Source organism: Sylvia atricapilla, chromosome 1, assembly GCF_009819655.1.
Source record: "Sylvia atricapilla isolate bSylAtr1 chromosome 1, bSylAtr1.pri, whole genome shotgun sequence".
Taxonomy (NCBI): Eukaryota; Metazoa; Chordata; class Aves; order Passeriformes; family Sylviidae; genus Sylvia; species Sylvia atricapilla.
The window spans coordinates 81,677,663-81,738,610 of NC_089140.1; the positions used below are offsets into that span (position 1 = coordinate 81,677,663).

The 60,948-nt window shown below is 38.9% G+C and overlaps 3 protein-coding genes across 6 annotated transcripts; 1 reads left to right on the forward strand and 2 right to left on the reverse strand.

The window, feature by feature from the left end:
- Positions 1-9,829: 9,829 nt before the first annotated feature.
- On the reverse strand, positions 9,830-37,609 carry MTRR (5-methyltetrahydrofolate-homocysteine methyltransferase reductase). 3 transcript variants are annotated; one of them, XM_066326626.1, is made up of 16 exons: positions 37,472-37,609; positions 36,670-36,803; positions 33,518-33,680; positions 29,284-29,437; positions 26,396-26,513; positions 25,121-25,493; positions 22,116-22,238; positions 20,338-20,491; positions 19,459-19,547; positions 17,607-17,787; positions 16,221-16,263; positions 15,581-15,767; positions 13,197-13,315; positions 12,040-12,132; positions 11,773-11,952; positions 9,830-10,802 (listed from the first exon to the last, which is right to left on the reverse strand). In XM_066326626.1, the coding sequence occupies exons 3-16, from the start codon at positions 33,659-33,661 to the stop codon at positions 10,658-10,660; spliced, it is 2,103 nt and encodes a 700-aa protein (XP_066182723.1). In that variant the 5' UTR covers positions 33,662-33,680; positions 36,670-36,803; positions 37,472-37,609; the 3' UTR covers positions 9,830-10,657. The 3 variants fall into 3 exon arrangements, with proteins under 3 accessions (XP_066182723.1, XP_066182731.1, XP_066182742.1); XM_066326634.1 differs by having other exon boundaries at positions 37,488-37,591; XM_066326645.1 differs by lacking the exon at positions 33,518-33,680.
- Positions 37,610-37,673: 64 nt separating this feature from the next.
- Positions 37,674-44,882, forward strand: FASTKD3 (FAST kinase domains 3). Of its 2 annotated transcripts, XM_066326656.1 has the most exons (7): positions 37,674-37,702; positions 38,091-39,551; positions 40,663-40,748; positions 41,156-41,318; positions 42,352-42,421; positions 43,715-43,829; positions 44,598-44,882. In XM_066326656.1, exons 2-7 carry the CDS (start codon positions 38,120-38,122, stop codon positions 44,694-44,696), a joined length of 1,965 nt encoding a protein of 654 aa, XP_066182753.1. In that variant the 5' UTR covers positions 37,674-37,702; positions 38,091-38,119; the 3' UTR covers positions 44,697-44,882. The 2 variants fall into 2 exon arrangements, with proteins under 2 accessions (XP_066182753.1, XP_066182746.1); XM_066326649.1 differs by lacking the exon at positions 37,674-37,702 and having other exon boundaries at positions 38,060-39,551.
- A 3,141-nt stretch (positions 44,883-48,023) lies between these two features.
- On the reverse strand, positions 48,024-55,885 carry CFAP90 (cilia and flagella associated protein 90). The gene is made up of 3 exons (XM_066312974.1): positions 55,583-55,885; positions 51,808-51,924; positions 48,024-48,246 (listed from the first exon to the last, which is right to left on the reverse strand). The coding sequence occupies exons 1-3, from the start codon at positions 55,883-55,885 to the stop codon at positions 48,100-48,102; spliced, it is 567 nt and encodes a 188-aa protein (XP_066169071.1). The 3' UTR covers positions 48,024-48,099.
- Positions 55,886-60,948: the final 5,063 nt, after the last annotated feature.

Below are 60,948 nucleotides of genomic sequence, written 5' to 3' on the forward strand. Positions count from 1 at the left end.
TGCCCATAGCATTCTCCAAAACAGTATCTCTCCAGGAACATTAAGTGGGCCAGAAAGCATGCATCCTTCAAAGCAGGTGACTGACTGTGTTTGTTCAGCACATTTCCCATATTGCTGATGTTGGTGGAATTTTTATCTAACTTCAGCCACAAATTAAAGCTGACTGCGAGACAACAGAGTCCACAGCACCTGACAGCACTGAAAGCATCCTCTGCATCCTCAGAAAGTAAGTCCACCTGTGGCAGAACTGCCTTCATTGTATTCCTCTGCTACAGTTTGCCAGCAGAGATAAACTGGGCTGTCTGTCTCAGGAAAGCCACCGTGTTTACTCTGAACAATCCAGGCAATGAATCACAGGCACCCTGTCAAGGAATATTCTCAACCCTAGCATGCAGAAAGGAGACAAAAATATGAGAATGAAAACCATGTATACTGAAAACCAATACTCATTATACCTGCTTTAATGATCCTTCTCCTCCTTTCTTAAAAAAGGGGCTGATGAATATGCCAAGGGCAGATTCACAGCAAGAAAAATCTGTGTATGCTACATTGATCATTGATTGCTTATTTGCTGGCTTGCCTGGGGAATGATTTACACACACACTCCCCTGCATGGGTGGTGATAAGAAAGAGGATGCACACACGTTCTCCTGTCATCTTCCTCACAACCAGTGCTGAAGGTGTGTATATCATGCATGTGTATTTTTTCTTCCCCTTGACAGGGTGTTACTTGAACCTGGAATTAAACAAAGCCAAAGGATGAAGTGGCTATCTCCATCGCATTTACTAGAAGTTTACCAGTATCAGTGCTAAAGAAAGCAGTAATATCCCACCTCTTTATACTGAATGCTCTGTCAGAGGAAAAGGGCATATCCTCTCCAGAGGACAACCCAGAGTCTGCAGGAATTGCCCAGTATGAGTTCAGAGACTAAAAAAAATCAATTAATTAAGAGACAAAGAGAGTATTCTATTAAAAAAGGGGATTTTATAGTAGCTATTTCTGGAATATACAGAAAAATGTTTTTCCATTGCTGACTCCTGGTTACTTTACACTTCATTGCAATTGAAGTGCCAGAAAAGACAGACAGAATTCCAACCTCGATGCTGCCATTGGAAATATTGCCATAAAACAGAAAATCATATTGTCTACTTTGCACATCAATGTTACAAGCAAGTATCAACCATTCTCTTCAGATACCTCAGAAATATAAGTGATATCTGAAACTCATAATTACCCGGATCTCTTTTCAGATCAAAGCTGACTATTCTCCAGTGCTGCAGAGCCTCAATAAATGACTCAAAAAATAGCAATGTAATCATTCCTTGCAAAAGCCCAGAGGTAAAAGTATAAGACAAAATGTGGTTTATTAGGCCAGCTGGCATGTATACTTTGTCTTTCTGAAGCCTGCATGCACCTGTTTTTTGCAGCCTGACTCACAGTCTAACAGTTTATTTTTAATTTAGCTCTGCTGGGGACAAACTTCCCCAGATGTACTGAATTGCAGAAGTTCATACCATGCCTTGAATATTTTCTTTTAGGAGATTAATCTGGCTTTGGACTGAAGCAAAGCAGGAACACAAATCACATGCAGTCACATACCAGTGCTTAAGATGCTGTGCTGAAAATAATTATAATGGAAAAATACTGTTGAACTTCAACACAGAACTTTTTGAGGAAACAAATGTGGTAATTTTTAAAGCAAACATCAGGGAAAAGATTCTACTGCATAGATGGCAGCAGTGGTCCATTAAATCCCCTCCCTCAACCCATCCCTTCCAAATACTGAACATTTGAGAAAGCACAAAATGTCAGGAAAGCAAACCACCACAAACATCACACAATGCTGTAGATATCAGATGCATCAAAAAACAGCTCAGACTCCCCAGTGTGCAAGCTCTGGGTAACCTCTACAGGACTCCCTCCCCATCTGCAGGTTTTCTGGGGGAATATCTTTTCAATATCTAAAGGCCATGTCTGAAGCTATCTGGGTGAAACTACACTCCATGTAAGAGAGGTGCTAGCAGATGTAAACTGGAGACAACCACATGCAGAAATCACTTGCAAGAGAGATTCCTGTAGGCTCTGTGCTCCACACTGCTAGAGCCCCCCACTAGAAAGGTAGCGCACACATCTTGTCTATCAAACACCACTGCACTCTCAGTTCTCCATCATCTGCCAGCTTGCTGAACCTGCACTTGCCCCATTGTCCAGGGCATTGAAGGAAGTGCTAGACAGGACTGGACCCAGTATTGTCTCCTGGGGCACTTTAGTTACAGGCATGCAGCTGAGCTAATCTCTGGAGACCAGCAGTTCAGCCAGTTTTCAAGCCACATCACCGTTATTTCTTTAGACACAATTTCTTCAGTAGGACAGTGGTAAAATCCATATTATAACTGAGCTCCAAAGATTTCCACTGCTCTGCCCTGATTCAGCAAGCCAGTCCTCCTGTTTCGGAAGGTGATTACATCTGTCAGTTGCTATTTCCTCACCCTCCATGATGACTAATCCAGATCACAAATTTCCCCTTAGAAATGGTTTCCAGGAGGATTTTCTCTATCACATTCCCAGGGAACAAGGCAAAGCTGACCTTATTCAGATCTTCCTTGTCGTTCATCTTGAAGTGATATTTTCTTTCCTCCAGCCCTCAGCAATCTCTCTTGGTTGTCATGACCTTTCAGAGATAATCTAGAGGGGACTCACAATCTACATGTTGAATACGTAAATAGAAACACTGGATAATAATGTACTCATAGAATACAGATTCTCTCATTCTCCTAAATTTTGACAGCAATGTCAGTTGATTAAATGAAACTCTACAAAGGCCTTTATAAGATAGTGAGATTAATATGAACAAGATCAGTTGTGTTTCTTCATGTGTTTCAAAGCCCCTAGCGTGCTACAGGCACTGTAAAAAAAAAAAAAAAAAAAAAAAAAAGGAATGAGAGAAATAAATATTTCTACCACATCTGTAGAGCAGTTTACAGATTTATGTCCTCCTTTTAATTTACCATTTGTGCATTCATAACTTTCTTTTTCTCTGAAAAACAAAAAAAAACTGTATTCTTTCAATACCGATAAATGGAGGAAACTACCTGGAAGCTATTTTTTCTTGGAAGTATTAATTTGACCTTTTCTGAATTAAAGTCTCCCTATATTTTATTAGTATATAATAGTTGTGTATATACATAGCTATGTAAACTGAAGGACACAGTTATCCAGAGAGGCATTTCAAAATATGTCTTACCTGTAAAGCAAAGACAAAAACTGTATGCAGAACTCGGCAATGCATATATAAATATATATATATATTTATATAGGAAGATATATATATATATATATATATACTTGAATATATACATGCACATCTATAAAGACAGAAAAGATGTTTTATGCACCCCATTTAAAAAATAAAAACCAAAACAACTACAAACTGCTGAGAGAATTATTATTCCCATTGCCTGTGGGCAATGAAAGTTCTGAATGGACTTTGGTAGAAAGTTTAGCAAGCATGAAAAATGTTTGCATTTACCTTAAAATGCAGTACTCTTGGTGTGCAAAGTTGTAAGAGCCTTAACAAACTTGCCCATGAGTAGATAAATATAGCCATTTCTACTTAGGAACTACCTTTCTGTCTGGGAATTTTTCAAAAATAGCTTAAAGAAATAGTGTGTTCTGCTTCTCATAGGAACAGATCTTTTAAAAACAAATGTGTGTGAAATTCTTGGGCATCCAATAATTTATTTTCAAAAAATTAGTGGTAATTTCTCCCTCTCCTATTTGTGTTTGCTCTAGCTGTCTAAGGCAAGGAAAATATTAAAAATTTACTACCGTTAAGCTGTCCCTCTGGTGTGTCCATTGGCAGCACAGCCACCCCTTCCCAACACGCTCAGGAAATGTAACATGAAAAAAGGGAAAGAGATTCTACCTTGAAAACAGTGTCTTGCAAACGCCACAAGCTGATACTTGACTGTAGTTTTGGTAGTTCATATACTGCTCTTTTCTCATCCTTTCAGAACCCGAAAAGGGGACATAAAGATGTTTTATCTACAGGAACCTGCTCCCACCATAAGAAGGAGAGTGCAGTATTATCTTCATTTCAAAATAGTGATCTGTAAGAATCACAAGCAGGAAGCTGGCATTTATCTGGGAAACAGGAGTTTTTATAGAGACATAGGATGTACAGATGCACACAGAAATGCCTATTTCAAAATCTGCCTCCACCCAAAAACACTGAGTAGCCACAGCCTCATATGTCTGATTCAGTTTGGTTTGATGTTCATAAATCAAGGGCAAATGGCACCATTTTCTCACAACATGTAAAAACCTGAAAACATTGAGGAGAAAATACTGGAAGTGGCCCTCCTGATCTTCCAATAAGTTACCATAAAAAAAAAAAAAAAAAGGAAACCAAATCAATCATCCATGCAATTGAGTTAAAAGCAGATTAGAAATGAATATTCCTGACTGATGGAGCTCTACAAAACTGCTGTTTTCAAACCAACAGTATAACCTCTTCTTTTTTAATAAGCACAATTGGCTTGGAGTGCTTTGTCAATGTGACAAACCTTTTCCACCACAAGTGAAGCATTTATTCAAATGCTAATGAAAGTGAATGTAATTTGTAGTGGTGCTGAATCAACTTTTCAAGACTGTAATTTGTGTTTCTATAAAACTCTGTTTCTTTCAATATAAAATATATTTGAATAGGGTTTTGAGACTAAACAAATTGATACACTTTTTCGATCAATTTAAAACCATTTTGATTTCTTTATGAGAGGCAACTCTAATAATACTGAGAAGCTTTTCATTTTTACACTTTCCTCAATTAGAGAACACTCTCAAAATTAATTAAAATCATCTATAGCTCTTATATTAAAACACTGTTATCAAATAGAACAATTTTAAGATCCAAATCAATTGTTCCTAATACTCTGCTAATGTAGATTCATCTCTTATTTACCATAACTGATCAGGGCTTCTGGATCATAACTTTCAGTGATGTAATAGTCTTCCTATAATCGCTAGCAGGCACACAGTAATTCTCCCATTTTCATTCCTCCATGACACTCCCAAACCCATAAAACGATATACAGTTATATTGAAATTATTGTTGCTATTTGTTACATATTCACTCTCATGTCTGAAACTTGAGTACTGGATTCAGTGTTGGGTCTTCCCAACCTAGATGATGCATAACTGCAGTGAATGAAATGGATCCATGTAAGGAGCAAGGATAAATCTGAAGCTGTCAGGTTAAGATGCAGAATGACAGAGCTACTCAGGGAAGGAAAAAAAAGTCCCTTTTATACAAAGGACATCCAGTGGAACTGAGATTCTAATAAATCGGTTGTGCAAAGCCATTCAACATACCAAACTGCTAAATGAATAAATATGCAATGAGAACATCAATTTTTACATTATAGAAAATAAAAGTTGCAAGCATATGACTTTGTGGGAGCCATAAAACTCGAAGTTGAGTTACAGGCAGGTCATATCATTTCTGCTGCTGTAAGTGTTCTTTTATTCTTCTTTTAAAAAACTCCGCTACAGAATAATGGACTGAATAGGTCTATTTAGTACAATTCACCACTACCTAGACCTGCAGTTGAATATGTCCATTCAAACAGGGTATTTGTGAGTAAGACAGATTTAAAATTATCTCTGGCATGTTGTTGACCAAGGTTTTAAAAAGCATGAAGTGTTCAGATATAAGAATCTGATATGCTATCTGCTATGGACAATACTTTAGCTAAGCATGGAGCCTAGCAAAATATTTCTATCCTCAACAGCACAGAAATATTATCATCTGGGAAGCAGCATTAGCAAAGATACAGCACAACATTCAGATAAAACATGCAGTGTGTATATTCCATATGGTTTATGTGACAACACATCTTTGTATAGTACGAGTAATTGCTATTAGGCCACATAAAATATTACTGCTGGAAAAGAATATGCATTACATTCAGGGTAGGTTTCAAAAAAGATGGCATTTTCAGAGTATGAAATAGAATACTGTAACTAAGGGCAGTGAGAAACTGGTTAATGGAAGGGTCTACATCAAACTAGCAGCAGCCATTAACTGCAGCATTCCATTGTCTCTCCTGCCCTGTGCAGTGATATGAATGAGGGCAAAGAACAAACAGGAAACTCAAGACCAACCTAACAAGCAGAAATAAGGCGGTTTTTTTCACTGAATACATTGAATACGTAACATCTTTACTATTATGATCTAACCAGTTGAATAAAAACTGACCATAACCTGCCCAGTAAATACTCTTAGAAGGTTTAATGGAAACCACTTATTTCTGGGCACTATCAAAAATCCCCCAACAATCTGAAGGCACAAGATATCTATATTAAAATAATTACAGAGGAATGAAGGGGTGAGGAGGACACTTCCATTAGAAGAAATCGCCACATGGACATTTCTGTTGGGCAAGGAAGACAGAAATAATTTTGTCCCACAAATCTCCCTAAAAGCAGGACATATCTGAAGTTAACACTTATCAGTGGATGCAGTAGATGGAAACAACAAAAACATATCTTGTAAAAAAAAAAGAAAACAAACAAACAAAGCCCCATGAGATTAATTCATCACATTCCTGAGGATAAGCAGCAGCTGATGTCTTAATTATCAGATGTACAGCTACACTGAGAGTAACTGGAGAGTAAAAAGGATGTCACAGGAGTGAGGAATAGCTCATGACTTTGCAGAACTTCTGGTTTTTATATATATATATATATATATATGCACACACACACACAAGAGCAGTCATTTGTAAAATCAGGGCTGAGGGGAGCAGACACAAGGCCTCTGCTACAAAATCTGTGTTGTGGGTTGACGTGTATTAAAACGCATAGGTTGCCATATGTGGCCTCATCTTCAGATAAACTAGATGCAAACAAAACATTAAATTTTGGCAAATATAGTCTTGGGGATTATTTTAAAATCACATCTAAGAGTCCATTATTTCAGGGACAAAACTGGGGACAAGAACATTCCCTGGTATACACATATATGCCAATCTGTATAGGCAGTGATCTGAGCTGGGAGGTTTTGTTCATTTCCTACTTTACTTTAGGCTCTCAGACAGAATAACTTAAGTACTAAAGACAGACAGGAAGAAACTTAAGACCGTAATTCCTAATTACAGTACTAGTAAAACCTACTTTCTCTTGAACTAATACTCTTATTCCCTATTTCCAAAAGTAAAATTGGAACACAGTTAAGCCAAAAACTGTGGCTTTGGGGCTTAATTTCTAAAGGAAACAAGCAGACAGCAATACACTACACATTCGCCAGGATTGATGAAAAATAGGACAAAGTTTCTGTATGAAAACAGGTCCAACAAGCATAGCACACCAGTTGATATTGCTCTCCTCACAAAGTTGGGCAGAACAAGTATTGACAGAGACAAGCCAATTTTACTAAATAAACCAGTGCTTGCAAAACTACTCAAAAAGATTCATCTCAGTGATCTAAACCTCTTTAGAACAAAACATTTCATTTTGTGTTAAACACTGTGTGATTCATCACAAATCATGGTTGTTAACTGGAAATGGTGAAAGGAACAAGTTACTTCCCTATTTCAAAACTGCCTACAAAATATTCTTTGCAATACAGCTTCCACCTTACTCCATGAGCTTATCTTGCTTTGAAATCTAATCAATTTGTACTTTTACTCCCAATAACCTCTCTCCAACCTCTCATCCCTGTGCCTTTCAATACCTAAGGTGCCATTCAGTAAGTTCAATGCTTAAAATGGACACACAAGCAACGTTCTGTGATTCTGCCATTTTTTTCATCTGGCATTGTAATTTTTCAAAAGAAACTTCTCTAGATGCTCAGTATCTTCAGAAACTGCTAAAAAAGTCCATTCATTCTATTTATGCCAATATTCTAACTTCCTAGAAAGCTGGAAGAGGGAAGGAAAACAAAAGGAAAAAGAGGTGGAGGAAACCCACCAATGCTACTTCTGCTTCTAGGTGCAGGAAAGTCAGCTTTGAGAAGCAGCAAACTGAAAAAACTTGGCATGACTTCAATAATTTGGTAAGTTAACCCTCTTTTTAACACTGTAGTTTAAAAGAGATATTTCAACATCGACCCTGTTTCACAAATTCAGAATAGCATTAAAATCTACAGATAAAATAAGTCATAAGAAATGCTCTGGGACAGCAGATTTAGCTGTTCTTTTAGCAGCATAAAAACTGGAAATCTCCTAAATTTAACAGCACACAATATTCACTATTTCTTTTAAATAACAAAGGTATTCTGTAACAAATTCTGTAATTTTGAGGAAAAGCAGATACATGATATTTCTCTAACAAAAGAAAACTAAAAGACATTAAAAATTACCTCGCTTAAGTTTAGAAAATTTAATAAAACCCACCCTGTATGCTTTTCTAAAAGAAACACTGAGTCGGAAATCACCATCATCTAATTACAGAGAAACACAATTCAATTAAGAAAAACATAGCTTTTACTGCAAGCCTTTTCCATCTCCATGATTCCTGTATCTCAGAAGTCCTCTTTGTTCACTGTCACCAAAAGAATACTTCCTCCTCAGGGACACAGTGGTGTTTGCTGTTATTTGGGGTTATTTGGCTTTGCACCATGCAGTTATAAATTTAATAATAACCTGCAACCATTTTTTCTGGTTCTAATAAAGCTCACATGCTTAACTAAGGATTTACCACTAAATCATCCAAATGTTTTGATTTTATAGAGGATCAGTAAAGGAAAGGAGAAATAAATGGTTACCAGCTGTATATAGACCCTGTCAAATCAGAATAGGACTCTCAGCTGTCAATATCCCAAAGGGTGTCAACATGACCTGCAGTATCACCAAAATGGTCACTGCAACTCCTGGATTGTGGGATGTGACAGGAAAACGGATACCTGTAAGAGACATGGGGAAAGCTGAAGATAGCAGTCAGAAAATCATTGCTTTTCCTTAAACCCCAAGCACTTTTGAGTGGAACAGAAAACCCTAATTCCTAGCTGAGAATACATGATATACTATGTGCTTTTTCCAAACAAAACCCAGCCAACAGAAGGTAGCTAGAGATTTCTCTTTACTATTCCAATACTAATAGATGTTTATTTTATTAATAGTTTTCAAAAATAGGTAAAGCTGATTCACTGATGCAAAATGTTGACATGTGCATTGTTCATTTCCATAAAAGTTTAAAACTGGAATACTTTTGAAAAAGAAGCACTTCTGTTCTCCTTTATGTGCTAGAGATTAAAAAAATGCAGTTTGCAATCACTGTAAGCCACCTCTCCATATGGAATTTTTTCTGTAGAGATTACTTGACAGAGATTGATATAACCACTTTGCTGAAGTACTCCTGCACAAAATTTTAGTTGATCTCTTCCAAGTTTACTTAAATAATCATTGCACAGGTTATATCATAACCTTATTTCCAGGCACTTCACAGGAATGTTTCTTCTTTAAACACATGATTTTCTTTCAGCTGATCATCCTAATCTCTCAATGTTTTAAAAATTTACCTACTAGTTAAGTAATAATCACAGAAAACAACAAAAGTTGCAGTAAGTGATGTGGTTCTGATTATGTGTAAGTCAAAACAAAATAACAATTCCCCACAGGAAATAAATTATTTTCACTCATACTTTGTGTTTATCTTTCAAAGTCTAGGCATGACTTGGAATCAAGGAGACAACATGAATGTTTAGAAGCTAGAAAAAGCAGAAGGAAGAGAGCAGGGCTCTGAAGAGAAGCATGAATGACTTACTTTTATTTTCAACCTATTTGTACTCCAAATGTCCCTTATTAGAAAGACAACCAGACACTTCAACAATTTGCTTTCAGACACTTTATTTTGTAGTGGGTGGCCACACATAAGGGCAATTAATTTCAAACCACCATATTTTCTGTCTTCAAGATTAATTTAGGAATCTGAGAAAGTATTTACCAAGCAATATTGTTCCATCAACCAAATTTAACGCAACTGGTGAGTTTGCTCATAAAAACAAACATTTCAGAGACAGGAGTGACAACAATTTCAAAAGAACTATGCAGGAAGATCTAATCAGCATTAGATTAGATCTAATTTTGAGACATGATGTAATGATGCAATGAAAAAGCTAATTATTTAAAGAGAACTTTGGAGTTGAAATTTTTCAGTAACCAGTAACATCCTGGACATTCATTCCTTTGGGAAGTTACTGTTATTGTGCAAGTAGAAAAAATATAGCAGTCTCAGGAACTATCTAGGAAGTGTTCAAGTAGATAGTGGCAAGTCAGTAATGTATTTCATGATGCACAGATCAGCGTGTATCATATTTACTCTGTAGCTTCTTGATGTATGTATTATAGGAAAAGATACGTACAATTATGCTTGTACAAGTGGAGAAGGTTTTAGTTTATACGGCAACCCAATTTAAGATGAGATAATCAAGGCACTCAGACAGTCCATTATGAAACACCTCTAAAAAAGCATAAACTTCAAAGGCCAGCCTGGTTTGTTGTCATTTAAAAAGTTTCATATTCCTGTTGGAAAGGTCAATAAAGAAAGTTAACCTTTGTGCGACTACTGACAGAACTTTTGGCAGTAACTTTTAGTCAAAAACATATGTGCGTAAAAGGAAGTATTTTGCATTACGAAGATACAGGAAAAGCTAAACATTTAGCTCCAAACATCCTGCAAATATCGTTTCTCTTCTCGAAGCATGGCCAAGATTTTCATTGCTTCCAATTTGTCAGCTTCCATTTCCATGCTTAAAATGTCTACTATGGCATCACTTACATCATCAGCCATGTGCTTCTTATCTCTGAAAAATAAAAAATAGAGGAGGAAAAGCATAGTAGTGTATTTTTCCATCTATCAATAGCTTCAGAGGCAGGACAATATAGGAAAGAATCATTAAAAATCCCAAACAAAAATTTTATATTGTATAGCTTTTATATTGTACAGCATGATTCTCAGAGTTTTCCTGTACCTGAGCATTGACATTAACTAGTGTTTCTCTCAAACACTACGTAGTTTTCAGCATGCTGTAATGCGGAAGTAAAAAATCTTGCAACCCTAGTTGAGCTGCCAGAAAATAAATGATTTCTTTAAGGAAGAACTGGACCTGCTGAATGAGTTTTGATGCCTAAATCACTACACAATTCCAATATAAAAGAAAAAAACCAACAAAAATTGTTACCAAACCTCACTTATTAATACTATTATTTTTAATAAAAATAGCTGACATTTATACCTGCAGGAGAACACATTAATATTCAGCCCTATATTCAAACAGTTTGTCCATTTATCATCAAACTTTCCAAAAATCTTGAACTTCCAGGTAAGTTAGCATCCACAAACAAAATGTCCCAGTATGGAATTTATTACTATTATTTACTATGACAGAACTTTAGCGTTCTGGAACACTCAAACCTGGAAAACAGCAGAAGACTGCTACAGATGAGCAATTTCTCATCACATCTATTCACATATCTCATTTTCTAAAGAGAAATTTATTGGCTTGAAACCTCCTATAATTTAATTGAATACTGAACAAAAAAAAAAAAAAGGAAAAGAAATAATAAGCAACTAAAACAATCAGTGGAACTGTGTGGTTAAGCTGTATTTAAAAATTCTACTGGAAGACAGTGGACACAGGGATGACAGTCTAGCTCTCCAGGGAAGCTCATTCAGCATCATATTGGTCCTTTCTTTCAGACAGCTCTAAGTCTTTCTAAAGCCTCAAACTTCTGCTACTCTCTTTCTGAACAGTCCATTTCCACTCTACTCACCCACATATGTAGAAGTAACCTCTCTCCTTCAGCAGGACTCTGGCAACTTCCTTAGCACAAAGCCTAAGGACATCTTGCACATATTTAGGTGGGGCCACTTCCGCAGTTGAAGTGTCTCTTGAGAAACAAACCTTAAGATGAGTTAAGGTTCCATTTTCAAGAAAACATTGGAGCTCATCTCTGAAAGGTAATAAAAACCTGTTGGCAGTGGCTCAGAGATGAACATTCCCTCATGAATACAAAGTGCATGTTAAATAGTGAACTTGCTTGAACAAATAGTCTCGGTCCTGATGCCGACAACCAAAAAACAGCCATGTTTCTCCAAATTCCCAGTCTGTATGTTGTTCTCTGAGCTTTTGCCTAAAGAGACAAAAAAATCCAATCCTGTTTTATCAAGTGCAGAATCTGAAACATCTACAACCTAATTTTCATTTAAACTAGTATTTTAAAAAACCTCTGGATTGGCAGGAATGTGAAATGATTTAGGTAAATCAAAGTCAAACCCTCATTTGATTTTCTTGACTACTCACTTTCAGACCAGCTCAAGATCAATCAACTTCAAATGGCTTTTTTTGGCCACAGTTTCATGTTGGAATAGTGAAGACTGACACATCCAAACACCTCAAAAAATAATCATGACCGCTGACTAAGGAGATCACTACCTTTTATCCTTCATTGGAAGTTGTGTAAAACCACCCAGGAAAATAAAGCAGTTTTAGAAGGCTTTCCATTTAGTTGCAGATACCTGCTAGATTTTATGAATAACAATTTATTAACTACCACATGATCAGAAAAATTATTTAATATTCTTGAAATAATGCTGGAAGTATTATTTTAAAGGAGTTTTAGCTGCCATTTTCTAGTTATATTGTGTGAGAGCGATTTCATTTATACTTAAAAATAAAATGCAAAATACTTTTGAGAGGTAAAGGTATATTTGGGAATCAAAATTAAGGAGTACATAATGATTTGGTTAAAGCAAAGCATGGAGTTAGATCAGTCTATAGATATGACTTCTCAAGGAACTGGATTTTGAGTAACAAACTTAAGCCAATCAACACTTTATAAAAACTATCATCCTCTTACAAGACTTTCATCAGCAACACAAACAGATAAAGGATTTAATGGCTTATTACTATTTTGGCAATTCTCCTATATCTACTATTATATTAAACTATAATTCAAATTTCTCATCCATCTACTATTAATAGTAAATACAGCCAGATAAAAAATGTAAATTTAAGTACTTTGAAAAACAAATAAATACACAATGCTTCTTTATAATTATTAAGACTGCCTATAATCAGCATACCACCATTAGAAAAAATAAAAAAAAAATTAACTGCATTTATACTCAAACCCTCAGGCTGTATTTCTTCTCAATATAAAAAAGGCTGCTCTTCAGGTAACAACTTGGTACATACCTATGTTGTAGGAAACCAATAAATGGTGAAATTCCTGTTCCTGGACCAACCATAATGAATGGCACAGATGGGTCTGCAGGCAAGTGGAAAGCATTGTTTGGACGAGGAAAAATAGAGATCTAAAATTAAATTAGATAAAATATAACTGAAGGGTATTCTTAAGCAGTGAAAACACCATGACGTTTTTAGAACCTTCAGAATATTTATACAGCATATGTACCCACACACCCTTCCAAATCCTGAGCTTCAGAGGTCATCTTTAATGCCACACAGACATTTAGAATAAAATCTCACAGAAGTCTCTGGAGAAAAAAAAAAAAATAAAACAACAAAGCCACACCATATTTACAAACCTATTAATCCATCTGGAGGAAAACTGAGATACACCACACAGGCAGGAGTTTCTGAATATGAAAACTGATTGCACCACAAATTTGGGGAATACTGTTTCAGAATGCACAGAAAGTTTGGTGTTGGCATTTTAAGGGCAGTAAAGCTAGTTTATTGCTATTAAAGGCAACTCAACCTTTCTTTACATTGTGGAATGTCAGGATTTGTTTACAGCGAATTGAAACCTACTGGTAAAAAGCCTGCTTTCTTAATTTTCATAGAAGTTTTATATGATTTCCAAAAGTGCATATGGGTGAGGGGAGGCACATAACAGCTCTAAGATCTTGGAAAATGTTTTATATAATCCCACTGATAAACAGTAATTCTAATTTTCTGTGTCAGAAAGGAAGTCATATTTTCATAGGAGCTCTATACCTATCCTTTGAGACATGGCCAACATAATCTATAGAAAGATTAGTTACAAGAGATTACCATTTTTAATTCTAAAGGATTATTCAACACTCAACAGCAGCCATAGCAGAGCTTCATCCATTAAAGCAACAAGAAAATATTCAATTTATTTTGCACATTAATTATGAAAGGATTTGAATTTACTTTCAAGTTTAAGGAAGGAGATAGGCACTAGGCCAAGTTATTTAAACTTTGTTGTGTAAATATAAATGGTTTAGCATTACTCTTTTTTTTATACTTTAATTCAGTACAGACATAACAATGTTAAAGAGCATTATTTTCCTACTTCCATGATGATAAAAAATAGAATAATTCTTGCTGGTGGGGAACAATATTTTATATATATACTTCACATCACACTTGAGTTAGGAGGCTATTTACCCTATTAATGATTGCAAACTGGTCATTTTTTCAAAACAGACTGCAAATGGTAAACACATTTATACCGTAAAGTGTATTCAATTAATCTAATATATTTTTGCATAAGATCACACTCATCTATTTTGTATTGTTATTCCATATATTTCTGCAATCTATGTGGATTGCTGCACATTTATCTATGCTGAATTCTAGCTTTTGCAGTAGACAGAAACAGTTCTAAACTTTATCCAGACTCATTTTGCAATAATCTTTTTTTTTTACTTTTTAGCCACCTCTTTTTCTTGTTTGATCTTAAATTAATTTCAAATCAATTATATTTTAAATAAGGAACAGATGTGAACACCGGAGTAAGATATATGATGCACATATTAATCTTTGCATTAGTGTTAAATTAAGATAACTTGTATGGTGTCTTTTTCCCATTTATTCTGAGTGGCACCTTGAATTATTGGCACAGTTTGCATTCAACCAAATTCTACTCCTGTTTCCTTTTTTCATAATCAAATATAGATTAGGTTGCCAGTAGTTCTTTTTGAGAAAAGATATGTATATCACACATATCAATTATACAGCAGAATTCCAATTTTTTAATTATTAGCTTATATCTAGTGACTTTGAGATTGATTAATACACAGAATCTCTGCCACAAAATGAAACGAGGGGGAAAAAAGATGCAGTATCAACTGTGCCAAACACTCACTGATACACATCAGAAAAAATCACAGATGACTGCCTCCTGTGTCATATTCAATAACTGGGCCTTTGCAAATTCTGGAAGACCTGACAAGAAGTGTGGGTTTTACAGTTTCTCCCTTATTACCTGCCACTGTTTCCTGGAAATGACCAAGTGCCTCTCTCTTGTGATGCAAACAGTCAGAACCATTTAATTACAGAGTGGTAGTTTAGTCCACGAAAACATCCTTCAAGATATACTTAGGACTACAGAGGGCTGGAAAGCAACTTTGGCCTTTCAGTAATGGGAAATTGCGCAATTTAGGTATGCATAGATAAGTAAAATTAAACTTTAATGTTTAGGAATGAAGTTCTGGACATGTTATATAGAAGTAGGATAGAACTGCAAAATTAAGGTGTATGCTGCCGAAACACCTGCACTACATCACAGCAGTGAACAAAAGAAACCTGCAGTTGTTTCAGACATGCATAAATTTAACCGTTAGTGACCTTAGATCTAATATTCATACCTTTCCAGCTGAAGAGCTTTCTCCTTCTGTATCCAGAGAGTTTTTACTGGGGTGTAGTAGAGGTGCAACTAACTCAGCAAGCCACCCTGTACATACTCCTTTCCGTGAGACTGGTCTAGAGGGACCGGCAGGGAACTCCACAACATTAAATACAAAGTGCAGCCGTCCTGGCTGATATAAGTTTGAACTGCAAAGACAAAAGTATTAAAAATCCAACTCAAAACCTGAGAGACAGCTGTACAATCTTGCAGCAGGTCCTTTTGTAGCCCAAACCATTTCAGTTGAATCAAGATTCTCAATGTTTAGTTAACTGCTATATATAAAATATAATCATTATAATATTTTCATTTAGTTAGAAATTGTCTTAAGGCTGGACTCAGTGGCCAGTGTCTACAGAAGGGAATCCAAATTCCTACCAGATTCATATGTGTGTGAGCTTGTTCTTGAGAGCTTAACCAAAGCCTTGCCACACACTCAATGTTCTTTGAAATAGTCAAACAATGTTTTTTGCAGTAGGGTCACAACTATGTTTTCTCCTTCACTCCTCTCTTTCTTCCTCAGATTATAACATACATAAACACATATGAGAAAAACCTCATACCTAAATAACTAAAAAGATATAATTTGAGTATTTCATTACCTTGACACTGAGTAGGATCTGGCTTGTAATTTAGGAAGATGTTCTGAAGAAGAGAAAAAAAAATCACTTATTTGATTCACCCCAATGAAGATATCGTATAATGAGTGTTTACACAACAACAGATTACAAGATATTTTAATTTAACTGTAATTTTATTCTAGTAACATTCAGTGTTTGTGGTTCAGAAACAAGCCATTAACACCTGAACTCTATTTTGAATGGGTTTTAGACTTTGTGGAACATTAATTAGCGATCCTATAAAATGAGACCATAACAGTTAATTTATGGGGTTCTTGGTCAAACAAAGTGACTGTAAGGTGTACAGAAGAGATGCCAGTAGCTAGCAGATGAGGTGAAGCTTGAAATTTAATTTTCCCCAGCTTTCATCTATGAGCTCAAAAGCTCTCACAAAGAGATTGCTTGATTCAAAGTTTCCTATATATAATGTGCTAGAAGCAGATGTGCTATCTCAGTTTCAAACCACTGATTACCTATACAAAGTTTTGAAATCTCAGCTGAAAAAACAAGACACAGGAGTTCATGGGGCATTTTTTGAACAAGCAACCCCCTATATATATATATCACATACACACACTTATATCTATATATGTATGTACATAAGCAAAACTACCCTTTTTGCCAATACATGCACATTCTGACATATTTTAAAGGTGCTCTGATACATAAGATAGCTGCTAGGCAGATCTAAGGAAAGGTAGAGCAGTGAAACCACTTAAACAAGACACTAAATCCATTCAGCAATTTTGGGTAAGAGTGGCAAAGATGACTGCAAGAACACAGAAAGCAATTTCTTTGACTCATATTATGAAACATATTAAGAAACTGGATTTTAATTTGAAAAATAGCTGCCAGCAATTTTAGATGTATTTGACATGATTAGAATTGTAGTCTCATCCTTTCAGTATTTTATATCAGGAACCCAGTGAGTGTCTTAGACATAACATAAACACAAATACACTGGGAAAACCATTCTGGTTTAACACCTAAAAGTGCAAGAAAAGACCATGCACCCAGAGAAATTAGGAGTTGTAAAAATATTTTTTTTTAATTCTAAGCAATTGATGAAATAATTCATAAAGACCCTAATCCTGCACTAAGCATTTTATGCTTACTTTTTATGTACAGGAGTAATCCAGAGCCAAAGCATTGGTATGAACCTAAATGCTTGCAGAAAAAAAGCCAAAGACTACAAACTGTAGAACAGAGCTTTGTTCCCCAACAAGAGTTTCAGCTTGATCACTACAGAATCTATAATATTCCTAAAGCACTTAACTGAACAGTTACTCCCCTTTCTTGGGAAATTGAACATTTAGTCTGACACATTTCCAGAAACCAAATCTAATTAAATCTAGATCAGTCTTTTACCAATTAACAGGCTAAGTGAAGGCTTGCAGCTTGGAAAAGCATGAAGTAAATCCAGGAGGCAAACATTAGAATCTCTAATAAAGGAAGTGTAATCAGAGGCTCCTTGTCTGCTGCAAAGCTCTTGAAGCCTCCGTTTTTCTCCCACATCACTGGTACATTCTACAAGAGCTCTCAAAAATGCCTGTAGGGAAGAAAGGAAAGAGTGAAGGATAAAAAATCTTGTCCATTTGGGAAAATGGTCACAAAACTGGGAAAAACTTGGGTTGCCTGGGGACAGAAATTCATTAGGTTAATAGATAATACAGTTTATTTCTCAATTTTTTTGATTGCTCCTCTAATGTCCGCAACAAACCAGCACATCAGAAAATCCTACTTAGCTTAAGCAAGGAAGAGACAAAAACACCCATGCACAAGCCACTCCCCAAAAATTCCAGATGTCTGAAAGATGTTCTTATTGCCCCTATTTGCACTTCAGTTAGGCAGCTCCATAACAATTCAAGACAGAACACCATTTGCTAGGTTACAGAAGCCAGGAAATGAGTAACAAAAATCTTAGAAGAGGTATGACTATAAATAAAGGATGGTATTAAATGAGTCATGTTAATGTTGTTGTGGTGTTTTATTCTATACTTTATGCCCACATACTGGTAGTGTAAACTTTTCTTAAAGGAAAGTTAAATTGAGCCTTTTAAGATAAAGTGAAGATCAGATGAAAATAGTTACAAGTTCTTTTCAAAAAGGAAGATGGAAATAGACAGAGTGAATTAAAGAAACACTAAATGCAATCCAATGACACATTCTACACAAAGGAATACTTGTAAATAATGTGTGCTCAACCACAGAGCTTCCAGACAATAGTTTTGAGTATGGAGTTACATAAAGCACATTTTAGGCTGAAGACTTAATACAGAAGACAGGTTATAAAACTGGCTTCAGTGCTATTCCCCAGCCAGTACTCTCTGCCTACTCCTATTGTTGAGACAAAATTTCAAAACTATTAAATGTGGTTTTGAAAAGGTTGAAACAGGAAGATTCTCTTCTGCTGTAAAATCCACTAAATTAAGTAAAAAGGTCCTCCCAAAAACTGATTTCCCTCAGAGACCCGACCACACAATCATTCAGCTTTATCTTTCATATAAAATTACCTTTAAAATATTATTTTTACAATACCAGAAATACAGATGCATTTTCAGTTAGAAGCTTTGAATTTTTTACATGCACAAAATGAAAGGAAAATAATATATACATGTTGTGAGAACAAATACCATAAACCAAAAATCTTTCTTTGAATTCTGCTAGGTTACTGAAATGTTAAAGAAAAGCTTTAAAATTTCAGAGATTTCACAGAATATTGTGAGTTGGAAGGGGCTCACAAGGATCACTGACTCCAGCTCTTAAGTGAATGGCGCACAAAGGGTTACTAGCACCATGCTCTGACCAACCAGTCTCATGTAAAGGACACTGTGGTACATTTGCATGCAGCAACATGTATCTCCTGAGCAATAGAACTCAACAGATGTGGCTCCCTCTGATTAAAAAAACTCTTTACTTTAAAATTACTACAGGGCTAGGTTCAGTCAGCCTTCCCAGTTATCTGGCACCAAGTTATCTAATACTTTTCTACTTAGTTCCAGACTAGTCATGAATCAAGATACTGCAGAGCAGGAATGTCTGCCACATAAACTACTAGAAGTGACATTTCTCAGAGTAAAGTGAAACAGTAGCACACAAACTGACAATCCTTATTCACCAAGAGATACCATAACTACACACAAAGCAAGGACAGAGCAGTAAGAGACCAGATAGCACAGAATTACTAATTTCTCTTTAGAAGAAAAAAACACATAAGCACCTTTTTGGGAATTGCTCTGATTTCCAGACACCACGTTAGAATGAATTTGATAGTGCTTCTTTCAGGGATGTGTTGTGGACGAGATGCTCCTAGTTCAGTGGGAGAGAAAAAAAAACAACAAAAACCGAGTAAAATGTGTACCTATGCACAAAATGTGCACAAAAGTGGCATCACACATCTCACACAACAGACAACTTGTGCAGCCTTCAAAGATGCAGGGAATCTCACAGTGAGAACTGATTTAGCTCTCACCAGAACAACAAAGCGCCCTACATCATCCTGCGGAAATAAAGGCGCAACTGAGCAGCACCATTAAGACACCAACTGCAATGCAAGAATGGAGCAATTCACACAGGTCCAGCTGGCAGTGCACAGGCACACTCTGAACCTGCAGCTACTCCTCAAGCATGGCATCATAAGACTCAGCAGAACACATCCACAGACCTACAGGTCCACTAGAAGGCACCTTGCAACACCACTAAGGCTTGTGTCCTTGAGGAGTGCAGCCCTCTTAGGATGTAAAACAGATTGATATGCAGTGTTGTGCAAGGAGATTTTACTTTCAAGTGGGGGATTGTAAGGTTATGTGATTAAAGCCTTATCTCCATAAACATGAAGGAGCACAGAGTAAGAACGAGATGGATGAATGCCAATGCCAGGCTGCAGTTCCCAGTCAAGAGCTCATCCACTCTCATCTACAGTAAAACCAGCAGCATTCTTATGTATTCTCTTTTTTGACACACTGCTGTGACTTCCAACGTGCCTGCATGGAAAACAACTGTGTTCCCACACTAAAGGTAAAAATGTTCAAAACTATGCACACCAACTCCTACCCACACAGAAAGGAGCACTGGTGCATGACATTGCATCACAACGTACCTTTCTTTTTAGTGCCCTGCTTAACTTTTACACAAACGACGTCATCTCCTTTTTCAGAAAGTCCCAAAATGTGAAGAAGCTCTTCCACTTCACTGGCATTGTTGGGACATATTACACAGAAAGCATCTCCAGGTTGGTACTCAAAGGATGTATCCTGTTTTAAAACATTAAATATTTCTATTAAATCTTACTACAGACCAAAGCATTTCCATTTCTGACAACAATATTCCTAATATTGTGCTCACATTAAGTCAAATATTCTTTTTCTCTGTACTAGCACTTTGCTGTTTTGAGCAAATCATAAATGAACCAATCATGTTTTCTTTTCAGGCTTAACCTTAATAATTAGAAAAAGTCTTTCCTTATCTGGTTTAAATATTTGGACACTCTTTAATGAGAACTGCTGAACAGCCCAAACAGAAGGAAAATAAATACGTATTAAGAGGTTGCATTATATAATCAGCCCAGATCATTAATTACTGATGTTCTACATTTTCTGGTTTGAGAAGAGCACAGAAACTAAGTCCTCATAATTAATGGGACTTTTTATAGAGCTACATCATCATTAAAAGAAATTTTGCTGGTTAAACTATTTGATGAATTGTGACAGAAATGACCAGAATCACTTTAATTTTTTTGGAGGAAAAAAAAGAAAAATAACCGGACAAGAGCACAGTGAAAATTCGGATCTTGAGACCTAGATTCTACTTAGCTGCCTGAGATTTTTGTGTGCAACTGGTTCTGCCTGCTAAAGAAACATGCAGAATTACACTTGCATCATTTTATTTCCTTTATGCATCAGGTGAGTCACCTGCATACACTGACTGACAAGAATGTTAGGTGAAAAAGGCAAGAAAATGCTTACATTTACCACCATTTCAGTAGGTGCTGATGACAGAATGCATATATACACACAAATACATGCAAAAAGCCATGTCAATCAAGGAAACAGTTCCTTAAAACTTAACAGAATCTATTTATAACTGAGATTTAAAGATGACTCATGTATATTGAGACAGATTAGGCTAAGTAAGTCCAACAGAAGGTACTGCCAAAAATCACAATATTCCAAAAGTAATATTCTATCAATTTGAAAAATCACTCAAAAGCAACACCCTTTCCTTTTTAAGATTTCTTATAAAGTAATATTGAGCACTATCTGCCTGCTTTTCATCTTCAAACCAGTATACAAAATATGATCTTCAGTGAATAAAGTAAACCAGTTTTTTAACTGAGGGTAACTGAGGTTGACAGATTGAGTGGCACATTAACAAGGCACAGCAAATGAACAGCAAAGGCAGAAACCTTGCTCAAGAGCTAACAATTCCTTTTGCTGGATACTATTTGTGAAATTACTACTGGTGTAGATTACCCAGCACCATGAACAGTCACAATTTACTATAGTTTCTGAATAGTCTTGAAGTTGTATACTTATAAACTGAAAAATTATTCATTTTCAGTATTCTCTGACTGCCTTTCTCCACAGCAAATTCCCTTCATAAAGGTAATTCACTCAATATGATATCCACGGAACAACAAAGAAATTAACTCAACACTTTGTTCCTGTTTTGACCTTCAAGGAGTCCTAATTTTTTGCAAATAAATCAAACTTTGCATTTGCAAAACGGATCAGTGTAAGATGACATTCTATTGTATAGAGAATTATTTTTTCTCTTTAAACAGTCAAATAAGTAATTTATCCCCTCAGTTATTATACATAATACACGTTTTTCACCCTTTATTTTAACCCATGAAAGAAAAAGCCATCACCAACTTACAGCAATATCAAGCTCTAAGAGCAATGCAGTTTTTATCGCATCTTCCCTCGTGAGCTGCACTGCTTTTGTAACTGGCACTTCAAAGGTTGTTCCCTCTGAGATATGTGAAGACAGATGTGGATTCTGGAAAAGACATAAAAACTTACACTAAAAATGCAAATCAGCTTTATGACATCTTGCCATGACATACAGGAATTGGTGTAGATACAGGCTCTTTTCAAAAACAATCTCAGAAAACAACTCAAAACAATAAGGAAAAACATGAATCTTCTATATACATAGAGTGTTCTGCTCTTTTTAAAAAATCCTATCTAAGCAATAGCTGGCATATATTCAATTTAAAAATTCAGTAGGCTTGAACAGTCTAATGGGCCTACATTATTATCAAATGCAGCGAGCCGTTTCATTTTTCAAGAATTGCCTTGAAAATAGCCAATTAGAGAATGGCATTTATGTTAAACCCCAGAAAACTCCTGCCTAATTAAAGGATTATTAGGTACATAGAATAGACATACGAAGTAAGAACAGAAGTTACATCATTGCAGGTTTACAGTTTAAGGTTGTGGGGTCCATTTAGGGTCTTCTATTACAGGCAACTTATAAAAGGAGTTTTAAACTAGACCTAATGAGCAAAACCCACTCTACAAGACAGCATAATTTTATAACACAACATTTCTACCCAGGTAAAAATGACAAATATGACAAATGGACATCAAGAATAATTCCAGATCACATATGTAAAAGGCAGAAACTTGAAGATCAGACTACAGTCCTCACTTCTCCACCACTACAGTCAGCAAATTTCATTTGAGATCAATGCAGACAAAAATAAAGAGGTAGGAGGGATACTAAATGCTTATAACAGTACACTGTCAAATGTAAAGGAATCGTCCTACCAATAGGACAATATTCGTCAATCTGAAGATTTCCTATTTAAAATAGGAGACAAGAGAATCACTTGAGACCAACAGCTGGAAGTTTCTTTGTTCTCTTAAGATTTTGACATGGTGATTAATGGCTTGGGCCATATCAAGTCATTGTGCATCAGCTGGACTCTGGTAATTGTCTACATTTGTATTCCCTCCAAGCCAAATTCAAGGCATAATGAAATCAAGATTTAAGCTAAATTGTATTATCTTACACTTCCCACAAATGCTTTAGACTTTTGCTGCTCTGCTATTAGTATGCAGCAGCTTGTTAATTCAACCCTGAGACTCAACAGCCCATGACAAGATCATTTAAATAACTGGAGATATCATGTATTAGGCCTTCTTTAAATGTCAGGGAGTCTCTGTTTGGAAATATCCAAACCTCAACTTCATGCATTTCAAAACACAACATCAGCTGTGCTTGGCAAAAAAATACCCATAGCTGCTGTTGCAATGTGAGATACCAAAAAAGGACATGAATTATGTGATACCTGCAAAACCAAACATGACCCTACATAGAAACTACTTGTTGACAAGGTCTAGCCAAATATGTCCAAAATAGCTCCAAAGGAAAAAACAACAAACACACATTTCATACTTTCCAAGGCTCAAGAAAACCACCCTGTTTTACACCTGAAATCTGGACTATAATCTTTAATCTGTCACTGAGTTCCAGATTAGCAGATTCATCTTTTTCCATTTGCTGTTCAAAAGCAAAATCAACTTTTTTTTCTACATACAGAAAAGTTAAGTCATCAGTATTAGAACCTGATGAACTATTTCATGGATCAGTCTGAATATACGCTGATTTTAAGAAAATGGGCTCTTTAAAGGACTGTAGCAGCACATTCAATACAACTATTAGTCTTTAGTAGGAGAGCACCTCTAAATCATCAACCTCCCAGAATTCAATTTGGATTATTAAATTCAACAACTCCAGCAAAACCAACAATGCAAGATTTAAAAGAAAAGCAAAATTATCCAGTGTTTAAATCCATACACCCCTCTGTAACTATACTAGCTAGGCTAAGTGATTTCCATTAACAGAGCGAGTGCCGGTCCAGAGGATACTAAAGGGCTTTCATGATCATGAGCAGCCACAGCAGAGGACAGGGCCCAGAAACCCCACCTCAGCTCAGTACTGGTTCTTGACTCCTGGCCTCAGCCACATTACAGCAGCACTGGTCAACAGCTCAACCACAACCACCAATCAACAGGATTCATACACACATTCTGTAGATCTAGGCCTGGATCTTGAGACCAGTTTCTTGCCTTGGGCCAAGATTCCCACAAACTTGCCTGATGAGCTGTACTCTTGGCTGATCCTGGATCCTGGCTGCCATCTCCTGGCTTGCATTGCTTGGGTAGTGGGTAGCAATGCTAGCTGTGTTACCACACTCAGCTCCTGGCTCCCTGTCATTTAAAGAGCAGCCAGACTTCACTGCTTCCTTGCATGGATAACTGAAACATCCGCCCTCTGCAGGCAACCAGAAAAGTTTCAGTCACTCTTGCCAACTGGAGATGATTTCCAGCTCACGCTAACTCTTCTCTTACTACAGCAGGTCTTTGTTTAACATGGCTCCAACATGAAAAGCATACTGGCTTTTGGTCTACACTTCATCTTCCACTTCCCACAGTAAAATAATGATCATGTTTGCACAATGGCAAGTTTCTCTGTTACTAAGTAAGCAGCAATACTTTGAGCAATTTTACAGTCTCGTAGCACATTCTGAAAGTACTAAAAATTTGAACAGAAACTTTACTGTACTTCTCAGTACAGCAAGATGTTTTCACTGTTATAAGCCACAGAGGATTTAAATTCTTTCCTTCCTGACAGTGCAATACCAATTTACTATTTAGCTGCATTACATCTTGACATAAGTGTCCATAACCCATATGGTGGCACCTACATTCAATATAAATGGACTTTTTACTTAAAATTCAAAAGCCTCCTGCATATGGGGACATATCTTTGTTATGTAAGGATTCACTTGCTCTTTTGAGCCTTATGTAAGAGTATACACTTATACTCCTACAAGAGCTAGAGGCTTCTATCACTCAAAGTGAAGACCTTACCTCACCCTGGCTGTCCTGAAACTCCACCTCGATATATTCTGGAGGCAGGGCAGGAATATTTAGAGCAGACTGAGAGACAGGAGGGACAGAATGAACAAGTGAAGGTTCGGTGTCTCTAGATGGAGCCACAAGATTGATGTCATCTAGTTTCTGCGACAGAACATCAGAAGACCTTGCTCCCTCATCTTCTAGCTTCAAATTGTGTATTTCAGAGCTTAGCTGTAGTTCATGCACAGCATGTGGAGCTGTAGAGATAGAGCTGGAAACAGCATCAACAGCACTGTTCATGCCTTCTTTCTCTTTCTGCAACTGTAATGCCTCCTTGAGGGCAAGCCAAAGTCCATCAATCCAAGGATCAACCACTAATTCCAAACTGGGAATAGAGGGGGAAAAAAAGAAGAAATGCATGGATGAACTATTGCAACTTCCTGGACTGTGAATTTACAAATACCACAAAAGCAAAAAAAAAAAAAACATTATTCACTTCCCATTTTTAATATATATCTGCAGCTGTTACCAAAATTACTTCTTTGTAAAAAAAAAAAATTATTTAGTTGTTATCACTATGTAAATTTAGGAAGTCTAAATGTATAACAGCCTTGCTCTTCTTTCAGTTTCTCATTTTTATTTTCAGATGCTGAACTTTATGACAGAAACTTTAGAGAATGGCAGCAGAATATGCAACTTTTCATTGTGCAACAGCAACATCAATAGCTTACACTAATGGCCCATTTTTATTATTTCAGAACACAAGAGATAAGTTTTATGGTTATGACAATGTTTGTGTTCAATTGCCTTGTATCATCATGCACAGAACCAATATAATCAGCACTTCAAAATAACTAAGCCAAGACTGCAGCCTACCGGCCAGAAAGAAGAGCAGAACAGGGAACTGTTTTCTTACATAGTTCCTCTACAGCAAAGAGAAAAATCTTCTTACATAATTACTCTAAAGTGATCCTCTACTCATCCCGAAAGTTTCTTTTTGAAACTAAATTTTCAAACCCCTCTAGTTACTCTGACTCATTTAATTTCTAAAACTGCTAAATACTATTTTTCCAGGCATTACAGATGTTTCCTCATGCTTTAAAAATGGAGTTTTACTTAATGGCAATCAAGACTGAAAAGATGTACTGTGTTCAGGTAGAACTCATTTCTATGAGGTGCTGAGTTATCCAGCTTCAATGGACTTCAAACGGTTCAGAACATTTAGCCAAATGCTTACACAAATATTGCATCATGAAGAAAAAAAATCCAAACCCATTCTGCTCTTACCCTACACAGTCATCGGCTAATCCTGTGTCATAGAAGTGCTGGGCACCAAGTTCTTGAAGTCGTCGGTCTACTGTTCTTCCTCCATTGCAAAAGAACATGTACTCTGAATCTCCCAGACCTAGAAATTTCAAGGAAAGAGGAATCGTGTCAATCAGGCAGCCTCCCAGGCTACACAAAGTCAGGCCAGACTTTTCTTGCAGGCAACACAGGAGAATTAGCTATTTTGGAGCAAGTCCACAATGGGGCACCAAGATAATTAGAGGGATAGAGCACTTCTCCTAGGAGAAAAAGGCTGAGATAATTTGGTTTGTACAGCCTTGAAAAGAGAAGGCTTTGGAGTGACCTAATTGTGACCTTTCACTACCTAAAGGGAGCCTACAAGAAAGACACGGGAGATATTTACGAGGACATGTGGTGACAAGACAAGGAGGAATGGCTTCAAACTGAGAGTAGGTTTAGATTAGATGTTAGCAAGAAATTCTTCACTGTGAGTGTGGTGAGGCACTGGCACAGATTTCCCAAATACGTTGTGGATGCCCCATCCTTGGAAGTGTTCAAGGTCATGTTGGATAGGACTTTGAGCAACCTGGTCTAGTGGAAGGTGCCCCTTCCCATAGCAGGGGGTTGGAACTCGATGATCTTAAATGCTCTGTCTTATATGATTCTATGATAAATATAATTATATATTTATATATACTAAAACACTTGAATATGTAAGTGTATTATTCAGATGCAACACTGAAATACACATACATGGATCAAACATAGCAGTGATTTTAAACAAGAAGAAGGCTGAAAAATCTGCATGAGGGAATACAGTCCAGCAATGCCCTCTACAGGAATGATTTCTTTGTAGATCTTGTCTCACCTGCACTGTGCTTTCTGCTCCTTAACTGTTGTGAAGCTGTTTCAGATGAAGATGCTCTTTGTTACCAGCTGAACAGTCAATGCACTCAGAAGTGCATGGAAGATCCAAGGTTTTAGGAGGTCAACCAAACCAATGACCCATCCCACAAAAATGATCAATCATCCTAGAGATCCTTGCCCAACAATCCTGAAGACCACTGGTTTTAGGTCCATCTTCACAAATTCTCTAAGTAATCCACACCACTGGTTCACTATTGCTATCAGAATTTTTCACTTTCTGTGAAAGAGCCTGACCCTTTCTTGTATGCAATTTCAAACCACTACATCTTTATTATTTCCACTTTTGCTGGTTTTGGCTGGAATAGTGTTAGTTTCCCTCATCACAGCTAGTATAGAGCTGTATTTTGGATTTGTGCTGGAAACAGTGTTGGTAACTCAGGGAAGTTCTAGTTATTGCTGAGCAGAACTTACACAGATCCAAGGCCTTGCCTCTCCTCTCCTGCAAGGAGGGTGGGGGTGCACAAAAGTGGACACAGCAGGGACAGATGACCCCAAAAGAATGAGCAAAGGGACATCCCATGCCACATGGCGTCATGCTCAGCACATAAAGCTGGGGAAATACGGAAGGGAAAGACACATGCAGTGATGACATTTATTTTCCCAAATCGCTGCTATGTGTGATGGAGCTCTGCTTTGCTGGAGATGGCTGAAACACCGGCCTACCCATGGGGAAGGGTGAATGAATTCCTTGATTTGCTTTAACTATGTTCATGGCTTTTGCCTTCCCTATTAAACTGTCATTATCTCAAGTGTAATCACTTTTACCCTTCATATTCTCTCCTCCATCCCACCAGGGAAGGGTTGGGAGAGTGAGAGAGCAGCTGGGTGGGGCTTGGTTTCTGGCTGCAGTTAAACCATAATGCCACCTAATAGCAGAGCATTCCTCTCTCCTTGTAACAGCCTTATTTATTTTTTTTTTCCCTTTTAAGAGGACTTCTGCTTTCTCTCAAATACAGTACTTGGAGCAAACATTTCATTTAGACCAGTCTAGATGGATACCATGAATGTATTTTAAGTCTGGTAACTTGTTAAACTTGAATCACATTGTAATTTAGACCCCATAATAATTTCTGCCATAATAAAATTTAGGGTTAATACAACACTATCTTTACACATATCCATATGCAGCTATGAAAAACCTGACCATTTCACAAACTATAATGTGTAACAAGGCAACAGCAGAACAGCTTCCCAAAATGCTGCAAGATTAGGATGCATATAGTTCGGACTTCCACATTACATACCCAGTAGAAATTTCCCTCTAATTTCCTTCTAATGAGTCCCTTCCTTTTTAGAAACTTAGAAGTCTTCTCACTCCCATCGATCAACTTAAACTTGTCAGGTTAAAAATAACCTAGGTTCAAAAAGACATTTCTGGAATTTGTTTATAAATGAAATTTGAAAACTCAACAAACTAACCTTACCATCAGCTCAAGATATATCATGCATTTTGCCAAATCTGTATTTTGCTGATCCATCTATAAGCTGAAGATACATTCATTCTCTTAATGAGTACAAGATTCAAAACTAAAGTACTACTGCAAACTTAAAGGAATGATTAAAAGTTTTTACTTTTAAGAACATTTTATACTGCCTTTCCCTCTGTAGAGAAAAATGCCCAATGACTAACACAGTCAAATAAAATAATCTAGTTTACTAATCTCTGTAGAGACTTGACATGAAAGTTAAACTTCAACCAGTTATAGATAGCTTATATCATATGGTTTTTATGCAAAGAAAATTAAGCTATAAAAAATTACATTGGTAGCTTACATTCAGATAATTTTTGGATGTTTTTCCTTTACTGCTCACAGAGAACATTATATAAAACTGCTGTTTATAAAAATAAATGTTTTATAAGCACTTAAAAAAGCCCAAAACACCTGTTCAGAAATAAATAAATAAATTTAAAAATTCACCGACAAACAAGTTCTGCAATAATATAGAAAATACTAAGTCACCTAGCAATCCATACTGGAGATGTGCAAAATGGTCAGGAGGCAAGGTCTTGTCTTGAATTTTCTTTACAAACTTGCGGGCAGTGTCTGGTGGCTCTCCTGTCCCAGTAGTGGAAATAACAATAACTACAGGATCCTTTTCTGTTTCCAGGTTATACTACAAGCAATAGAACAAGTCAAGTTACAAGGTGCCATTTGATACATAATACTGGCCTTAGATACTCTATCTCCTACCTTTCTTCTTCCCAAAGGTACACAGACCATTTTATCTCATTTTACCTACATTAAGCCACAGAAAGTCTTTCAAGTAATTACAAGTAATTTTGGGGATGCAACTTACGATCATATTTGGAGTTTTTAAGACCAGAATTGATAAAGCCCTGAAAAACCTGTTCTAACCTCATCTGACCTTGCTGCAAGATGACCTCACGAAGCCTCTTCCAACCTCAAATATCCTTGATCCCACACACAGATGTCCAAGGGCAGCATTTTGAGCAGGCTAGTATACACAGGAAGAATACTTCACAACTGCACCCAGACAGCTGAAATACACAGTTCTTACAGTATTTTATTTGTCAAGTGGAAAAGGTATTTTTGTATGTGTGGTCAAAATCACACAAGCCAACTGGGATGTGGCCATACAAACTTCAGGGATCATTTCTAAGTTCCATTAAGTATCCTTCGGTCCTGTCTGGTAACTTACATGTTACAGAACCACAGTATCACAAAACTAACAAGGCTGGAAAAGACCTTTGAGATCATCACACCCAAAAAAAAAACCCCAGTGCTTTTGGGGGAACTAAGGTAGCTCTGAACAGTGATAATCAGACACTGTTCCACAGTCTGACTAATTTTGGCCCATTCACCCTTCTCCCAGCTCACTAGTCTCTCCTTTGCTAAAACTGGTCTTCCACATTTCCCAGAGTTTCATGGGGGCTACTCCCATTATACCAGGTTGATAATAACTGCCTGTAGAAGGGACTGAGCATCAGTCCCATAAATTCAGATCTCATGCAACCATTTATTACTTCTCAAGTAAAATGCACTCAGAATCTTTGACTCTCCCACCTTTAGCAGGCTGCAGCACTGTGCCCATGTGCTGTGAGTCTCATGGCACCCCTATGGCCTATGGGTGGTGACCTCTGTGAAACACGGCTCCAGTCCAGTGTTTGGCAGTGACCTCTGGAGAACAGCTTGTCCCACCCCATGCCCCAGCTGGGACTAACAGTCAGTGCCACGCTCAGTCAGCTGTAACCGGCTGAATTTTGACAGCTTCTAAGGGTAGAGATTGCCCTTTTCTGGAGAGCTTCTTCCACGAAGGACCTCTCCACTAGTGTCAAATCTGAGTTTATCAGGCAGTGCCCAATGGATTTGGCCTCCTGTTGTCCAGTTTGCCTCACAAAGGCTGCTATTAGATCTCTCCTTAGCCTCCTTTTTGCCAAAAAAGCAACCTAAGCTCCTTCTACTGCTCCCTGTCGGTTGCAGTTTAAATCATCCCCCAGCATTCCAAGTAAAATAAAAATAATAGGATTATGAGAAAATAAAAAGAAAGACTGCAAGAGGAGCTGTGCTCCTCTCAGAGAAGTTTCAAGACTGCAATTCAAAACTCCAGATTTTGAAGAGTTATGTTCTAAACACCTCCCTCAATGAATCACTCAAACTTTATCTCCTTGTCAAGCCATGTAAAAAATTACCTGACACCTACAACCCAAAAAAGCTAGCAATATATAGAAATAGACTAAAGTGGTTTTGCTGTTGGCAATGTTTCCAAGTCTTTCCTGAAGAAGCTAAAAACAGTTGCATGGTAAACTTAAATTACTACATGTCTTGCCTCTGACAGTGGCCTACAGCAGAGGCCTAGAGAAGCAGAGTAAACATGCAAGGATATTGATATTCCCTGGGCATTTTGCCAGACTTCAATGAGTTGTGGTCCAAGAACCTTCCAAACAGAGCTTTTGTCTTTTACAAGTTCAGGCAAACTCCAAGTACTCACAAAATCCTGAGACTTTCAAAACTCAACTCTAAGTTGTACAAAAAAAAAAAAGCCTTAAGGGTGCTGTTGCAATAAGGACTCAGATTTTCAAAATTTCCACAGCCGATTTGGTAAGTAGAGACCCACAGCTTCTGCATTGCCACAGGTGACTACTGCATTTACAAAGAAAAGCTAATCACATGAGAATATACACTAAAATGAGCTCCATTAAAAAAAACCAAAAAAGATACAAGCTCAGGAATTAGGAAGTGGTGTATCAGAACAGAGGCATGATTAGCTCACTAAATTCTTGCTTACTCCACTGTAGATTTTTGTCTACAAACTTCGACACCTTCTGAAAACCAAACATTCGCTGACACAACTTCTGCAATAATTTGTGTCAATTACTGCGAGGTCTGCTACACCACTGGACCAGCAAGAACCTAACACAACTACACAGTTTTTCACTCTACCTTCCACTTCCTCCTATATCCTTTATTTTTCAGGTTTGTCTCATTCTTTCTTTTTCCTTCAAATGTTCTCCTCAGCTGAGGACAGCAATGCCACACAAGAGCAGGGAGCAGCCTGCTCAAGCTGTGCATGGCTGCTGAAAGAAGAGGACAGGATCAGCCAGCCAGGTTTGGCTCACCCAAAATATTACAAATCATGACAAATGTACTTATTCAGGTCACTCATACAAGGCTGACTACACATACTGTGACCTAATACAATCTCGATTTAGTCTCCCATTTTTTTACTGCTCCTCCCTCACTTCCACTACATTTCAGTCTTCATAAAACGTAATCACTGTAACCAACCAAAGATTGATGACCTTATCTCACCCCTGGGACTGTAGGTGAGAGACACAACTTGGAAACAGCCAGTGTTCCTGAGACCTGAGCAGTATTTGACCATTCACTTTTGAATGGTAAGATCACATTACTCTGACTGCCTCTGTAACCACGTATTCCATCCACAGACTTTCACAAGGTCTGAAAATACCCAAAAGCTACATAAAGACAGACTTTCTAACTGAAAGGTAGGGAAAAAACATAAGATTATATGTGACAAAATCTACAAAGCTGCAGAAATTACTTTTTTCCTCAATGCCCAACTCTCAGATTCTCAATTCATAATTAATTTGCAGCTCTGAATTGTCTTACTAAATTTGGCAAAACACATCTATTTAAGTGGCAGGCCAATAACAGGGCTAGAAAAGTTCTGACTATCACCTTCCTGAAACTAATCTCCAAACCTGTCAAATGCAGAAGATATTACATGCAAGGATATAAGGAAAATCTTCACATTCCCTGCTGGCTGCATAAAAGTCTCTTTCTAACACTCAGCTACATTCTTACTGCACATTCATTCAAAATGTCGCACATTTTCAAGTGCATAAAAAACTTCCTTCAGATGTTATTTTTTCCTCATCTCATATGAAATACCAGGCTATCAAGTTTTGATTGTTTGTTTTTTATATGTTTTTGTTGGAGGCCATACAGATGAGAATACTTTGGGAAGGAAATTACGGTCCATAATGCCTTTAGTTACAGAACTAAGTTTTCGTATTCTTACTCTTGGATAAAGCAAGTAATAAAAAGCCACTTCCCTCTTCCAGCCAAGCTTTTTATTTTGCTCTAGAACTTAGGATGAAGTGAGTTCTGTGGGAATTGAAATGAGTGCGCACACGCTAAGCAACACAAGACTTGCAAAAGCTCTGGGCCATGCTGGAGCCCACAGTTAACACAACACAGAACATCAACGCAACAAACAAAATAGAACAACAACAAAAAAAACCCAATAACCAAACCAATAAAACCAGGAAAACCACACACACATAGAAAAAACCCCAAAACAAAAACACAAACAAAAATCAAACAAACAAACAAGAAAAAAGGCATCATTTCTAGTAACAATAGACATGACCTGTAAATACAGAATGCATCCACTACTGCATACATAAGATGTTTCCAAGAAGTCACTGAATCATTGTTACAAGAGAGATAAAGACATTAATTTACAGTTCTAGTAAGAAAAATCACAAGATATATCTTTGGCAGAAGGCTATTAAGCAAGTAAGAGTATTGGTTGAAATTCACAGTGAAATTCACTGATTCACAAAGAACAAAAATTTGACACAAGATGGTGTTTTGTTGACGGATGCATCTGCTAGCCTTCATGATTATCAAGAGCCACCACTCTAGCATGTGAAGAAGAATTCAGCTCTTCAATACATATTTTTCAAAACAGAATGGAGTATCTCACCTTATCCATTTCACTTAAACAGTGCATATCAGCTTCAAATCCATGGGCACCTGCTTGCTGCCATATTTCCTCAGCTATAGCTTTTGCCTGCCCCTTCTGTGTTGCATAGAGGAGCAAAAACCTCCTTTTTGACTCACAGCACATTTTATTTTTTTTAGAGACACTGCAGGGGAAGAAAACATTAAAAAGTGAATTTCTTGTAAGCAGAACAACAAGATTTTATTTTGTTCACAAGATTAAAAAGACATAAAGATAGCAGCACTGGTTTTTAACTCAGAAATGAGGCATCTACTCTGAAGTGAAGCCATTTCTCACATGCAAGCTTTGCAGATCAAGTTGCAAAGGACATGTGGTGTTGGCCCTATGTGCTGCACTGCCTTGATGCTGCAGTAATGTTACAATAACTCTGATACCAAGAATTTCATTTGTAAACAACACAACATGAAAACTTTTAAAATTAAAACATACTATTTTTATTATATTATTATATATATTCCATTTCAAGTTAATGACTGTTTTGTTCTCTTTTCTGAGCTGTCTTTGAAAACAAAACAAAACACAGACCTGGTGAAGTCAAACTACAAAGCCTGAGGAAAAAAAAAATTAAATGCTCAGATCCTTCTTTTTTAAAATCAACAGGTTTTGCTGCAATTACTTTATACTTTATTGTCCACTATGCATTTTGGAGCACAAACTCTGACTTTAAATTTGTATTTCAAAAAGGAGCTGCTTACACAAGGGCAACCTGACCCTGAGGTTAGCTCATTTGGTCAGAACACGATGCTAATAACACCAAGGTGCTGGTTTTGAATCCCCACATTGGCCACTCACTTTGGAGGAGTTGGACTTGATGATATTTCTGGGTCCTTCCAACACAGACTATTCTGTGATTCTGTGAACTACAGAATTGGCTCTTTGGGGTTTTTTTCTCCTAAAAGTAAGAAACAATCTTAGGGAAATCTGCCGTGGTGTCACCAAGTTCCTCACAAACAGCAGGATGAATGAGATGCATATCCTCTTCCATTCCCCTGCCCCATGAAAATTTGAATGCAAGAAGTTTTCTTCCATTATTTTGACACAGAGAACACCACAGATGTAACTTCAGGCAGCAGTAAATAAGAGAGAGAAGTAGAATGTCCTTAGAGTGGATATTTCAAATAAATTTTCTGTCAGTACTTCTTCCTTGCTAAGGAGGTACAGTAGAACTCAAATTACTAGAGTTACTAGTTATTATTCTATTATTATTATATTATATATAATAATATATTATTATATTATTATATATATTATATATAATAATAATATATGATATAATTATTACTATATTATTATATTATTGTATTATTATATTATTATTATATTAATTACTAGAATTAGTAGTCAGAACTTTTCAGTTCCCAGTCTGAGGTACCTCTACCATGCTTGGGCCCAGTTTGCTGTATTTCACCTATTGCTTCCACAAAGTTCCAATTACAGAAAGCATTCAGCGTGCTAACCAGGCACACTGAGTTATGGAAACCTGTGACTACATAATTTGAGGTCTCTCTTTTTTCTCTTTCTCTCAAGGGAAAACAAACATGGTAAAATTGTATAAGAATACTGTACTCCATTGATACCGCAGGATATTTCTCCCCACAGTACTGCAGAAGGTTTTTCCTACAGGAATTTTTTAAAAGCATAATTATACTTCAAAAGTAGCAAAACTAAGTGATAGGTTCTTAAGAGTGCCTGTATCACAGGTTAATTTCATAAAAAAATGCAATTACTAGAAAATTTTGAGGTTTTCATTGTACTTTCTTCTATTATGTTCTCCACTTTAGTTTTCATTTTGAATTAATTGCATATATTATCTAAAATTATTAGTAATTATCTTAACAGTCACCTTTAAATAAATTCATTTTCATAACAGGTTTCATACGTGTGAGTGCACAGAAGGTGCATACAACAAAACAGCCTTAAAAATTATTTTTCACCTTCCTTTTCCATAAGAAAGAAATGCACTAATTATGACAATTCATATAAAATAATGTAAATACAGTTTAAACATCCTCAGATCCCGCTACTAATGCAGATTAATCCTGATCACGTGCTGATTTCACCTAACTCTCTTGTCAGCAGGTGGCATCACCTGACCACAAATGGATAAAACCGATACAGACAAAAGCCGTGCTTCATTACTACACCTTTCTCATACCTCAGAAAGGGAGACAGATAATCAGTCTTCCACTAAGATCACACCATAGCACAGAAACCCTTTATACAAGAAAGGCTGAGGAGAAAGCTGCCAACGTTAGAGCCCAGGCATTACAAACAAGAGTCTCTTAGGACAGGAGTCAGCTTGGGAAGCTGTTAATGTTCGAGAAGCACAGAAATTTGCAACAGCAGGGGGAATGGAGAAGGCAACAGAAGGAACAGCAGCCAGGATGTGGTCTGACATGGTGAGATGTTGCCTAACAGTGTTATGACCTCTGCCTACGTCTGGCAGAGCAGCCAGGATTCCTGTAGGACATTGTGAGTTTTCTACTCCAGCTAGTATAGCAACAACAAAAGGTGAAAAAAGCAGCCAAACGCATTTTTGGTGCGTATATGTGAACTTGGAGAGAGGTTTTTTCTCCGCTGGTGAATGGACCAGTGGATTGCATAAAGACACAAAAACCTGGAGCAACCACACCTCCCACAGACAGCATGTGGAAACAAGAGAACCCATGCAGCCAGAAGAGACAATGATGAGGGAGATGCACGTATAGATCTCCTGAGACAGGGACTCTGTGTGTATGCCACAGTGTAAATGAATCCTTGTGGCAATGGGAGAGAACGCAATGAGACAATTCCTTGGAATCAGGTACTCAGCTGTTTAAATATTTGTGGCATTCGTTAATATTTTCCAAGTGCCTAGTATTGTATCTGTTGCATTGTTGCTATTGATCTTAAATCTGTAATTCAATTAACTGACTAGTTTATTTAATTCCCTAAAAGTTAATGATGTCAACAATAGACCAATAAATTCCTTTGATCATGATTTGATCTAAACTGCACAAGTTGAAGAGTTTCACCCTGTGAACACAACTTCTCTCTGTCATCAACCATAAGATCTTTGTGCACGGACTGTTAAGCGATGCCTGCTCAAAGGGAGGAAAATCAGTCATGCCTACCTGCAGATGAACAACCATAAACCAGTAACACACTTGCTGTCAGATGAGCATGCTGCCCACACTGCTCTTCCTTTGCTGCTCTATGCACTCTTCAAAGACGCTATGCCACTTCCACTTACGGGACACAAGTTCAACTGGAATAAGAAGAGGCGGGGAAAAGTAATTCTTGAGTTATCGAGCTTAATGAAAAATCCCGGTAACTTTAATAATACTACCACACCAGCCGCCTTTAACATGTTGTGCTGGTAAACACATCAAAAACTACTCTCAAGCTGCAAAAAAAACCCGTAATTTTCATCAAACCAGGGCTTAACATGAAATTATGAAATTCCAAACTATAGCTCATCTGATCCAGTACTCGGAAAGGTCAGAGCACTAGCAGCTCACAGAAGATTAGCAGGGCGCCCGGCAGCTCCCTAAGGCAGCAGCGTAGGAGCAGCCCCGGCCTGCGGCAAAGGCCACACCGCGCACGGACCCGCCCTAAAAAATACAGCCTGCGCGGCCACGCACCGGATTATAAAAGCAAGAAACTTCAGTGCTCACACTGTTAACTATGTCATCAGTAGATGGATAAATTCCCTAGATCCTCATTCAACCTGAAGTACAGGAGGAGTTTCACCCTTCTGAAACTTAGAACGTCTAGGACGTCTTCTTTCTGTCATCAACCAGAAGGGCTTCACGCACTCTTCTGTGGATTTAACCCATGCCTTGAGCCATGAAGCCATCCCCAAGTCACTTTTTCAACAGCCTGCGACCCAGCAGCATTCTAGGGCCAAGACAAATACAAAGGCGAAATACGAACCCTCCGGCCCGCGCACCTGTTCCGCGGTGTCCCCCAGAGCGGGGAACGGCAGTACTTGCGCTGCAGGACGCGGTGCACAGGGGCACGGGAACAAATCCCCCTTCCAAAGCAAAGCGCCAGCTCCAGCCCCGCTCCGTGACAGCCCGCGGCGGCAGAGGCCGGGCCGGGGCGGGCCGAGGGAGGCGCCGGAAGGTCCCGGCAGGCGCCGCGCCGCCCGTGATGGCTGCCGAGGTGAGGCGGCGCCGCTGCCCCGCACGGCCCGGTGTTCCCGGGCTGGCACAGCGCGGCCCCGGCCCGCGGCAGTGCCCGCAGTAGGTGCTGGGGCGGAGGGGGATGGAGGGGCCCCGGCGGTGCCGCCCGGCCGCGGGGGTGACGGGGCGAGGTGGCGAACGTCCGTGTCCGTCTCCTGTTGGTCTGCCAGAGCGTCCTTGCGGGAACGCGGGCAGCCCTCGCACAGGGCTCGCCGCTCCCGGCCTTTCTGCTCTCTGCATCGCCTCGTGGCCCTGGGACAGGGATCGTAGCCATCTTGCCAGCCACCAAAGGATTGGGGTTGTGGGGTTTTCACTTTAGTGGCCCTGGTGCTGTTTCTCAGACTACATATCTGTTTTTCTTCCCCTAGGTATCATTTCAGAACTCACTTGATTCAATATGGCTTTGATTAGTCGAAAAAGTTTCCAGTTGTATTCATGCTGCACACCAGCAAGCAGGTCTGCTTTGATGACCCTAAGCAAAAGGTTGAACTTCATCAAGGGGCAGCGAAAACCCCGAAACTGTAGCTCCGTGACCATGAGGATGCTGTGTGTCAAAAATAAATCTCAGTATCTGTTTTGTAGGAAAAAACATGTACAACTGCAGATGCAGCCACTTTCTGTTAATGAAGCTGTGCATCTTTGTGGCGATACCAGGAACTGTACTAAATCAGATAATGTGCAGATGGATGAACAATTATTTTTCAAGAAGCTGAACAACCTTCGTACCTCAAAAGACATTTTTTACTTTCTTGGCTCACTAGAGGTCATGTCTGATACTATGGCTGCAGGAGCCCTGCAGAGGATTTCTGAAGTTGAAGTGGATGACAATGGTCTTAAAAACCCTGCAGTGTTGGAGAATGAAGTTTTCCAGGCGTTATGCTTCCAGTTTGAATGTGCATCCTCCAGACTGTCAAACACGGGGCTGCTGAATGCTTTGCAGGCTTTGATAAAGCTCCGTGTAGATCCGCAGAGCGCGCTGATGACAAGCCTGCTTTCGGAGAGCGAGGAGCGGCTGGGCAGGGCACAGCTGACTGCTGAAAACCTGTGTTCTCTTGGAGACAGTTTGCTGGAGTTGGGAGGCCCAAGCTGTGCGACACTCGAACAGATTGTGGACCACATGCAAGAAAGAAACGTTGAGAGGTGGAGTCCCAGGGAAATAGTGATGGTTTATAAGATACTGCAAGTGACTGCAAGGGAGGGGAAACAACGCCAAAACTTGCTAAACAGACTGAACAGTGTCACTTTCCACACAGTTTCTCAGCTAAGCCCGAACTTTACAAGTGTAATACTGAATTCACTGGTGGTTCTTCATCAGACTCGGGCAGTTTTCTTAGCCACTGCACTGTGTAAACATTCAGTGAAGCATGTTCCCTGTTTCACAGATCATGAACTGGTAAATGTACTGGAAGCTTTCCTATACTTTGGGCAAAAATCGCAAATTTTTACAGAGGCACTGGAAAGACACGTCCCCAGGTCCATCGTCACCATGCATCCTCAAACAGTCAGCAAGGTCATGCATTATTGCTGCAAAAAGATGATCCTTTCAGAGCCCATCTTTGATGCAGTGGCAGAAGATTTCGTTTGCAATGCTGACAGACTTACCACTGACCAGATTGCTGCGTATATTATCCCATTTGGGACTCTCAACTACCTGCCTCCAAGTGCTTCTTCCCTGTTTAGGAAGCTTGAAGCTGTGTTGCATACTCGCCTGAGGCACTTCCAGCCTCACACCTTGCTGAACCTGCTCCACTCCTGTGTCCTTATTCAACGTTATCCAATAAATTTTCTGCCAAAAATATTTAGTCCCTATTTTCTGCAAAAGCTTCAAGGTAAGTAGCAGAATTTCTCCTGGGATGTCCCACATTTCTTTCAGTTATGTAGTTTGTCTCTTGTCAAGCACATTTTTTTTATCACTTTAATTTGTCAAATCTAAGTGACTTGAAAATAGTGACAGGAGACCAAAGTGATGGGAGATGTTGCTTCCTTGACATAGTTGCCATTGTCTTTCATGTTACGTCATCTAGTTGAGTTTGAGAATTGAACTGTACAGTTTTAAAACACAGACCTGAATTCCCTTAAAAGAATTATTTCAGTTAATCCTGGTTTTCTAAAAAACAAAGACCTGGTGTTCCCCGTGGTTGTCCTTTGTCCAGTACAGGATGCTAGAACGTCCACCATGTGATAGCCCATTCTTGGCTCTAATTATTGCATATTTCAATGCTTTTGGACACAAATCTATTATGAACAACAAATAATTTTGACTTATTCTCTCTTTGATACTAAAGCATTTTTAGGGTCATTGTAGAGAGATTCCAAAAGCTATTCCAGAAGGATGACTGACTTTATAAGATTTCAGCTAAGATTGCTCTACTAATAAAACTAAGCTAAATTTTTCAAAATGATTAGAAATTCTGGTCACCTAATTTTTCAACAATGTGAAATACCTGAAGGAGTTGATTTTTACAGAGCAGACAAATCTCCAGAAATTATTTGGTATTATCCACAATCTGTAAACTTAAAAAAAACAAAAAAAACCAAAACAAAACCACAAAAAGGTGAAACAATGAGATCCTGGGATTATAACTTGGGGGAAAGTGGTTATAAGGGATATTTATCTAAGACCTCAACTCAAATTTATTTTTCTATGTAGAATGTCCTGCATCTTTTTTTTTTTTTTTTTTTTTTTGTGAAAGAATGTGACAGTTTTAACTAAGATCTTGCTAGTTTTGTATTTTTGTGTTGATATTTCTGTAAATAATTTTCTCATTTTTCCACCTATGTAATTTCATACTGATCTTTTTGTTCATTTAAACAATTACTGAGAATTTTAATGATTAATTAGCTTTTCTGCACATTATACTGAATGGCTTTTCCTTACTTCTGCATATGATTTGCGTAAAGATACTTTGTTGAAGTTGAACCTGAATGTTGTTGTTTCAGCTCAGCCACCTGGTTTGAACAGAGTTGTTATGTCCCAGCTAACCCAGCTTTTTCTGAGTGTCACCCTGGAGTGCCCATTTTATCAGGTACAGTACATGTGAAAGCACAGTCGATATTAATAAGAGGTTATAAGGTCATTAGGGCCCTGTTTGTACTTAGTTGCGTGTACTTTCCATAAAAAGCATTGGAATTGGACAAACCAGCTTTCCTTGATGAAAGTATGGAGCATTTCTACCTGATTGAATGACTTGACATATTTGTATGAATGGAAACAGCTGTGTATTTCTCATGAACATGACAGCACTGAAGCTTCCTGAGGATGTTCTGGTGGTTGTTTGAGTGATTTTAAGTTTCCAGCAGATCATACCTCAGATTGTAGGTCTCTCAATAGACTTGGCTTTGAAATGCACAGAATACATTTTGCTATGTTAATATGAAGTAATTACAAAAAATTTATCTCCCTTTTTCTATTTGGTTTTCTGTCCCTATCCAGGGTCCGAAACTTCTTTCAAAGTACCAAGTAAAAGCCTGTCCCATGCCTCACAGTTCTCTTGATGTTCACCTCTTTAGAAGGGTGAAGACAGCATTACTTTATTTACTGAAAAAAAGAATGTATTTTGCATCAGAGGTATCAACACGGTATTTCTATATCGTTGGTAAGTATAATTTCTTTCCATTAGTAATTAAATATGTGTGTGTATGGTGCCAAAGCTTTAATTTCCTTTGTGGGTATTCTAAACTCTGCGAATACAGAAAAAGTAAACTGGGATGCAAATTGCTCTAAAAGATCTGAAATCTGGGAACTTGAAGTAATAATTTTTAGAGTCAGAGAAAGGAAAATGGAGAGAAAAGCAGTGCAGTGTTAATTGGTATTTACGCAGCCAGTCTGCATTGAAAACAGCTGCTAACAGCTGCTTGTATTCTGTGTTTTTATTATCAGCTCCTTATCTATTAAACAGTTTGTATCATGTAAAGCAAAATGAGGCAATGCCACTTGCCTGATTTCCCTGCTTTAGTGGTGAGTAGAGAAAGGAAGGTGCTGAGCCGCGTGCCCTGCTCAGCTGGGCTCCTCTCCCCTCAGCAAGAGCTGCTGATGACACAGTTTGTGGGTTGTAGGACAGGAGTGAGCAAACCAAAGTGTTGTGTGCAGCAGGAAACACAGAAGGCAGTGATGAGGAAAGGCATGTGCCCAGGAGGGGTGGATGGTAGTAAGGTGTTGGGGGAAGGGAGTCTTGGACACCATGGATGTCACAGGGATTAAAAAAAAAAAAAAAAAAAAAAAAAAAGGGGGGGGGATGATTCCAGAATTATTCTGCATGTCAGCTTTCATAAAAATGTTGAAACTAGCAGAGGGAGAGAGTGTGTCTCTCACCAAAGCCCTCAAAACTCCAGAGGCCCTAGCTAGCACAGCAAAGTGCCCTTTAACTGCATTACAGTTTTTAGTGGACTTGGAATACTACTTTGCTTGTTGTGAACATAATGAAAGGCTGAACTGTTACTAATTAGCACTTGTTCATGTTAAGGCTATATAACTTTTGCCAGCCTCTGTGATTTTAAAAAAAAAAAAAAAGGTGATAGTGTTATTTAATTAGTTAGTTAATAAAACAGCTGTGAGCAGATGAGAATTAAAGTAGAAAGTTTGTTATAAGAAATAACTTCCAATGTCACTTCTTTTTTCATATTCACAAGATATTGAGATTAAATTAGATGAAGAAGGTCTTGTGTTGCCTGCGGCCCAAGTTGAAGAGGTACACAGACGGTAAGGCAACAAAAGAAACCACTGGTAAAATGTGGGTTTACATTAAGAAAGAGCATATAGGGTGAAAACCTGGCAAAAATTAAGCTATTTGTAGTTTTGTCATTGACTTCAACAAAGTCCAGATCTCACACTGAAACCACTGGCAAAAGGACAGAACTAACAATCTGGTTTTTTGCTCATTGTTTTGCCACCTGACTCTACAGTGTCAGACGGTTGGTCTGTTTACCTAGTGACAGTCAGAATCAAGTGATCCTTATTTGGATTATAGCAATCTATTCTGTAATTAATTTTCAAATTCAAACTAAATTCTGAGTGCATTTGCACAGATTTAACTGAGTTTAAGCCAGTTTAAGTTCACAAATTTACTTCTGCAAAGAATCCTGCATACTAAGGATATTTGCTACAGATGCTGGTTATTTTTCATTGAGAAAGGCATAGGTAATAAAATGTATATTAAAGAAGGGCTACTTTGGGAACCCTTGGATACAAAGTTAAGCAACCTGCCTGTGTGGTATTTGCAACTGCTCTACTGTGAATAAAGCAAAAGTCTTTGAAGAGGTTAGGCTTTCTCCAGTCTAACCTTCTGTTGTGGTTTAAGCTGAAACCAGGACACCTTCACAAGACTGAGAGACTAATACAGGTTCTTTACAAGACCCCATGCTTAAATGCTTAAGAATGGGCTTTAATGTTTCTTTTTAAGTAATAGCTTTCATAAAGTAAATAAAATCACAATATACTTAACATACTGAAAATTTAAACAACTTTTAAACTGTAGATATACAAACTTTGATGGAATTTTTATCACAGAGAAGAAAAAGTGTAGTTTTAATCCATGATGCCAATCATATGTATAGGTTTAACTTAAAACAGACGTAGCTTAAACTCAGCTTGAAATCTAATGGATTTAACAGGTAAATTAGTTAAATTAATGTAGCTGCTGAATTTTTTCCTAGCTGAGGCAAGGTATTTTATGTTTTTCTTTCTAGAAGAATTCAACACAGCTTATGAATCATAGCATAAAAATATCAAATTCTCATTAATTTGCATGGTAATTTCTGTTCAGAGTAAATAAAAAAGCTTTTCAGATCAGTTTCGCTAAGTTTAGCCCCCCTTAAATTGAGTGATTTAAATTATCCTGACCTAGGTAACTTCCACCGTACATCTGAATCAACGAGGTGTAAGAGGGAGGTATTGTCTCATGCTTCTTAGGAACTGCAGTACCTGTGGTGGTTAAAATAACTGTTGTGGATTTGTTGGGGTTTTTTTTGATATTATACTTATGCTTAATTTTAGAATTGCCCTGTGTGTTGATGGTCGGAATAGATTTTGTGCTCACAGCCACAATCTTTTGGGAGAAGAAGCTATTAAACAGAGACATCTTCAGTTACTTGGTTATGAAGTTGTGCAGGTAAAGTCCAAAGACAGTGATTTACTTTTACTCTGACTAAGAAAACAAGTAAAAAAAAAACCTTTTGCAGTACGTGAAACAGTAGTTTCAATTAATTCCTAAAGCAGATGTAGTCTTGTTTTTTCTATATTAGGTTCTCTCTGCCTAGTTTTTGCCTTTTTGATGGTGTACAGAAATAGCTTTTTCTTTTTTGGATCAGTTGGTGTATTCTGTGGTTTTTGCCACATATTGCTGTTTGGAAGAATACTTCTCTTCTGTGATTAAGATTCAAATATTGAATTAAAGGAAAATGTTATGTAAGAGTTCATTAGAATTAGAATTTTTAATTAAATACATTTTTTAAAAGGTTTGGAATTTAAAAAGAGGAGTTAAAAAAAAGAAGCTGATTTATATTGTAAATAATATTTTCACAACAGAGTATAGCCTTTATTTTGCCTGTTGAATTAAGAGAGATATATTTTTTTAAACATACTTTGAAAACTGTTACTTTTAGTTTCTTGAGATTTTATTTTCCACTTATCATCTTATTACAAAAGCCTAACTCCATAATATTTAGCTTAGTTTAAACTACATTATAGACACCACTTTTTTTTTACGGTAATCTATTCAGGTCATTAACAGATCAATATTACATTTAGGATTAAATCTTTAATTTTAAAACAAGAAAAAGTGTTTGATGTGTAATTTTGCATCTGCTTAATGAACATCAGTCTTACCCGGTTGATTATTAAAAGGTATTTCCAGTAATAATTTTTGTTTTGTTTCCAGATTCCATTTTTCGAGATAGAAAGTCTACGTAATACCAGAAAAATGGCAGATTATCTACACAAAAAAATCTTTCCTTGTACATATGGACTCAGCAGCTGACAGTGGAGAATACAACTGGATCACCGGCTGGCCCTCTGTACTGCAGAGTGTAAATTCTGTGCAGGGGGGAGAAAGTATTTTTTAAGGAACTTCATCTCAGAAAATTTGAGCTTCTGAGTGTGAAACCTTCCAATATTTGGAACAATTGACATGTAAAGAGCAATAAAGAGCATCCTATTTTCTTAAGATTTGTGTCAATACTTACTACCAGTTTACAGATACAAGTCCCAGTCGGTGCTTATTTTCCCTTGTATTTTTAATTGGTTCTAATTCACAGCTGCAAACAGCCACGTGTGAGTGTTGAAGGATACCAGCCAGTGTGCAGGTACAGAATATGCCTATAGAATACCTACTAATCAGGGCTTTTTCCTGACAGTGTAAGAAGTTGTGCAATTTACTTACAGCTGCTCATGTAATTTCCCAAGTGTTTCATAGAACTAAAATTTGAAGTAGTTGCAGAAGCAGTATTGGCTTATTGGTTTTACTTAAGAGATTGTAGAGTGCTGTTCAATAAATAGCAATGCCTTACAGAAAATGAGAGCATCTTTAATAAAAAGGATTTGCTTTACTTTGTAAAGTAACAGCTGCCACAGAATAATGGACTTGTACAACCATCTCTGTGGGACCACCCAATGTTCCAGATACAGTCTTTTTGTAGTTTTGTCTTTGGTGGCAGTTTTAGCTAAATTGTCTAAATGGGGTCATGTATGCACTCCAGAGTTCCTCCAGGTTGCAGAAACTCTACACTCTGAAGCTCAGAAAAATTATGTCCCCTGGCAGCCTTTTTTTATGTATGAACAGAAATTCTGGAACTGAGAATCAGAACCAGTACCCACTTCAGTCAGAACATGTGTGCCCTAACTTGGGTCAGTGCATTGCTTTTGCAAATGATGAAGGGAAAACAGGAGAGCTTTGGTTCTGATTACATCATGTGTACTTTATGAACTGCCATGTATTCCCAAACCAAAATACATATTCTGGTTAGCTTGTGCTTCTTCCTTGTATGGAATCACTATTTAGGAGTAGCAAAGCAGAGTTCCCAGCTTCACCTAGTTTGATTTTCACTCTTGTTTTGATACAAAAAAGGTGAAACTTTCACATCCTTGACATTCTGTATATTTTACCAGTAGATACAGAATATGGCCATTGTTTTCCTTCCAAGACTACTGTCAGTAATTTTTGAGTTGCAAGTGTCTGTCAATTGGCCCAACAATCTCTGGAGATTACTGGATGCAAAATCCACATCCAGAACATGATTTACACTATGTATGATTTACAGTATTATGCTGTCCGTTCTGTCCATGTTATTTGTTGCATATATAAAACCATTCCTCAGAGGAATACGTCAACACAGATGGGCAAGGGAACAAAAGGTAATGAGATGCTTTCCAACTATAATAGTAAGCTCAGAACATCAGTAACCTAAGAATTTGTCATTCTAGCTTGAGAAATTGAAGGAGTGCAGCTGAAACGGCTTTCCAAACTAATTTTATAAGGAACTTCCCATTAATACTGAAGAAATTATCAGGGTGTTCTTTGGACACTGAGCACTGAAGAAAGAAGTGAACCATTCAGAACTGAATGAGAAACAAGTAGCAGGAGGAACAACCTGTGAAAGACCTTCAAAACTGAGTAGGGATGAGAAGGGTGCAACAAAAGCAAAGACATGAGATAGGAAAACTCAAACTGGAGTTTTAATGTTCGACTTTCTCTGTGGTAGAAGTGAACTGATGATGCCTATTTCTCACACAGGCCAGAAGGTGGTGGTATTCTCAAACAAATTTGATTTCCAACAGTTTTTCAAACACAGATGGTTTGTAAATATAGTAAGGCTACTTAAAAAAAGCTATTTGTACTGACTGTCCCAAAGTAAAAATAACCTGCTAAGAATATGGCCATATTCCATTTCATTCTTTACTGGTATAACTTTGATACTGATTTTTGGAAAAGCATTGTGGTATTAGAAAACATTTTCTTCTTCCTTTCTTATTACTATGATTCCTTCCATTTAATTCTGCTGAATTTTTTTAGAGAAGTGCTTATTTTTGAAAATGAATGTAGCCATTAATGAATGACCTTTTGTCCATAGCCCACTGAAGAACTGCAGGTCATGGATAATGAAAGTAACAAACACCTCTCAGAATGGGCTGCTATGTGCTCTACTTCCCACATCATGCCAAACAAGTGCTATTGATTACCTAATTTACTACTTTTTCAGGTCTCAGATTAAGAAGTTTTTTGGGTTGTTTTGGTTTTTTGGTTTGTTTGGTTTTTTTTCACTAGGTGTCTAACTGTATTTACAAATGACACAGATTTCCTGTGTCTAAATACCTAACAAAACCAGTGTCAGTCACAGCTACGGGCTTCCAAGTCCTTTTTCTGGTATGATCACTCTGTCTGTTCCTTTCTGAACCATACTGCCTCAGCTTTACACAACAACAGGATCAATGGCTCTTGAGAACCAAACTGATGGATACTCTGCAGGAGAAACTCCTCCAGAAATTACCTTAAAATTTTAGTACTGAATTCAGTGAAAGTACAAGACATTAAATGTTTAGTCAGATTTAGGCCTTTGTGCTAAACATGCTTTTTAAATGACTACTGCTCAAATCCTTGTGTTTTTTCCATCCTTTCTACCAAATTATTTAGTGCTTGTTCTGCTAGCATTATTAAGTCTTTCTTCCCTTTTTTTTTTTCAGATTGGATGCAGAACCAATGATGATTTTTCTTGTTAAATCAGTCAGACACCATTCCTGTAGTGGAAGTCAGTGAAATGAATGTCTGAATTCAGCTAAACCCAGATTTTGTCTCTTCAAATGCTAAGTGCTCAGAAGTTCTTTTTAACTCAAGTTCCACTTGAAGTCTACTGAAACTGCTAAGCACATAAGCCTGTACATTTTTGAAAATTCTGAGCTGAATATCCATTTCAGCTGTTGTGCACATAAGTCAGTGCCTCACAGTGTTCTCTAGCAACTCTGTGAGGATTGAAAAATCTGTGACCACTGATTCCTTGAGGGTCAAGCTTGCTTAAATGTTAGGTCTGTGAATGGTTATGTAGAAGCAGTGCCCAGAATTGCAGAGATAGCTTTTGACTCAACAGGTCTTATTCTAAAAAGCTCTTGTTGGTGCTGCTCTTCATGAGCTTTTTATGAGACTGTAAGAGGACACGCATTTTAATTAGCATGAGAAAAAGTGCAGCTGCTATTTCACCCTACTTTTAATCCAGATCATTCTCATTAGCTAAACTACAGAAAAAAAGGCAAAAGCACCATATTGCTTTTCTAAGTGTTTTTTTTGGGGTTTTTTTTGTTTTTTTTTTTTTTTTTTTTTCTCAGATAAATGTTGCTGGTGATGACAGATACAAGAGATTGCCATGATGGATGCAGGCCTGGAGAAGGTTTTCTCAACGAGCAGGGCGGCTGTCCTCGCCGTAGATTGCTGCGTGCAGGCTGCAGACCCTGGCGTGCTCCCTGGTTGCCGGCTCTAAGGGCTTATGGACACGCTTCCCATACTCGGAAGAGGTCAACACAGGAACGGTTCTTGCCATTTCCTGTCAAAACACCAAAGTCTCCTTAGCAATACCCTGTGATTTTCTTCTAAATGTGCTGTGGCCAGGGGTAAAATAACAGCCAGAACTGTACCGCATCTGCTGTATGGATGTGTATTTCTTTAGTGCCCTTACTGTTCTATCCCTGCCCTAGTTTTTAATGTTATTTTTATCTTAATAAGCCATGAATGTGTCACTAGATGACAGGATGACAAGATATGGAGCTGTGGAGTGATAATTTTTTACACAAATACATACACATGCACGTTATTACCATATGATTACTGGCAAACTAAATGCTAGAAAAGCATAGATTTTATTTTTTTTCTTGTGCACTGAGTTGCAGGATTTTTTTTGTAAAATAGGAGAGATTTGTGCCCCCTGTCACAGGAACACCTACCCTGCTTGTACAATTCAGTGAAAGCACAGCATGAAAAAAATCAAAGACTAAGAAAAGCCCTGAGCAAACCACTAGCCCATGCAAGCTTTCCCTGAAGGAAATAAAGCATATACTACTTTATTTCTGCACAATGAAAGGTTTTACTAAAAATACTTGTAGCTGTAAGATTACAGAAATAACTGCTTTGCAATGATGGAAAGTGGACTTGATGAAAAACAACCTGACCAAGAAAAGATTTTAAGCTTGTTCTAAGTAAGCTGCACTTTAAGTGCCTGTGCAATCACTATCTGCAATCAGCAGTTCCTTCCTGTGTTACAGCAACAGGGAGCTATCGAGTCAGAAGGGAAAGATAGGATTTGTTTGTTTTTCTTTCCCTAGCCAAAGGTCTCAGATTTGTCAGGCTGCTTGCATGTTTGCACACTGACTAACACAGTAAGCCTTAATCTGCAATGTGTTTTTCTAGTTGTATAATACAAATAGTATCTAAAAGGTGAATCAAAATGCAGATGCCACACCGTAGTTCAATTGCAAGCACATTTGCCTGAGCACATCAGCACTTATGTCCTGCAAGGATGCAGGTGGGAGCACAGATTGGAGGGATCTCATAGCAGGTCTGTCAGCTAAGAGACATTTCCAGCCTCATGGAAAGAAGCTGAGGTTCTTGGAAAGATGCTGTGAACTATTTAAAACAAATATAACTAACTAACTAACCCACTCAATAGAAAAACTAATTTCAAAACAACCATTTATCCCGCAGTTCTCCTGCCCACCTTACTCCACCCTATTAAAAGCTATTCACTACACCAACTTTTAACTCCAGCAGAATGAAAATCAGGTCAAGAAGACTTGCAGGCAAAATAAAGAGCATTTCCTCCCCTGCCCTAGATGCAGATAAAACTAAAAGATTGTTGTACCATCGAGAAAGACTTTGTTAGAAATTCAGGGTTTACAGTGCTAATGACAGGCAGCAGTATGTAATTCCAATAGTGTTCCTTTTAAATAAATAAGATTCAGGTTTTAGCATCCTCGGTAGCACAGTGCTGCCTGTGCACACTGGCATTTCATCTTGGTGGGTTTGGCATTCAGCGGGTTTCAGATTTTCCAACAGTTGGCTGGGAAGCGTCCTGCTGCCCGCCCTCGCAGCGTGTAATTCCAGCACTGTTAGTGCTGGAATCAGCAATGGCAGCCCTGTGCACACACTCCACTGCAGTCACTCAGCTGCATGTAGCTGAACTGAGGACCTGTCACTGTATTCTCGAATTCTCTAAGTGCACCCAGGTGATCTGCAGGAAATGAGGGGTTAACTTGCAGTGGTTTCCTTTTATCCACTTCAAGTAAAGCAGTGCACTGTGCTGGGTTCAGTCTGTCTGCTTTCAGTGTTATACTGGAAAGATGTCAATTGTAGTATTTTTATTTATTATATTTTATCATTTAGTTATTATTATATAAATGAGAGGCCCACTGTGATAATAAAGAGAAACTGAGTAAGTGACTTGCCCTGGTTACATCCAGTGTTGGGTGTCATCACATGCAGGAGGATCATGTTGTAGTATTAAACAGCTGTGGGTTTGATGTATCTCCATGCTAATTTAAAGGGCTGGATTAAGGGACACCTGTTTGCTCAGTCTCTTGTGTGCACTGCCCAGCAGAGCTGGTATGAATTCTGACCCATACAAGTTTGCTCGAGGAAGAAAACTAATAGGAAAGTGAGTTTTGTTGATACAAGAATTCAGTAAAAAGCCGTAACTTTATATTGATGAACTTTCTACATATATTTCCCACTTGGAGGTTGGGCTTGGTACTAGGGGAGGGAGGTTGTCTTTGTTTTGTTTAAATAAAAGGTTTAATTTCTAATTGGAGTAGTCATTTACATACATGCACAGATTTGCAGTTGAGTTATTAGGCATGAGCAGGGGATGCTAATGGGCACTTCTGGGCCTCCTCTGGAGCATCTAATACTTCCTGCCCTGTCTGATAAAGGTGAAGGAAGGGCATTGTGGCTACACACTTGCACTGAAATGTCTGGCGTATATAACTGCAAGTGAGATGAATAACAAGCAGTGGGCTTTGTCAGAAAAAAATTACTTTATTGCACAGAAATTAGAGTAATTTAAACTCTTGTGTCACTCTTCCTCCTTCCTTCTCTATAATATATAACCATCAAAGTGGGCAGCCATCCCCAGCCTACCTATCACTTTCACATCCCATGAACCCATTGAGATTTTGAGGTCATTAGTACACAGAGGTTACCCTTCATTTGGTTTTTGGCAGCCTCTGCCTCTATGTGTAGTTTTGTGTTTGTATGTATAATTATATACACAGACATATATATATTATTCAGATGCTGCATGCAAAAATACATACACATACATTTATGCATATATGTTATAGTATTTCTGTTTCCAAGGGAGTATTTACCTATGAGGCTGCAAATTAAACCCAGATTCTGCTGGCCTCAAATACTTGCCCATCCTTTCCCAGGCATACTCATGTGTTCTGATTGACCACACCTTTGCACCAGCACCAGCACTCTGCTACTGCACTAGCACTTTTGCACTATGAATTTCCTTCCTGCAGGGAAATCTCATGTAGATTTTCCTAACAAACTCACCAGCTTCAGAGACTTGGGCCTTCACAGCAAATGCTGGCAGAGAGAGGGTGGGTGTCAGAGGACAGCAGTCAAGTCATGGTCTCTGAATCCAGTCCTCTCAGGGAGAAGAGTTTTTAAGCATCACAGAAGAAACTGCAGAACCACCTGAAGTACAAGTCTTTTTTAGAGGGGCACAGATGGTTCAGGGTACACCCTGCACTCTGCAAGAGAGGATTTGCCTCTTCCGCCTTGCTTTAACTTGCATATGTCTTGTCACCTGGAAATCTTCAGGTTATGAAAGAACAAGAGCTAACTAGGGTGTCTTCACCAATAAAGCTTTCTTCAAAACCTGCAGACTGAGCACAATGATGTTCTCCTTCCAATTCCTTTCTTATATGGGCTACATTACAAAGGGTAAAACAATACCTATAGTGTCCAGTCATGTCAAAAAGTATAAAACATAAACCTTATGTATAAAACATAAACCTTATATAAAACATATAAATTATAAAACATATAAAGTATAAAATATAAAACTTAAACAAAGACAATTGAGAATTTATCGAATGGTTACCTCCTCATGAATTTTAAGGCCACGACCCTTTGCGTGTCTTCTGTCACATCGCGGAAGATATTGGTCATAACCTTCTGGATTTCCAAAAATGGCATCATAGGTGAAAAAATCTCCTGTCTTAAGAAAAGGGCAAAAAATGGCTAATCCACACAGTTGCTTTACTTCCCAGATTACAGAATATATATAGTCAAATCAATACCTAGATAGTGTATATATTGCATTAGATGATGAAAACTGTAATATTACTGACCTCATTACGGAGTTTGGGACAGTTGTTTTGAATAGTTTGCAAAATTACCTAATGACACATGGTATCATTTATTAAGTTTTTTCAGGTCTGAAATTTCTCTTGTGGCAATTTACTTTATTTTTCCTCCCTTGTAATCTGTTGTAATTTTGGAAATTTAACTGATCTGTTTTAATTTTCTGCACTTAATATTCTCCTTCCTAAATATGTGTATTTTTCAAATGATCTGGCACAATTATGTAAAAGCAAAACAGGAACTTTCAGAAAGACAAAGGTACCCTGCACTGTAAACATAACTTAATTTCTGATTAGAGCAGAACTGAGAAATGTGCCAGTGATAATCCTGTGATTCAGTGGTATGCATGACACACATATGTCAGGCATGAAAATAAGGCCCACCCCAAGCCATAATACTTTTGTTCAGCTGTTGATATAGTGTGCATCCAAATAAGCAACATAAAAGATCTGCTCTTCTAACAGAGGCATTTGTGAAATCCAATCAAGAAGTTCTCATAAATGGAATCACAGCATTTTCAAAACTTGAAAAATATTTCAAAGAAAGAAAACAAACCCAAAATCCTCTACTGAAATATGCTGCCAGTTGTTACTGAACTTCATTAAAAGCTCCATATTCTGTTAAACATGTCAATCATCATTGGCTTTGTGCATGGCTGACTAAAAGAATGGTATATTTTGTTGGGCTTTTTCTTCTCCTCTAATTTTACAGTCTGTCCAACTTAACCTTTGAAAATGTCATGTACCTTGAGTCTTTTAAATTACAGTGGTATTCTCCAAATACAGGCAAGTCATGCAGGTCAGGAAGGCTATAACGGTTCCATTAAAAGGAAACGATAGTTAAGAGCACTAGTGAGACACTGCTGTAATTTCAGGTTTTATTTGTAAAGGTATCTGCAATACTTGGCTCTGCCAAGAGGAGAGATTATTTTGTATTTAACCTATCTATCCCTTCACTTCTCAGAAACCATCAAGCTTCAGAGGATTTCAGGAACATTCAAGAGCACCCTGCACATGAATTGTCATCTCTGTGATTATGTCTGTGCTTCTTCCTTGCTTCTCCTTTCCTCCCCACACTACCAGTTTCATTCAGCAGCCATTTAATTTGTATTCATCACCAGAAATGCTATCTGCTTTTTGCTGGTATTCACGTGCCATTATTAGTTACTTGTTTCAGAGTAAGAGTGTCATTTGTTGCTCATGTCAGAGCAGGCAATTCATCCTTTCTGGAACTCACAAATAGTCAAAACTCACAAATAAATCAAAAACTAGCTCTGTCCCAGATTTTCTGCCAGATCTGTAGAGACAACACTTTTTTGCTCAATACACTGATAACTTTCTACTGCTGTTTCTCTTTGTTGTAAATGACAACTTGGTTGGCCTGGGTGGTGGTGGTGGTGGTGAGCTGTTTCTTAAGCTATCAGAGTAAGTGAGTCACACAGAGCTGATGATAAATGTGCACTCAGAGTAGGCATCCTCTGTGTACTGCTGCTAAAGCTAAATGCTTTGCAAGCATTCATTAGTATTCCAGACACATATAAAATAGGTAATAGCTTTCTCCACATCTCAAAAGAGGAAACACCAGGCACACTGGCTACGGTAATTTATGTAAAGCAATCCAGGGAGCAACTGTCAGCCATGGGATTTAAAGGCAGGAGCTTCTGGCTTCTGGCCATGCAATGAGCCCATCTTCTCCCAACTTCTCTCTGCTTCAGTCTCTGATACACGGTTGGGTTTAGGTATTTAAGCTGCAAAAAAGAATCAGATTCCTTTTGCTCTATAAATAAAAAATATTCAGATTATCTAATTCCTAAATTGTGCAGATGAATGGGTCGAATCTGCTTCCTCTCCTGTGGCCAAGGCCTGGGCTGTGAAGAAACCTATTAAACAGCTGTTATCACTTTTTGTTTCCATGCCACTGGAGCAGCATTTTTCACAAACCTGGCCCTTGTGAGTGTGAAAACAGACTGTATGGTAAGGAAAAGCTCTACCATATGGCTGCTACTTCTGTGCAGACCGGTGAGCTCCACCAGCCCCAAGAGCACCATGCCAGCCCTCTGACCTGCCCTTGCCTTACTCTTGTTGTGCTCTCCCTACTGTTTTGTGAAGCATGGCACCAACTCTGCCCACTCACCTTTGGGTCAGATCACCCTGCCAAGGTAATGCTGGAATCAACACCAAAGAGTCTGATATTAGAAATGTACTTGTCTTTTAGCAGGGCCACCTGGTCAATGCAGGAAATTTGCTGTTTGTTTCATGCCCGGCACAGTGCTGGGGTCTGTACCCTGCCCACATCCCAGGGACACAGGACCTGCAAACTCTCACAAACCACCAGTCAGTCAGTGCAGCCCAGTGCTTGGCACATTCAGCAGCTTGTCACTTGGGTGAGGACAGGATTCATGGGTTGTATTTATTGTTATAAATTATCATAGCATTGCTATGTTACATTGACATAATAGGCATTTCAGAACTTCTTCTATACTAAATTTTTTTTGAGAAAAAAAGCCTGTTAACGTCAATGTCTCATATGACAATGTCTCATTCATAGAAAAGTTCACCACCCAGGAACTGTAGCTCAGCTGAGGCAGAAGGTGTAAGATTGTTTTCATTTCTGACTTTAAATATGAAAACAGAATGAGAAAAAATGGTGACATAATGTAGCAGAGTGAGGAGTGAGGTTCCCTGACAGCGCACTTGAGTTACTACATGTTGAGTGGCAGTGTACCACCTTCAGAAGCATTCAGTTATGGAGGCATATGTTGATGTTATTGTTTTGAGTAGCTCAATGCACATGGAAAATCTTTTCCCCCATATGAAAATGGAGAAGTTTCTTATTAAAGGGTTCCCAAGAGTCCCAAAAATCCACTGGTGCTGCATCAAACCCTAGTGACAGATGATGCCTTTCCCAGTGTTCCTCCTAAAAATGCCTCACATTTCATTGATACCAAGTGGTCTGTTCATCCTCAATCCTTGGCAAATGTCTCCGCCTTCTCTTCTTATCCAGTGAAAGATCTTACCCTCATTTGCCATCCACAAGTAGCAAATGCACTTTGCAAAGGCCTCTGATGGTGAAACCTATTATTTTGGCATTAGATAGCCTAATGATAGAGATTTATGTGACACATTTCTGTATCAGAAAAAAATTCTTCACAGTGACTGTGGTGAGGCAGTAGAACAGGTTGCCCAGGGAGGCTGGGGATGCCCCATCCCTGGAGGGGTTCAAGGCCAGGTTGGATGGGACTTCGATCAACCTGGTCTGTAGGGGAAGGCAGCCCTGCCCATGACAGGAGGATGGAACTGTATGATGTTTAAGGTCCCTCCCAACCTAAACCATTCTATGATTCTATGAGGATTTTTGGCACCTGTCTGACCAGGTCCCTCATGATGAGGGCCCAGCCTTTGCACTGGGTCGGAGCAGGGGGTCTGCACAGCGCAGACACCCACGGGGAGAGCGTGTCCCTTCGCCCTGCGCCGCTCCTGGCCTGACCCCGCCTCGCTCCTTCACTCCCTCACCTTGCGCGGCCGGCCGAAATAGCTCAGCTCCGGAGGCCCTTCCCGTTTGGGCGGGATGAAGCTGAAGGCGGAGAAGGAAGCGAGGGCACGCCGCCTCCTCCGTGGCGCATCGCCGAGCGCCTCCCGTGCCAGGCGCGTCCCAGTGGCTGGCGGCGTGCTGCGGCCTGGGGCGGCCGTGCTGGGCCCTGGGATGACCGTGCTGGGCCCTGTGGCGGCCGTGCTGGGCCCTGGGGTGGCCACGCTGGGCTCTGTGGCGGCCACGCTGGGCCCTGGGGCAGCCACGCTGGGCCCTGTGGCGGCCATGCTGGGCCCTGGGATGACCGTGCTGGGCCCTGTGGCGGCCACGCTGGGCCCTGGGGCAGCCACGCTGGGCCCTGTGGCGGCCGCGCTGGGCCCTGTGGCGGCCATGCTGGGCCCTGTGGCGGCCACGCTGGGCCCTGTGGCGGCCGCGCTGGGCCCTGTGGCGGCCATGCTGGGCCCTGGGATGACCGTGCTGGGCCCTGTGGCGGCCATGCTGCCCGGCCGCCGTTACCTGGCGACGCCCAGGGGCTGCCCGGCAGGAGCCGGCCCCGGGCGAGCACTCGGGGCAGTCCGCTGGGCTGTGCCAGACCTGAGGTGTCAATTCCTGGACACCCAACGGTGGAGTTTTGGTCTCAGTCTTGTGCAGCGGCTCCAGCTCCCTGGTCCTTTGTGTCCTTAGTAGCTGGGGAAGAAGGTTAGAGCAAAGCCTAGCCAAAGAGGACTGGCTTTTTTGCTGTGGCATCTTGCAATAGGCCTCTCAAATCTCCCTCTGAGTGAGCATGTTGAATGAAACCACACCACAGCATGGAGTTTCCACCAGAATAAGCAGCCAGTGTCTTGAGGAACTTTGGCTTCTGTCTTCGGACAGTAGCTCGGGCACAGGCTTTCACGCTCTTCTTCAACTCTGTTAAGGCTTTATGCTGTGACCACTCCCTGGGGACCCTGTTCCAGTGCCCAACCACCCTCTGAATGATGAACCTTTGTATAATATCCAGCCTAAACCTCCCCTGACTCAGCTTCAGGCCATTCCTCTGGATCCTGTCCCTGGTCACCACAGAGCAGAGATCAGTGCCTGCCCCTCCTCTTCCCCTCATGAGGAAGCTGTAACTGCAATGGGATCTCCTCTCAGTCTCCTCCAGGCTGAACAGATCAAATGACCTCAGCTGCTACTCATACAACTTCCCCTCCAGACCCTTCACCAGCTTTATGTCCTTCTGAAATTGTGGCACCCAAACCTGCACAGAACTCAATGAGGCTGCACCAGTGGACACCAAAGCAGGACAATCCTCTCTCTTGCCCAGCTGGTGATGCTGTGCCTGATGCCCCTCAGGACACACCTGGCTCTCCTGGCTGCCAGGGCACTGCTGACTCAGATACAACTTGCCATCGACCAGGACACCCTGTCCCTTCCATGGCACTGCTTTCCAGCATCTCATTCCTTGGGTTGTATGCTCATCCAGGGTTGACCCATCGCAGGTGCATAATCCAGCATAGGATGCATAGCCATTTCCATAGCTGGAAAGTTCTCTCACATACTTACTTGTGTTAGGAACACTGAAAATAAGTGTCTCCTGGGTATAAATCTCAGACTGACTGTGAAACTGCTCCGCCCTAGTAGCACCTGGCTCCTAGTTTTCATATTCACCCCATGGTTATCCTGGTTATCCTGGTTTGACACATATGCCCATGCTGCTTCTTACTGTGGTCCTTGGGGATCTGTGAGCAGCTTGGTTTAGTTTACCTTTATTTTCTGTAACCACAGTTGTAGAGCTACTCTCCTGTAGGCACAGCATTACTGTTATCATTGCTACCAGTATCTTTTGATAAGCACGTTTACAGTAGTGGTCTCTCAGGCATCTTGAATTTTATCAAACATCCAAAATTTATTTTGAATTCCCCAACTTTCAGAGTACTAGAAATCTTCTTAACTGATTGTTTCAGGCATCTTGGAGCCAGGCAATAACTGAGGCCTACAAAAGTCTCATCCCTGTTATGTAGCTACCACTCTCCCTTCACAAATTCACTGAATAACACAGACTCACACTTCTTTGTGAGTGTAGCACCAAAGCTTTATAATCTGCAGACTCCTGTGGGTGGTTTTTTTAATCATTTATGACAATTTCCATCTGCTTATCTAATAATGTTCCTCTACCAATTAAGATCTTCTTCTTTCTGTAGCACGGGCCAAATTAGCACAATAGAAGCGAGCAGTGGAATTGAAAATCCAACAGCTGCCTTACATTAGCCTCCTAAGCAGAGACCTGCTTGCCACTGTGCAAGTGCTTTTCTGTAGTTTAGTCTGAGCACAGAGAGATAGCAAGCCCATTTATAAAAAGCAGTTCAGCTGAAACTGCAGCTATAAATAGTCACAAGAAACTGTTCGCCAGAGATACCAACTAAGCTAGGCAAAAGCTCTGAAGTCAGATCTGAAAGATTTCTCTCCAGTTTTCTTTCTACTGTTCTCATGTAGCTTGTTTTTATTAACATTAAATTCATGGAATTAAATTGAATTACAGCATCTGGATGCAATACAGATTGTCACAAATATTGCTGAGTGCTTGTTACAGATTTGCCATACCACCACCCCCCATTTGAAACAACTAAAACAATGCTTTTCACTTAATTGTTCCTTCCCAATGAAGGTATAAATCCTTTTAGAATTATTTGAAAGTTACAAAGGCTTTTCTTCCTGGTCACCTTTTGCAGACTCCCCAGAAGCAGGATATGAATGCCCAGGGGGGTTTGTTCCAGTTGCAACCAGACTTTATTAATATGCTACCGTTAAGTGTACGTTTGTGTTATAAAATAGCATGGAAGGTCAGTCTGTTTCCTTAGTAACTTCAGTATGAACATGTGAACAATGGAGCAATTCTAGTCTATATGGTGAAAACTGTGCAGTCAAATACATCTGAGCTAAGAGACCAAAGTGTTAAAAGTGCTTTGAATTTGGTGTCTTAAGGATGAGAAGTTCAATTGCCTGCCCTTCTGGAGAGTAGCAATACCCCCTCAGGTTCCACTGCAAAGGTGTCAAAGTTTTGAACATGTTGGGATGTACTTTTATAGCCATAAAGTGTCTCAAAAGCAGGGTCAATGTTCTGAAATGTCAATTTGGTTTGCAGAATAACTCTGAAATAACTTCCTAAAAGGAATATGAAGCAAATAATAATGGAGGCAGGGAGAGGGGACACAAAAGAGACAATGATAACAGGGGAAGAGAGACAGGATGGACACAAGAGAACAGGTGACATATAACTGGAAAGGGCATTGATGCACAGAAAAGAGTAGCTGTTTTCTTAGTACAAGCTGAGGTACTTGTTTTTAACTTTATGTGACTTAGAGCTGAGATGATAGTCTGCTGTCAAATTAAGGCTTAGCAAGCCCTCTCCTGTCCTAGCTCTTTGACTTCAACATGTATCATGTTTGCCACCTTCAGCTGAGCCATGAAGGAGAGAGCCTTTGCCAAATGTGTTCCATTCAATGGCCCTTGAAAGAGGCTGAAACAAAAATGGCTCAGAACCTGTCCCCTTTCTACTACTCTAGCTTTGGGTCAAGCCAGCTGTTTCACGGAAGTGCTTGTTTCTTCTAGATCCTAATTGCTGACTGAATGCCCACGTCAAACAGGAAGGCTCTTCAGGAGCACTGCATCCCTCCCACAGGAGACAGTTCTCCAAGAACTTCTCCCATATGAATCCTTCTCACAGGCTTCATGAATGCTTCAGCATGGGTCCCTTTCATGGGGTGCAGTCCTTCTGGAACAGGCTGCTCCAGTGCGGGGTCCCCATGGGCTCACAAATCTGTCAGCAAACCTGCTACAGCTATAGCACTGGCTCCTCTCTCCATGGGCCCACAGGAGCCTCCTCCAGCACAGGCTTCCTATGGGGTCACAGCCTCTTTGGGGCATCCACCTGGTCCAGTGAGGGGTTGTCTGTGGGCAGCAGGTGCATCTCTGCTCCACCATGGACCTGAAAGGGCTGCAGGCACGCAGCTGCCGGATGGCGGTCTGCACCACAGGCTGCAGGGGAATCTCTGCTGTGCTGCCTGGAACATCTCCTCATCCTTCCATGCTGTTCCTGGTATTTCCAGAGATGTTTCCTCTCTTCAGCTGCTGTTTCTGCCACATTTTTTAGATCTTCTTAAATATGTTATTCCAGAGCTGTTGTTGATGGGCTCAATTTGGTCAGTGGTGGGGTTGGTCTTGGAGTTGTGTGGCATTGACTCCTTTGGACATGGGTAAGTTTCTGGCAGCCTCTCACAGGGACCACCTCTGTAGCCCTGACCCCTTCTCCTTGCTACCAAAACCTTGCCACACAAGCCAATATAGCTGACTGATATCTGCTTCAATTCAGATCAACATTCTATTCAAGAACTCTCTTGGTAAGTAAAGTAATACACATTTTTATACATGAGGTGACATAACTTTCATAAAAAAATTGCTATTTGTATCGGGTTTTTGGAATGAAACATGAAAAATTCTAGTTCAGGAATGTCAACCTTTCAAAATACTTCTCATGCATTTTTTTCCTGTCAAAACTGATATTTTCATGAAGAGCATCTCAATGGCTACAGATAGATTTGAAAAATACTCCATCCAAAAAAAATTCAAAGAATTCTTGACAGAATCTTTGTTTTAAACAGGGCATGCTATAACATAAAGGGGTTCATATCTTCGTAGTTGCAAACATTAATAAAATGCCCTTATCTTGCATTTTGACATATCAAAAATTACATTTGTAGATATTTTAAAAAATGGAGGAAGCATATATGAATATAAGAAAATGAAAAATGCTTTTCCCGTATTATAAATAAGACACTAATGTTTCTCTTTAGAAACAACAGTTAAACAGTATTAGTTTACAGGTAATCCAAACTATTTCCATAGTTTATAAAAACATCTGCAAGTCTAATCTTCCTTCCTGTCCTTCGGTAGGCCTCCATAAATTGGAGCAAAGCACTGACTTGGAAAAAGAATTCCCAGCAGGCTTACCAGGTGTTCCCATTTGATTCTTTTTTTCCAGACCACAGTGAATCACTCTTACATTGATATTTTGGCTTCTGCCTCAAAGTGTGAAATGCATTTGCATTGTACTTTTGGAAGTCCCACTCTGCAGTTCACTAACGAGGTGTGAGCTATGTCACCGACATGAAGTTGTAGAACCTGATGACTCTTACTGTGATGTGGAAAAATGGAATGTCAAAGACTGATTTACATCAATATCATAAAGTATTTCAGGTTATGGACTGATACACGAGTAGTGTTATAGCCAGTTACTCAGGCCAAAATTGCTGCAGGAGGAGAAAATAAAGTTCTTTTCATAAGTGAGTCTGGACAGAGGAAAAATAAACCA

Bases quoted from the DNA above. Each gene is read 5' to 3' on its own strand.
- MTRR (XM_066326626.1), bottom strand. From the start codon at position 33,661: ATGTGCTGTGAGTCAAAAAGGAGGTTTTTGCTCCTCTATGCAACACAG. The intron at 16,264-17,606 runs GTAAAAGACTGA...TCTCTTCTTCAG, and splicing joins TTCACTTAGCCTGTTAATTG to AACATCTTCCTAAATTACAA. The intron at 10,803-11,772 runs GTGAGTAGAGTG...TTTATTTTTCAG, and splicing joins GGTTACTTCTACATATGTGG to AGATAAGAAGCACATGGCTG.
- FASTKD3 (XM_066326656.1), top strand. From the start codon at position 38,120: ATGGCTTTGATTAGTCGAAAAAGTTTCCAGTTGTATTCATGCTGCACA. The intron at 40,749-41,155 runs GTACAGTACATG...GTCCCTATCCAG, and splicing joins TGGAGTGCCCATTTTATCAG to GGTCCGAAACTTCTTTCAAA. The intron at 41,319-42,351 runs GTAAGTATAATT...CATATTCACAAG, and splicing joins ACGGTATTTCTATATCGTTG to ATATTGAGATTAAATTAGAT.
- CFAP90 (XM_066312974.1), bottom strand. From the start codon at position 55,885: ATGGCCGCCACAGGGCCCAGCGTGGCTGCCCCAGGGCCCAGCGTGGCC. The intron at 51,925-55,582 runs GTGAGGGAGTGA...CCTTTTCTTAAG, and splicing joins ATTTCGGCCGGCCGCGCAAG to ACAGGAGATTTTTTCACCTA. The intron at 48,247-51,807 runs GTAACCATTCGA...GTGTTTTGACAG, and splicing joins GCCTTAAAATTCATGAGGAG to GAAATGGCAAGAACCGTTCC.